This window comes from Nicotiana sylvestris, chromosome 1 (assembly GCF_000393655.2).
Source record: "Nicotiana sylvestris chromosome 1, ASM39365v2, whole genome shotgun sequence".
NCBI lineage: Eukaryota > Viridiplantae > Streptophyta > Magnoliopsida > Solanales > Solanaceae > Nicotiana > Nicotiana sylvestris.
The window spans coordinates 171,087,364-171,159,452 of NC_091057.1; the positions used below are offsets into that span (position 1 = coordinate 171,087,364).

The 72,089-nt window shown below is 37.3% G+C and overlaps 4 protein-coding genes and 1 long non-coding RNA gene across 21 annotated transcripts; 2 read left to right on the plus strand and 3 right to left on the minus strand.

Annotated features, from left to right (window-relative positions):
- Nucleotides 1–12,037: 12,037 nt before the first annotated feature.
- On the plus strand, nucleotides 12,038–27,256 carry LOC104237879 (MADS-box transcription factor 23-like). The gene is made up of 9 exons (XM_009792105.2): nucleotides 12,038–12,122; nucleotides 12,717–12,971; nucleotides 15,955–16,033; nucleotides 24,438–24,499; nucleotides 26,072–26,171; nucleotides 26,265–26,306; nucleotides 26,388–26,471; nucleotides 26,605–26,759; nucleotides 26,869–27,256. The coding sequence occupies exons 2-9, from the start codon at nucleotides 12,790–12,792 to the stop codon at nucleotides 26,882–26,884; spliced, it is 720 nt and encodes a 239-aa protein (XP_009790407.1). The 5' UTR covers nucleotides 12,038–12,122; nucleotides 12,717–12,789; the 3' UTR covers nucleotides 26,885–27,256.
- LOC104237878 (uncharacterized) lies at nucleotides 16,788–30,819 on the minus strand. 13 transcript variants are annotated; one of them, XR_011406197.1, is made up of 5 exons: nucleotides 30,638–30,819; nucleotides 28,127–28,199; nucleotides 26,596–26,768; nucleotides 21,000–21,459; nucleotides 16,788–18,951 (listed from the first exon to the last, which is right to left on the minus strand). It is a non-coding gene; the product is annotated as an uncharacterized lncRNA (long non-coding RNA). The 13 variants fall into 13 exon arrangements; XR_713757.2 differs by having other exon boundaries at nucleotides 16,788–20,872; XR_713755.2 differs by having other exon boundaries at nucleotides 16,788–21,127; nucleotides 21,403–21,459; nucleotides 30,638–30,818.
- Nucleotides 30,820–30,937: 118 nt separating this feature from the next.
- Nucleotides 30,938–38,626, plus strand: LOC104237880 (uncharacterized). 5 transcript variants are annotated; one of them, XR_011406201.1, is made up of 10 exons: nucleotides 30,938–31,273; nucleotides 31,664–31,765; nucleotides 31,908–32,067; nucleotides 32,172–32,354; nucleotides 32,830–32,964; nucleotides 33,264–33,346; nucleotides 33,578–33,671; nucleotides 33,863–33,986; nucleotides 35,825–36,537; nucleotides 38,115–38,626. XR_011406201.1 is itself a non-coding variant. In XM_009792106.2 (9 exons), the coding sequence occupies exons 1-8, from the start codon at nucleotides 31,032–31,034 to the stop codon at nucleotides 33,950–33,952; spliced, it is 1,089 nt and encodes a 362-aa protein (XP_009790408.1). In that variant the 5' UTR covers nucleotides 30,938–31,031; the 3' UTR covers nucleotides 33,953–33,957; nucleotides 35,825–38,626. The 5 variants fall into 5 exon arrangements, 1 of the variants encoding a protein (XP_009790408.1); XR_011406200.1 differs by having other exon boundaries at nucleotides 33,863–33,957; nucleotides 37,138–38,626; XR_011406198.1 differs by having other exon boundaries at nucleotides 33,863–33,957.
- Nucleotides 34,755–41,188, minus strand: LOC104237883 (oligopeptide transporter 4). Its single transcript, XM_009792108.2, has 6 exons — nucleotides 40,670–41,188; nucleotides 39,949–40,046; nucleotides 36,952–37,515; nucleotides 36,368–36,620; nucleotides 35,845–36,027; nucleotides 34,755–35,369 (listed from the first exon to the last, which is right to left on the minus strand). The coding sequence occupies exons 1-6, from the start codon at nucleotides 41,171–41,173 to the stop codon at nucleotides 34,755–34,757; spliced, it is 2,217 nt and encodes a 738-aa protein (XP_009790410.1). The 5' UTR covers nucleotides 41,174–41,188.
- Nucleotides 41,189–46,760: 5,572 nt separating this feature from the next.
- LOC138877029 (uncharacterized) lies at nucleotides 46,761–47,150 on the minus strand. The gene has a single exon (XM_070156422.1). It carries the CDS (start codon nucleotides 47,148–47,150, stop codon nucleotides 46,761–46,763), a length of 390 nt encoding a protein of 129 aa, XP_070012523.1.
- Nucleotides 47,151–72,089: the final 24,939 nt, after the last annotated feature.

A 72,089-nucleotide genomic window follows, 5' to 3' on the forward strand; every position in this document is an offset into this window, starting at 1 on the left:
CATATCCCGAGAGTTCATAACGAGGTTGCGGATGCATTGGCCACCTTAGCATCAATGTTGCACCACCCTGACAAAATGTATGTTGATCCTCTGCACATCCAGGTCCGTGATCAGCACGCTTATTGCAACGCCGTAGAAGAGGAAGCAGATGGCGAGCCCTGGTTTCATGATATCAAAGAATACCTCAGAATGGGGATATATCCGGAACAGGCCACTGGAGACCAAAAAAGAGCCCTTCGGCGTTTGTCAAATGGTTTCTTCCTCAGCGCAGGAGTGCTATACAAAAGGACCCCAGATTTGGGATTGTTGAGATGTATAGATGCCGGTCAAGCCACGACGGTTATGGCAGAGGTACATGCTGGAGTTTGCGAGCCACATATGAGCGGATATGTATTGGCAATGAAGATCCTTCGGGCAGGGTTTTATTGGCTCACCATGGAACATGACTGTATCACTTTCGTGAGGAAATGCCATCAGTGTCAGATACATGGAGATCGGATTCATTCTCCGCCAACAGAGTTACATACGATGTCAGCACCCTGGCCGTTTGTGGCATGGGGCATGGATGTCATTGGACCTATCGAGCCAGCAGCATCCAACGGTCATAGGTTCATTCTAGTAACCATTGATTACTTCACCAAATGGGTTGAGGCTAAAACCTTCAAGTCGGTAACTAAAAAGGCAGTGGTGGATTTTGTGCACTCCCATATCATCTGCAGATTTGGGATCCCAAAAGTAATCATTACGGATAACGGTGCGAATCTTAACAGCAGCCTGATGAGAGAGGTATGCCAACAATTCAAGATTACACACCGCAATTCCACCCCATATCGTCCCAAGGCGAATGGAGCGGTCGAAGCAGCCAATAAGAACATCAAGAAGATACTGCGAAAGATGGTGGAAGGGTCCAGACAATGGCACGAGAGATTACCCTTTGCTTTGTTGGGTTACCGCACTACAGTCCGGACTTCCATAGGTACAACTCCTTATTTGTTAGTGTACGGAACTGAGGCCGTAATACCGGCGGAGGTCGAAATTCCGTCCCTCCGGATTATCGTTGAAGCCGAGATCAATGATGACGAATGGGTCAAAGCTCGATTGGAACAGTTGAGCTTGATAGATGAGAAAAGATTGGCAGCGGTGTGCCATGGTCAGCTGTATCAGAAGAGAATGGCGAGAACATATAATAAGAAGGTACGCCCCATGACGTTTGAAGTAGGGCAGCAGGTATTGAAGAAGATCCTCCCACACCAGGTAGAGGCAAAAGGCAAGTTCGCCCCAAATTGGCAAGGGCCTTATATCGTGACCAGAGTATTGTCCAATGGAGCTTTGTGTTTAACGGATATCGAGGGAAGATGTGTTGACATGGCTATCAATTCGGATGCAGTCAAGAGATATTATGCATAATTTCTTTTAATTATGGCAGTTGTTGGTTCGTTTGTTTGTACTTGGTACTTATTGGATAATGAAATGACGGAGGCAATTCTTTCTTCTATCCAAACGCTTTTACCCTTGTTTTCCCCTTTTGAGCTTTAAGTTATTCTTTCATACCCCTCTTTTGGAATCACTAACGGAAAAGATATGAAAAGAGAAAGAAGAAGAAGAGAAAAGTTTAAGAGAAAATGAAAAAAGGGAGAAAAAAAAGAGAAGAAGAAAAAAAAGAGAAGAAGAAAAAGAAAAAGAAGAAGATAAGAACCACAAAACAGTGGGAACTACGTTTGACCTGATTCCTCAAAAAGGATACGTAGGCGCCTCACGGCTCGGTCATAGTGTGCATCATAGAGTACATAGTGTGCATAGTATACACAAGTACGCATGATAGGCACAGTGTGCGAACGCACATAATTCAACATAGAGTAAAAATAAAATCCTCCAAGCAAGAAAAACTGGGGCAGAGGTTATGTTTTACGGTTCCAACAAAGTTTTGATTCCAAAAGTTGTAGCGTATCACCCATCAAGTTATTTTATTTTGATAGCCTTTCTTTTAGCCCACCCCGAAACCAACATCGACGTCCAAAATAATTTTCAGTCTTAGTTTAAATAGGCGCCCACCTGTATAACGAGAGGAATAATTTTCATGTCTTAGTTTAAATAGGCGCCCACCTGTATAACGAGAGGAATAATTTTCAGTCTTAGTTTAAATAGGCGCCCACCTGTATAACGAGAGGAATAATTTTCATGTCTTAGTTTAAATAGGCGCCCACCTGTATAACGAGAGGAATAATTTTCAGTCTTAGTTTAAATAGGCGCCCACCTGTATAACGAGAGGAATAATTTTCATGTCTTAGTTTAAATAGGCGCCCACCTGTATAACGAGAGGAATAATTTTCAGTCTTAGTTTAAATAGGCGCCCACCTGTATAACGAGAGGAATAATTTTCATGTCTTAGTTTAAATAGGCGCCCACCTGTATAACGAGAGGAATAATTTTCAGTCTTAGTTTAAATAGGCGCCCACCTGTATAACGAGAGGAATAATTTTCATGTCTTAGTTTAAATAGGCGCCCACCTGTATAACGAGAGGAATAATTTTCAGTCTTAGTTTAAATAGGCGCCCACCTGTATAACGAGAGGAATAATTTTCATGTCTTAGTTTAAATAGGCGCCCACCTGTATAACGAGAGGAATAATTTTCAGTCTTAGTTTAAATAGGCGCCCACCTGTATAACGAGAGGAATAATTTTCATGTCTTAGTTTAAATAGGCGCCCACCTGTATAACGAGAGGAATAATTTTCAGTCTTAGTTTAAATAGGCGCCCACCTGTATAACGAGAGGAATAATTTTCATGTCTTAGTTTAAATAGGCGCCCACCTGTATAACGAGAGGAATAATTTTCAGTCTTAGTTTAAATAGGCGCCCACCTGTATAACGAGAGGAATAATTTTCATGTCTTAGTTTAAATAGGCGCCCACCTGTATAACGAGAGGAATAATTTTCAGTCTTAGTTTAAATAGGCGCCCACCTGTATAACGAGAGGAATAATTTTCATGTCTTAGTTTAAATAGGCGCCCACCTGTATAACGAGAGGAATAATTTTCAGTCTTAGTTTAAATAGGCGCCCACCTGTATAACGAGAGGAATAATTTTCATGTCTTAGTTTAAATAGGCGCCCACCTGTATAACGAGAGGAATAATTTTCAGTCTTAGTTTAAATAGGCGCCCACCTGTATAACGAGAGGAATAATTTTCATGTCTTAGTTTAAATAGGCGCCCACCTGTATAACGAGAGGAATAATTTTCAGTCTTAGTTTAAATAGGCGCCCACCTGTATAACGAGAGGAATAATTTTCAGTCTTAGTTTAAATAGGCGCCCACCTGTATAATGAGAGGAATAATTTTCAGTCTTAGTTTAAATAGGCGCCCACCTGTATAACGAGAGGAATAAATTTCATGTCTTAGTTTAAATAGGCGCCCACCTGTATAACGAGAGGAATAATTTTCATGTCTTAGTTTAAATAGGCGCCCACCTGTATAACGAGAGGAATAATTTTCAGTCTTAGTTTAAATAGGCGCCCACCTGTATAACGAGAGGAATAAATTTCATGTCTTAGTTTAAATAGGCGCCCACCTGTATAACGAGAGGAATAATTTTCAGTCTTAGTTTAAATAGGCGCCCACCTGTATAACGAGAGGAATAATTTTCAGTCTTAGTTTAAATAGGCGCCCACCTGTATAACGAGAGGAATAAATTTCATGTCTTAGTTTAAATAGGCGCCCACCTGTATAACGAGAGGAATAATTTTCAGTCTTAGTTTAAATAGGCGCCCACCTGTATAACGAGAGGAATAAATTTCATGTCTTAGTTTAAATAGGCGCCCACCTGTATAACTAGAGGAATAATTTTCATGTCTTAGTTTAAATAGGCGCCCACCTGTATAACGAGAGGAATAATTTTCAGTCTTAGTTTAAATAGGCGCCCACCTGTATAACGAGAGGAATAATTTTCAGTCTTAGTTTAAATAGGCGCCCACCTGTATAACGAGAGGAATAATTTTCATGTCTTAGTTTAAATAGGCGCCCACCTGTATAACGAGAGGAATAATTTTCAGTCTTAGTTTAAATAGGCGCCCACCTGTATAACGAGAGGAATAATTTTCAGTCTTAGTTTAAATAGGCGCCCACCGGTATAACGAGAGGAATAAATTTCATGTCTTAGTTTAAATAGGCGCCCACCTGTATAACGAGAGGAATATTTTCATGTCTTAGTTTAAATAGGCGCCCACCTGTATAACGAGAGGAATAATTTTCATGTCTTAGTTTAAATAGGCGCCCACCTGTATAACGAGAGGAATATTTTTATGTTTTAGTTTAAATATTTCAGGTTTTGAGAGCAGTAACCCCACCGGAAGGTAGAAGGTTACAACAGGAATATCCAGCAGGGAACAATAAAAATCCCCAGTACCGGGAAGCAGAAGGCGGCAAACTCAGGCACACGAGTCAAAAGGACGCGTAAGGACGCATTTTGAAAGAAGTAGCTTGTGAACATTGAGTCATGCCCAGCGTGGCAAATCTGATGAAGAGAGTCATACCGCCGAAGGAACCATTGAAAGGCTTGATGAAGAAGGTCATGTCCCCAGCGGATCAAGCAAAATGAAAACTGGTACTCAGAGGAGCAAAAGGCCCGTACCATCCCTCAAGTTCACAAAATAAAAGCATCGGAGGAAAACGCAAGCCGACGAAGAAGAAATCAGGCGTCCACCTGGAGAACAAGGACAAAGAAAGGAAGTAATCAGGCGTCCACCTGGAGAACAAGGACAAAGAAAAAGAAATCAGGCATCCACCTGGAGAACAAGGACAAAGAAAAGAAGAAATCAGGCGTCCACCTGGAGAACAAGGACAAAGGAAGGAAGAAATCAGGCATCCACCTGGAGAACAAGGATAAAGAAAAGAAATAGAAATCAGGCACCCACCTGGAGAATAAGGGAATACAATTGAAGTATTGAAGCCAAAATCCCGCTCATATGAGAAAGGAGCACATTTAGAATCAATAAAGCAGAGGAATACAACAGGAATCCCCTGCAGGAAACAATAAAAATCCCCAGCACCGGGAATCAGAAGGCTACGGCTAAAATCCCCAGCATTCAACCAAGTCATAAATAGCAGAAGCTCGCCTCAAGAATGCGAGTCAACAGTCTGAGATGGTCAACAAAAGCTGGACACAAAAAGGGTATCAAGGTCTGCTCAAGGATATCTAGGCAAAACAAATATGGTCTGCTCAAGAACTAGCACCTACAACTAGCAAGTAGCAAGGTTCAAATCCAAAGTCTGTGTGAAGCACCATTCAAGACTCAAGATCAAGTTTCAGAAGACTTAAAGATAGGAATCCTTGTAACTAGTAGCTGATAGGCTTAGTTAGTCTTTTTCAGTTTTCATTTTTGATGTAATGACAGGACCACGGACCGGAACCTCAACGGAACGGCACCTCGATCGGCTCTACACCTCGGTACACTTAACCATCTCTCTCATTTCCGAACTACACGTGGCCTGATTCCTGTATAACCAAGGATATGTAGGCAGCTCAGATACCAGGGCTCGGTCACATCCCCTTCCTTTCCGTAGTGTAGTCCCTCCAAGTAATGGTCGGGTCAAAAACATGTCTAGTCGTTCTTTGTCGGAAAACTCTTCGTGTTTCCAGTCAAAGAGGGGCAGCTGTAGACACCTGATTTTTGACCCTCCCCGAGAATTTTCACATTTTTAGCATAAATATGTAATTTAGGCCTAATATAGCTATTTTGACTATTTTTGCTTTATTTCGTCGCAAAAGAGGAAAATTACAAAAATATATATATAAATTTTAGTTTATGTATTTCTCATAAACTTGAAAAAATACAAAAATTGTACTTTATTTTTGTACTTTATATAATTTCGAAAATTACCAAAAATATAGTTCTATTAATGTTTTATAGTCATTTTAATTTTGAAAAATACAAAAATGTTACTTTATATTTTATCTTTATATTAAAAACGAAAATTACCAAAAATATAGTTCTATTAATGTTTTATAGTCATTTTAATTTTGAAAAATACAAAAATGTTACTTTATATTTTATCTTTATATTAAAAACGAAAATTACAAAAAAATAGTTTTATTAGTATTTTGTAGTTATTTTAATCTTGAAAAAATATTAAAAAAGATCTAGTTTTGTGTTAATTATCAGTCTTATTTTTGTAGTTATTTTGCTTACATAATTAGGCGAACAACGTCGTATTCTTAATCGGGTCCGGACAAAAGAATAATATTCGGGTTCAAATTACCCGCTTTTAGGCCTAATTCCGGACCTAGCCCATAATAATCCGAGTCCACCACACATGAGGGGACACGCGTGGGGAACAAGGACGGAATCCCGTACACGGGGAACCCCACCACGCGTGGGGGACACAAGTCTTGAACCCCACCACGCGTGGGGCTCATTTTTCGGGGGCAAAAGTTTACAAAATACACGGACAAACAAGCCAAGTAGGGAGAGGTGAAGGACTTGGAAATTTTTTTTTGGCAAAGGCACTGTGGATCTCCTTCCTCCTTTGAACAAAAACCTAGAAGAGCTACTGTCCCAGAAAAACCAGTAACACCAAACGACCACCCCGTCTCCTCCTAGTTCCATCACTCCGTCGACCACTACCCAAAACTAACCAGTCCGACACCCCCTCGACCTCACTGTCATCGCCACCACCCAAACACCATGTCCGAAAACCACCCTCAACCATAACCCAAAACCACCACGAAAACAACCAGTCCTACACCCTTACGACCACCGTCAACCTCCAGTTCCCACCCTCGTCGTCACCGTCCAAACGCCATAACCATCGTCCAAACACCACCACCCAAACACCTATCCAAGCTACCAGCCCAACTCCATCACACCCGTCGCAACCCAAAAACCAGTGGTGACGCCCCCCTCACGTCCGAACGACCCCCACACCTCAGCTGCTATCAAGCAGCAGCTGCCGCTGCTTCCTCGTCGGAATCACCACTGTTTCGCCGTCCCCAGTCCAGCGACACCTCCAGCCATCGATCACTGCCAAGACGATCCTCCATAGCTTCCCTTTCCTCACATCCAAACGACCCCTTCCTGCTGCAGCTTCACGTACCCATTGCTGCGTCGGAAAAATACAGCAGCAACCAACAATCCCTGGTCCTTGACAGTTTTGGGTCCAAGCTTTCCATTTCCATCGAGGTTGTCATTGTTCGTCGAGGTCCGGTACGTTGAGGTTGTTGTCCGAGGTTTCGTCGCAGGTCCAACGCATCGGACGATAATATCAAGTAGGTCATCTCTGTCTGTGTCCTTCATATTTGCTGTTAAGTAACATGTACATGTGTTTGTTGAAATACAATCCTAGTTCATGCGAATAGTATGTAAATGAGCGAGACATACTCATATGATGTTTGTAAGTTGCTATTTCTTGTTAATTAACTCCGCATGATATTGAAATTTGGTCGCGAATGTATTTCCTTTGTTTCGTCATGTTAAGTAGTTATTCGGCATTTTGTTTCTTCATGCTCAGATTATTGTTATCTAAATGTTTGTCTTAATAGTTGTTTGTACATGTAGTAGTAATGTTAAAATCATAGTAGTAATTTAATCCCGCGGAAAAAATACTCGTTTCATCAAATAAGTTCAACTTAAAGACTCAATTACATCGAGCAATGTAATCGAACCAGGAAATTACATCGCACCTTTTCTAGGGGTAAAGACGATGCTCTCATTTGGGGATGTGCTGGGGGTAATAATTATTCTATATTGCTGGGGTAAATAGCCCTTTTCCCAACCCGAACTTGGTTTATCTGATGCTTGGCTGAAGCTTACTTGCAAGCACAGCATCTGTCTCTTAGTCCTCTTTGGACAACCTTTAATCAGAGAAAGAAAACGTATATTCTATCAACCTTAGAGAGAATCTCTATTCTACACGGAAAAAGCGTATTCAACACAGACAGGCTCAGGGAAAACATCCTATACTTGGGATAAGTGAGCACAAGTCATTTGTTGGTCGATCCGGCTGGCGGCTCCTGCATCTCCTGCCTCTCTATGGGGGCCCCTTTTTTTAGACTAGTTTGCTGCTAGGAGTCCCTAGAGTCGAATTAATAATCAATAGAAGTCCCAATAGAAGTTTACTGACCTGGCTCTTCAATCGACGATCTACTGCTCCCTCTTAATAGCAGATGCCCATGCTTTGATTCGAAAGCCCTAGCCAGTGATGAATCCCCAGGGCCCCACCCAAAATAATAATGCGCTAGTTGCTTTAGGCGCGCCTTTAATAATGTTATCTCCCTAAACTCAGGTGCACATTTATGTGACCCAAATCCAAATCTCAACGAAATCGAAATGTGTCTCTAATCACGGGTACATTGATTGTGACGTGGTCTGAGATGCATTTCCATGACGTTGTAAATCCTTTTAATAATGAATGAGACGAGCCTCGACAAACAAAAAAATGCACAACTTGCGGGGCCCTCTAAATGTGTATATATTAAAACACTTAGAATTCGGGACGTGCCGTTTAGCGAATTTTACGGCCTTCCCCAAAATAACAATACGTTAGTTGCGTTAGGCACGCCTTTAATAATTTATTTTCCTTAACTCGGGTGCACATTTATGTGACCTAAATCTAAATCTCAACCGAGTCGAGATATGTCAAACAACCACGGGTGCATTGATGTAACGTGGTTCGAGATATGTTTTCGCGACGTTGCAATTCCCTGTAAGAAATAATAATAATAATAATTATGAAAGCGGTAAAAGTTAAAATTTGCACATAAGTTCATATTTGTATAAAATCAGATAATCAAGCCGAATATAACAGTTGAGTGACCGTGCTAGAACCACGGAACTCGGGAATGCCTAACACCTTCTCCCGGGTTAACAGAATTCCTTATCCGGATTTCTGGTACGCAGACTGTAATATGGAGTCATTCTTTTCCTCGATTCGGGATTAAAATTGGTGACTTGGGACACCTTAAATCTCCCAAGTGGCGACTCTGAAATAAATAAACCAATCCCGTTTCGATTGTCCTTTAATTGGAAAAACTCCCTTGCGCCCTCTCGGGTGCGGAAAAAGGAGGTGTGACACCAATTTTAGAGACTTGGGCTCTCTTTCTCAAGAAGAGCCAAAGTCAACTAAACACAAGCTAGTGTTTGCAACCACTAATTCAGCAATTAAATATGAAATTAGTCCAAATATCAAACACCCATAATCAATCAAGCCCTAAAACACAAAATCCATCAATTACCCACACTAGGGTTGAGCCACAACCCCAGCTTATGGGTTTAGCTACTCATAATAAGAGAAGAAAACAAAGAAATAGATGAAGGAAAACTCATATTAATTAATTGCTAAATTAAACTTGAAGATTAAATGTTGAAATAAAGCTAAAATTACTCAAAATAGCTAAAAATATCGAAGTCACGAGCGCAGCCTTCAATACAAACTCTCTGATCTCTGGCCTCTGCGGACCGCACTAAATCGAGTGCGGCCGCAGTGACTCCAATGCGGACCGCAGAAAATCAAGTGCGGCCGCATTGCCCCTTTTTTCTTGAGTTGCATACTCTCTGAACTTCGCTTGTGCGGACCGCACAGAATGGTGTGCGGCCGCACTGGCCCTGTTTGACTAAGCTTTGCCTTGTTTTGGTACTTGTGCAAGTTTTACTCCTTTTTGAGCTGGTTTTTGACATCTTGTCACCTTGTTGATCAAACCTGCAATCAAGCACAACTTGTGAGCCTTTTGGGACTATTTTGTACACATTTCTAATCAAAACTTAAGCATGAAGAAGTGTAGAATGCATCATAATTCCCAGTTATCACTTTGTCATCCATCTTCACTACCAAACCCTTGGTTCCTCGGTGACGAAGGTGAATCATCGTGCCCTTATAAAAATGGGGGCGAAGAGGTAAAGCATGTTTTGTAGAGTAATTCCTCGATCGGCCAGCTCCGCGTACTTGATGAGCATAAGGAAGAGCTTGTACACGTATGGAGAGAGTTGAGTCAGACACACCTCATAAAAACGGCAAAAATCCACAGCCAAGGAAAGAAGGGGAAGCGTGTATCCGATGATAAATAGATACGCGTAAAACGCATAGTAGCCCGGACGGTGTATATGCAATATATCACGACCCGCCGGAACCAGTTCAATGTGATCAGGGATCACCCATTTGACTTTAAACGTCGTAAGTGCCGCGGCATCCATCGTAAAAACGACAGGTTCAAACTCATCCTCAGTAGGACTTTTGAAGTCAGTCCCTGTCTTTCTTGGGCAGGGGACCACTTCATCCACCGTTCGAAAACCTTTCATCTTCCATCATAGCCACCCCCTCCTCGAGTGGGGGTATGTCATTTTCCGGCACGGGGGAACCAATGTCTCTGTTAGGGTTGGAGGATACACTAGCCATCTCTTCTTTGATTATGAGAATTGGGAACGATAAAAGGGAATAAAGTAGCGACCACAAGAATTTTTAACAGAAAGGGAAATGTGAGAAACTGGAGGAGAAGAAGAAAAGCTGCGAAAGTCTCTCTTGAGCAATTGGGAAACACATCATTCAAATGTAAGATTTTCCCCTACACTACAAAAAAACTGAAATTAGCTACGAACGTCATTGCTAATCCGTCGCTAAATGAGATCGGCGACGGATTTTTCTGTTTAGTTACAAAATTTGTCCATCGCTAAATCATGATATTTTTACAAATAACCTGAGCGGGAAAATCAAATGCTGCCATTTTAAAATGGAAAAGGCACGGGAAATGACGCAATGCATAAGAAACGTGCACCATAATGACATATGAGGAGTTTTAATGACATTCTAAACTGACGTAATGGTCTGATACAGCTCTCAAAATGTCACGTCGTTACCTCACCACGAGGCACTCGCCCATCGCCCAAAGTGTTTAGATTTCTCATAACCTTCGAATCAACAGAGTCTGCCCATCGAGCTCGCCCAAAAGACGACCCAAACAGGCTGAGGGACTAACTGTATGGATCGAAATCTAACCAAACAAGAATCTGCACGAAGAGGAACGACAGTGTCATTTGGGCCGAAGTCGTATTCGTGCCACGCTATAGCGACGAGCACCTCGGCTAAGGCCGAGCTCGTGTACTCAGAACAGTTGTACGGTGAATTGGATGTTATGGTATTTCAGGAGGTTAATCTGTCAAACAATAAAAAGACTTAGGTACTTCGGCTATTGACCATTGTGTAAATGAGAATACCTAGTATATATACTATGTGAGAGAACGAAAAAAGGGAAAGAAACACACATACACACAGACATTTTTCAGAGAGAATGAAGGATCTTCATCTCTTCTCCTTGCTAAGGAGAAAGGAGAAAGGAAGCTCAGATCCTCAACATACACCATTAGTGTCATCATATCGAAGGTATGGGGGTCAACCTCGTTCAAGAACGGTGACCCTTTTTATCTATATATTCTTCATTATCATTCGATGCTATGAAAATCATCATCTTTTTTTTACATTACGGGATTTAATTATTGCTACGGTTAAATTTCATGTTCAGCTATGCTTGTTTGTTCTTATCTACTATCTCAAATCTAGAATAAATTATCTATGGCTAGAATTCACCTAACTCTTTAGTTTACTAAAAGATTTAACTGGTCAAACAAAAGTTTAGATATGTTACAAGTAGTAGTAAATAAAAGGTCAATGAACAAGGAAACGACCTCCAAAATGGTAAAGCCATTGTTATGTCGACACCTGTCAGTCATCTATACGTCCTAACGACCTCTACAAACGTTTCAACTATTTCTTCAATCAAAAGCGTTCTGAGACTCCGAGGATACCATATAAGCCCAATTTCTCAAGTACAGAATTGATGGTACTCGCCCTCTCGAAATCTGTAAATTTAGCAGATCCTTAAACCCGTACTATTAGGCGGTCAAAGCAGTTGAAATGATCTGTTTAGACAGGTGTCAGCGAGTATTAAGTACTCGCGAGAGTGGGGAAGATAAATTGCTAAAGTGGTTTTGGGTTGTACAAAACAAGCTCCTGGTTTCTCTAAAAAAAAAAAGAAAACCATCATTTAGCTAAGCTTTCCATATAAAACTTTCAATTAAAACTAGTATTTCTCTTCTCTCTCTCTCTCTCTAGTCTAATCTACTATCAAAATCCCTCAAATTAGTAAGCTGCTCTTTTCTTCTTTTACTTTTGTTTGTCAAATTCACATAATTTTGTATTTATTTCTATTTTTGTGGTTCTTGATTGTTCATAAAACTTTCTAACTTTAGCTAAAGTTACCGATGATTAATTTCTTCAAAAATTGTTTCCATCAGCTTTTTGTTACTATTCTAGCTCTTTGTTATCCCTTTTGATTGATCTAGGAGAGGAGAGAAGCAAGGTCAAAACCCTAGATATAATTAAGAAAAAATGCAACTCTATCTAATTTCCTACAAAATCTCAAAATTATTAGCCTCTTTAATTTGTTTTCTCTTCTTCTTTTGCCCATTTGTTGTTTTATCATATTACAATAGTAACAACTACTATGTCTCAATTACAAATAAGTTGGGTATATTTTATCAGATTCTCAAATTAATTATGGATGTATTTTAATCTAGTATTTTCTTGATAGCTCAAATGCTTTCTAATTTTAGCTCGAGCTATGTCGATGATTTCTTCGTATATATACTTCTACCTTTTAATTAGTTTCATGTTTTATATAAGTTAATATTTTGAGCTATATAGATATATTAATGACCTTTTTCATTGATTTTGCAGAGGAAGATTAAGGAAGCTCGAATTAAAGTAGATATAATAATTAGTATCAAAGTATATATTAAAGTTAGAAGATATGGGGAGAGGAAAAATTGTGATTCAAAGGATTGACAATACAACAAGCAGACAAGTGACTTTCTCAAAGAGAAGAAATGGGCTGCTGAAGAAGGCTAAAGAGTTAGCCATTCTTTGTGATGCTGAAGTTGGACTTATTATTTTCTCCAGTACTGGAAAACTCTATGAATTTTCCAGCAACAGGTTAGTTATTAATTTACATTTTTAATTTTAATTTGGTCCTAAACTTAGAGATATATAATTTTTGCATTCTTCCTTTTCTTTGGGAAAAGTTTGGACTGAGATATGGGATTTTTTTGCTGCTGTAGTACTGCCTCTATTTCATATATTCATGTATTTCTTGCTTATCGTTTTCTGTAATTTTTTGTTTAAAAATTACCAACTTGGTACCTTTCCATTTACTGCTATTTTTTATTTATAAAATTACCAAGTTGGTACTTTTCCAGTTTGTACTTTGTATGTGAAAAAAGAGTAGTCAGATGATATCGCGGATTAACCTTTGTTACTGCGTCAAGATTCCAACGTGCATATTTTTCAAATGCATGCTACGATAATTTCTCTTTTTTTTTTTCCGTTTTGTTTTTCAAATATTGAGAGAAATCTAGAACTTGCTTTGCTTTTTAATCCAGTGATTAAATTTGGCTATCATGCACGAGGTGTTTTATCTGCTCTGGCCCATTCTATACAAACCTAATGTTGAGAAAATGAGTCGAGGAACAACATGCAGCAATTCTATAGAAAATTACAGGCAAACCCCAATCTTTCTAAAGGATTTTTCACTTTCTCTCTTTGAAATCAACCCTCTTTCTACATTGTTTCTACAGGGTTTTTTCTTCTAAAGCTCATAATTTTCTCTAACAATGGCGAAGAAAGAGATTAATTTTTTATCGATTTGAATTTTGCCATGGCTGGGGTTTGGCGCTTTTCTAAGCTTCCCCTTTTTTGTTAGTTCTGATGGTGAGCTAGCAGTAGATGTATATTAATTATTTGGCTGAATTATTCAAATTGAAATTTTTAATCAATAAATTTTAAAGGTGTTTGACTCTCCACCATTTACAACCATTAAAAAGCTTCAATGTTTAGAATTCAAATTCGGATTTTCATAAAATAATTTTTGTTTGGATTGGGTGTTATTGCAAACAATTGAAACTATTAGAGCCGATGGTCTATCGGAAACAACATTTCTACTTTCACAAGGCAGGAGTAAGGTTTGCGTACACATTATCCTCTCCGACCCCATTTGTGAGATTACACTGGATTTGTTGTTGTTTGGTGTTTACTGCTACTCATTCAGTTTATATTTGATTAAATTGATTTTATTAATTCTTTAATCGATTAAATTTTTTATTTTTTTGTAAAATATTTATTAGGATAGTAAGGATAAACTTAAAAAAAATCTTTTATATTTTTATGGATTTTATATCTTGATTTTGAGGGTATTTGGTGAATATTAGATTTTATTTGGCTGGATTTTCAGATTGAAATTGAAGAAGAAGCAGAAGAACATACCACATACAAAATATATACAAATTATATACAAAATACATACAAAAGATATATTGTATACAATTTGTATGAAAATTTTATTTAAGTTGTATGATATTGTAGTTGTATTTACCTGGTTAAGAATGATGTATGAAAGTTGTAGATAAGTTGTAGATAAGTTGTATACTGTATAATTAGTTGTATAAAATTTATTTTTAGTATGTATGTTATTGTAGATATATAGAATTTTATGTTAAATTTGTATTAAATTTATTTCTAATTTGTATGCTACTGTACCATACGTAATTCTTTTTTTAAAATAGGTAATTATGGCAAAGAGATAGAAGAGTTGCAAATTATGACTTAAAATAGTTAACACATAGCTGAATGAAGTCTTATTTAGATGAAAGTATAATTTGAACTTCGTTCCCTTCGGTTACGCCCTTTTCCAAGCAAAGAATCTCTTAATTTAAGGCACTAATAAGGAATTGTATATAAATTGTAAGAAAAACTTGGTTAGGACGGGTAATATACAAAAGTTGTACAATTTTAATAAATAAGATTCAAATATTGTATAGGAAAGAAAAAATACCTATTTAATACGGATAAATAATGAGTTAACCGGCGGATAATATAGATATCCATATTATCCATGACTTCTTGAATATGATCACTTTTGGGAGAATTCCTAGTCTCCCAAACTTAAGGAACTCCCAGTTTGAGCCTTTGCAAATGTAAAAGTTAAACTCATTGATTATCTTTTTTTAAGTGGATAATATTGACCCATTTTTTAAAAGTTCATTATCCAACCTATATTTTAGTAGATAATATGGACGTGTAATTTTTTTTTATCCACTTTAACACCACTATATGTGAACGATTGATAGGAGTAGTAATATTTGCAAATGTGTTCGCACTTTAAAATTTGGTTTAAAGCTCTGCAGTGATAACTATCTCTATTGTATTGTATTTAGTGCATATATGGATAACTCTCAATATTGTTGTTCTCTCTTCAGTCTTCAGTCTTCAGTCTTCAGTCTTCACATAAACCCTAAGGTGTCATTTGGCTTAATGATTAGGGCCGGGGGTAGAATAAAGGCATATAAGATTTAGTACAATTAATACAATTCGTGTCCTTGATCTTGTCGAGTTAATCCCATATCAAGCATCCCTATATAATAACACTTAACTATAAACGCTAAGCTTTTTTGAAACTAATTTTCATGTTATGTTATAATATATGTTCTCTGATCTATAACAACACTTCGCTATAACATCCAAAAATATTCGGAACAAACGAGGCTATTATAGAGAGGTTTGACTGTACTAATAAACTAACAAACGGGATGCATGTTACTTTGTGCTTCACTTTAATTATGTGTATATTTGCTTCTAAATTGCCTAAATAGAATTTAGTCTTATTGGACTCACAGTGCAGAATCATATGTATAGTTTAATATGGGGCGCGGATGACTAGTTTAACATATGAGTTTAACTCATCCACAGTGACAATATAAAAAATTTGTAAACTATTAGTGTATTGTGGCGAAATACCTGTCTTATTAGTCCTGCTTATTATGCATGGATAGTTAATTACAATAGTTATCTTTTAAGTGACATGATAAGCAATTAGTGTGAGAAGTTAAACTCTTGACACAATTGTATTTGGCTATTTTACCAGCATGATGGCTATAATTGATAGATACAACAAGATGAAGGAGGAGCATCATAACCTCATGAGTCCTATGTCAGGGGTCAAGGTATAGCTCTTTAATTATATTTAAATCTGCTTATGAATTGCCTAAATAGAATCCCTTTGATGGAATAATGGACTTGCAAATGCAGAATCATATGTATAGTTTTATTTTGGCCCGCAGATAACTAGTTTAACACAGGAATTTAACTCATGCATACACATTGGCAGTATAAAATGGACTCCATTTTTGTCTTCACAAGTGAATGTTAATGGAGAATTGCGAGTGCATATACCCTTTTGGATTTAGGAAAAGTCTGCTCTCATTCTATGTCAAAGAATATCTAAACTTCCATCTTTAAGATCATGGATTAAGTATTCTATGCTATTTACCCTTTTTAAATGATCTTGTATATCCATTGTGGGATATTAAAAACCTTGACATCCTCCATTAAATATGTATATATATTGAGTAACTCATCAGAGTTTTAGTTATTCCCTCAAACTTTTTCTACCCAAATCTCAATAAAAGATATTATAAGGCCAGAATTTAAAAAGATGATTCATTTTTAAATGTTCCAAGTGATATCTTTAGAAACTAATTTGAATGATGCACGCTTTCAGTCAAGATTGGAACAGTCATTAATCCACTGTGATATTGACCTCTTTTTCAAATAAACCGCTTGCCCTTAACTCTAGCTTTTGAGAAAATCGATTGTTAAATGATTTCATGTTACTTTATGTTACAAGTACTTTTGATTAATCAGTAGTCGGGCGAAGGATAGGGAAAAAACTTATTAACACCTAGCATTTACATCAAATCAATAAAAGCATGATATTGGTCTTTCATGTAATTTTTTGTCACAACCAATACGTATTGTCACATCAATTTGTGACAAAATGTTTCCTTCAAAGTTAACTTTGATTGACATAAACACCTGAGTGCAAGTAAACTTTCCTTAAATACAACTATACAACCATTATCTTGACTGGTTTCAGAAGGAACATAAATGAGAGAGGAATTAAATCTGGAAGGTTGTAAATCAGATTAGACACAATGACCTCAATATTTGTTTTCCTGACAGTGCTGTAAGAGAAGCCCAGAAAGAGCACTTGTAGGCTCCATTATAAAACAAGAGCTGCACCATTCTGTTTGACAATAGTTGATGATGGCAAGTTAGCTGTAGCTTCATTTCCTTTTAGAGGTATAATAGCTCTTGATCTCACACATGGTCAAGGTGTGACTAGATTAAAGCAAATACAATATCTTCAAAACCAACACAAGGTTTTTGAGCAGGATTTTCAAGCAAGCCCAGTCGAAGGCTTACCCAGTAGGATTTAGGGAGGGTCAAAAAAGTTTTCATGATGATCAAGGTTAGGCTTATGCCCAAACTAACCCAGTATTATGTTGTCAGCTTTTTCCCATTCCTTTATCTCGAGTTCACCCCATCTTTATCATGGCCGACGGAGTTCTTGCAAAAAGTTTCAAAAGCACAGGATCCACCTATGTAAATTTCATGTATGCATTAAGAATGCAAAAGCTAAAACACGAAATGTAAGTCAGCAAGCTCACAGAGAAAGGATAAACCGAATCTTGGTTGTGCACCATAGTGACTGGGTGAGAAGGGGAAATATCCTTCACTTTGTTGATGTCCTGGTTGTTTTGCCTTCACTGCTTCATTTTCTCTCTGCCTGCTGGGGAATTTTATCAATTAAAAGAAAACTATCCTTTATAAGATTTCACGTACTTGTGGTGCAGTGCTACACTATTCTGGAAACTTCATGTGTTGGTTGGTACTCTTTTATCTTTTCCACTTCCATACTCTGGTTGTGCATCCTCTCATGTATCTTGTTCCGTGGTTCTGCTATCTTCTTGTTATTCTCCTTTGCCCTGTTATTCCTGCTTATTCGTTGTTGGCTGATTCCTAGTCTCTTTGCGTCCTGAATAGATGCTTATCTTGTTGTCCATATTTTCCTGCTCCATGTTTCGGTTCTTATACTAGCTCGAGACAACAACCTGCTTCCTCCGAATTAGTCACTTCAAGCATCTATAGTAACCATTGACCGGTAACCTTCTTCCAATGCAAATATATCTCAGACTCATTAGTTCTATTTATGATGTGTTGTCAATTGATGTTGATGAGACGATTTAGTGACATAAAGGGGGATGGAGACCTGTGTTTGTGTTGTATGGGCACTAGTATCATTTCCTCGTGCTATGCTCACTCTCCCTGTTTGTGTTGAAGGGCACTAGGAAAATCGATAAACTTTGGGTTTAACTCCAGTCAAATACTTGATTCCTGTTCTTTCCTTGGAGCAGTCCGATCAAGTGGAATCAAATCCTACAGGCTCATATGCTAACACAGCCACTCAGTTACTCTTATAAGATTTCTATAAGCATGAAGCAAATTGTGTGTCAAATGCTGTATCTCATAAAGATATAAAGAAAGTTAAATGGTAACTAGTTTGAAAAGGATTTTGGAATTATGCTTTGATCCCAAAAGGTGTTGCATTCCTCTGTAGGATTAATGCTTTATTAGCACAAATTAGGACTTACGGTAGGGTTTATTCCGATGCCAATTAATTCATAATTGTAGCCTATTGTAACCTAATTCCACGCTCATCCAGAGTTCCAAAACAAGTTATACTTGTTCAAATCGAAGGATTGAATCATGAATTGCAACATCTTTGCTATTCTATGCCATACTAGTGAACTACTTTGATGGAACCTAAACAAATTCAGTAAGTCCTCTATAATCATCTATAATATACTGAAAGCAGAAATCCAACCTAGAATAACTAACAAGCTCTCTTCTCAAAGTCGAGATCCATATTTACCTACATGTTTCCACTACTAACCTGAAAAATCCAAGAGCGGTGTGTTGAATTCCCTTAAAGTCTCCGCTACACTCTGCTTCATGTATTGTCTGAATTCCAAATAGCAGATTTGAACCTGTTTAAAGGAAGTTTTTCCAATCCTCCTTCCTAATAGTAAGTAAAAGTGCCATAAGTATCAACTCTTAATCTATGTGGTAATTACTATTATCTTAGAGTTATTCAGCATGGCAGATACTTCCATCTACTTAATATACCACTTATCACATATTTGATTCAGGTCATCTGTCATCATCACCAGAGACACTTATAGATTCTTGCTGATGCAGCATTTGTTGTTTCAACAAGTTCTATATAAGCAGAAAGATAAACCACAAGAAATACCATACCGAATCAAACAGATGCATGCTGGAAATTGGAATAGTTTATCCCAGACGAATAGTGCAGGAACAAACTGATACCGGTTCTTTTTCCCCAGTTTATGGTACACTAGTTTGAGACCAAAAGTCAGCCATCAAACAGTCATGATGCCTGAAATGAGGGAGGTCACTGGAGAATAACGCGGCGATAAAACTAGTAATGCTCACCCGTTACAGTTTAGTTCCACTCCACCATGTCCACTGATAAGAGAATATAACCTAGAGGAATCCGCCTGCCAGATGAGATAATTAGGCTAACAAGCAGAAGAAGGAATATGATGGTCTTGACATGATAAGCCGGAATTTAGAGTTTGTTTATATCTGCATAAGCTGAATCCATGATCTAATTAATCAACTAAACCATAATCCAAAATCAGTTGAGGCCGGCTATATGATTCCTATATATCCATTCTGCTCTGAAACCGGGATCTAATGCCTCTTTAATTTGCATTTGCAGAAGAATGAAGTGAAATCCCAAAAAGACATCTGCAATGCTATAGGTTTAAGGTCCAGATGAGACACCATTTTAACAAATTCCATTAGAGGATAGTTCGTTTGTCTAACAGAGAATGCTTTAAAATTGCAGATCTCTATATCAGAGGAGAGAATGGAAGATGTCTCAACCCCACCTAAATCGATATAGGATCTACTCTCAAAGGTAAGCAATATAAAATTTTCAAAAAGGAATATATCGTGAGGAGATTTTGGTGTTCACCGTATCAATAGCATAGCCATTCCACAAACACAAAATACAAAAACTCAGTTGGATGAAATGTCTACACAAGTTTAGCGATTGAAAACCCTACCAGAGGTCCTAAGTTTCACATTATGACAATTTGCTCAACATCGCAACTATTTATAGATTAAATTATATGGAAAACCTAAGTTTGAATTCCTATCCATGGATACCGTAATTAAGTTATAAAGATAACTAGTCTTCACCATCTAGGGAGCATAGTTCATGGAGCAAATTCATGTGATAATTCAACAAATGGAACCTAACATATCTAATAAATAACCTGAACCTGAGTATCCTGGTCTTCTGCCTCAAACTAGCACCCTGGTATTGCATCTCAGATATGACCTAATCCTTCACTGGTGCTAAATCAGACTTTTGTGCTCTCAAGTTAGCATCTATTCCCTTGGTTAGTTTACCCACTGTAACTGACTGTCACGTCCAACGAGAGCGTGAGCATCCCACTATTCTTTCTTCTCATGGGGGCATTCTACTAGCAAAGAAGACTCCTATAAGTGGTAGTACCTAGTTGGGGCTTTGTGGTATAATTCTTTGCCAAAAGAGGTCTCTCCAGTGTTACATGTTTATATCTACAACCGATCCCTCACCAGAGCTGACGGACATCTCAGGTAACCATCCTTGACTTACCGATGGGTCAATGAGGATAGCATAAAAGACGAGAGCGTGAGCATCCCACTATTCTTTCTTCTCATGGGGGCATTCTACTAGCAAAGAAGACTCCTATAAGTGGTAGTACCTAGTTGGGGCTTTGTGGTATAATTCTTTGCCAAAAGAGGTCTCTCCAGTGTTACATGTTTATATCTACAACCGATCCCTCACCAGAGCTGACGGACATCTCAGGTAACCATCCTTGACTTACCGATGGGTCAATGAGGATAGCATAAAAGGCATCCAACTGGGAAAAAGGCAGTGAGGGAATAAGTATTATCAGAAATTTCAAATAACAAGAAAGTAAAAGTTCAGGTGCTCCATAAAATCCAAATATATGTCAATGACCAAGGGCATGATTAATCAAAACATACCATGGAATGTGGATTCATGGTTTTCTAAGGCTGGAGACAAGCAAGGGCGTTAGGAAAGTCTTGCAATGATTCCTGAAGCAGTCATTCCGGTTGGAAAAAAACACCCTTGACCATCTGAGGAGGATAACCTGAGAGTAAAAGGACATGAACACAAATGAAAATGTTCACATACATATCAAGTTCATAATCCATCCACAGGAGCTCTATATTCTTCTAGGACTTCAATCTCACTACGAATCCGTCATTAAATTGCCAATGGTAAAAGTTTAAAAATTGCATCCTTCCAGCCTGAAAGGCAATATCAACCCCAACCAATGTGTGTGCTATCTTCAGACGTTCATCGCTAAAGAGTTTGTTTCTTATTGCTATGGAAAAACTAAGACACGATACATTTTTGCCGTACATCGTTTACTGCTAGTTGATCTCTATCATCAAACAAGGGTGTCAAGTTCCATTGTACCTGTTCAAAAAAGGGTGTCAAGTTTCCTAATTAGAAAATTGAGCAGGGAGACTACAGGTCGAAGAGATGCTTAATTAAAATCTCAGAGATCCAACTGTCTAAAGTGCTGACGCACAACGATGCAGATGGAGTTGCTGGCTAAGAGATGATTTCTACAACCAGGCTCAGCAATTGCAATAAATGCTTCTTTCTCCCTGAAGACCAGGGTCCACTTGGTACATGGATTGCGCAGATGATAGGATATGTAACTTCGTATGCACTTATTCTCGACAAGATTAATTAACTCAATCCGGTGAGGACAAGATTACTAAATGGGCCGGTACTCACATAGGACAAATAGCAAATGCCCCTAGCATGCAAATAAGAAGGGAAAACCTCCTCTCATTCTATATAATTCATTGCTCATTATTCCACAGTCATTCCTAGGGCAGTAAACTTCCTCAATACCCGTGATAATCACAGGTCCCCAATAGATGATTAGTTGACCAAATATCCCAAATGTCTAAGGTGCTGAAAGACCAAGAATGCATATGTAAATTTTGTGAGAAGTTAATTCTTAAACCATGTTGAGCAATTGTAACAGAGGTTTCTTTCTTGCTTCCTGAAGATTAGGAGTCATTTCTTACAGACTGTTCACCTGATAAGGTTTATCTCCCCCAATTTTTAGCTTAGGTACATTAATATTAATCTTAAGAGACTACAAAACTGATCAGCAGATAACTATTAATCTAGGTCAGTATAAGAGGCAAAAGGTTCACATACAAATAGAGGACAAGCCCTTCTCTCATTTCTTTTCCTCAATCTCCCCCTCTTAAACCTTTCTTCCAGGTCCAACTTCTGCTTTCCCCAACCCACCCACCTCCACGTCAGTCCTTGACCGTCCTCATGCACCTTTTTCCCCCAACCTTTCCCACTCTACAATTCCAACCCTCACCCCTTGGGATTACAGAGACAGATCCTGGATTTGATGGCTACGGGTGCCACTGCTTTTAATGCGAACCGACCACTAGTGATGAGATTGAATTTTGGATGTACAATTAGTCGATTCGATCCGTTTTCGATTAATTTGGTTCGGTCCATTTTGAATAACTTCAATTCAATTTAGAAGATTTTTTATGCATAAATGAATTTGTGATAAAAAAAAAACCGAATAAGTTTTGTCTAATTCGGTCTAATTCTCTCTATTCAAATTCTATTTGGATAATGTGATTAAAAAATACACAACAATTAATACTATGTCTTTGATGCATCACTCTAAACTTTTTTCTAAAATTAATAAAGATCTAAAAAAATACAAAGGAAGCAAATATACAATTTAAATAAACAATAAAAATGGGATTGTACAAACGTGAGTAACAAAGATGAAGAAATTAAAAGAAATTAAGAAAAGGAGCATAAAGAAAAGAAAGAAAATGGAAAAAAGCAACAAGAGAACAACTAGGACCACAACCTAGAGAGTCTCAATCCAAGGCTTTGTATGTGAGGTTTCAGTTGTTTTACTGTGGCACCTACAGTCATTTTGTTACTTGGGTTGCCACCCGTTATTTATGTTAATATTTTGAGGAAAATAGCAATACATATATAAGATTTTACCCAAGCGACAGGGTGGCGTACCAGCCCCAGTTCATTACATAGATCCGCCCCTGCTTGGAAACCAAATTATTTTCCCCACTCCTTAACAGGATCCTTCTTCTTTCCTTCCGCAACATCATTCCCTCCTCCCTCCACCCATCCGTAACATTTGCAAACTATCGTGGTATTAAAAGTATGAAGCGTGCTATGAAATTTTGGAAAAGAGTGATAGAGCATAGACTTGGGGACACTCTAAAAGTAATGTAGAACCATTTTTGGCTAGATATACAACGAAGGCTATATGCTAAGAAGATTCGTGAAAATTTATTGCCAGAGGAAAAATCTAGACATAGTGTTATTGACTTAGAGAAAGCGAATGATAAGAGTGCCAAGAAAAGCTTCTGGTGGGTGATGGAGAAGAAAGGAACTCATATTAAATTTATAATGTCATAAATGATATATGAAATAGTCGTCGCCAGTGTGAGAGCAGTAGTAGGAGATACAAAGATTTTCCCATAACCATGTGTTCACACCAAGAACAGGCATTGAGCCTTGTTTACCCTATTTATGGATGAGATAACTCACACTATACAGATTGAGGTTCCATTACACATGCTATTTGCAAACGACATTGTGCTAATTGACGAAACCATCAAGGATATCAACCAAAACTTGAACTTCTGATACGCACTCTAAAGAGTAAAAGTTTTAGGATAAGTAAAATTAAGACATGCATTACAGGTTTAACCCGCATAAGAAGAGTGAAGTTGAGGTGAGACCAAACGAGATTGCAAGGTTTAAATGCAACCAATTCATATATCTAGGCTTGATGTTCCAAGAGAACGGCACAATAGATGGGGATGTTACACATCGAATCAAAATAGAGTGGTTCAAGTGGACATTTGCTACTGGAGTATTATGTAATAGAAGGATACCTACCAAAGTGAAATGCAAATTCTATAAAACGATTGTAAGACCAGCAATATTACATACATGGGAGTAAATGTAGGCCTCTAAATGCTCCAAGTACCCACAAGATGAGTGTCGCAAAGATGAATGATCAAGATCCAAATTCAGATGAATGTATTTGCTTTCTATAAACTTCTATGTTACGGAAAAAATGCTACATAGATATAGTTGAGCCCGTCTAGTTTTAGCTTGAATCATAGTTGAAACAGAACTAAGAACGTTCTACATCTGATATGTGGCTTTCATCATCCTAAAGTACTTTTCTTGAATGGTTGAATTTATCATGGGTTGCAATAATCATCAAGCACTACAAAGAAAGATCAAAGCAATATCTACCTGATTCCATCTCAGGAATGATTAAGCCTTCTAATTTCATCTTCTAAGCACTATACTTTTTTCTTTTTCTTATTTTTCTTTCTTTTCTTGGTTTTGGCTAGTTTTGGCAAAGGGAAGTAGCAAGTTTGAGGCAACAACTGCATTACTTGCAAGAAAATCACAGGTAAATTGATTTGACAAGGTATATCTTTTACATGCCTCTCTATGCCACATGATCTTTTATTGTACACACTATAGATTGAATAATGTGATACCTTTATACACTATAAATTGAGCAATTTGATATCTTTTAATCTGTTGACTTATGTGAAAATTATTATAGTGGACACATTTTCTAATTATATCTTAACATGACCCTCACATGTCAGCTTTTCTTTGTCTAGTGGATCAAGTACATAACAAATCATTCCATGAAGGATAGCAATGAGACTCGAATTCAGGATTGTGAATCGTCAAAACTAACTCGCCTGAGTTAACTGCTAGAGAGCAAACATTTATTTATTTATTCTAGTTCTCCAAGATAGATTGTTAATTCATGTTTTTTTTTTTTGCTTACTTTATGTTCTTATAAGTTTCTATGCATAAAAAAGTTAAAACTTTTATTGGAGATAAAGTTTAAGTAATATGAGCACTTGACAAATCCAATCAACGATCAAATCCATTATTACTTTTGCTTCATACACAAATAAATGCCATTTTGGGTAATTAACCAGGATTTCTAAAAACATCATAAAAATTTCTTCATCATGTTTCTGAGAAAATAGCTATGATATTTCACCAATCGAATATTTTTATACAGTCATCTACACCTACTTATCCCCAGCTATTGCTGGTGTTTTCAGTTGAATATGCAAGGACTTTTAGGGGCTCTTTTCTAGTGTTTGAAACAGTTTAAGGTTTCTCAAAGCTTCTTTTTTTTTCTTTTTCCTTTTTTTGAGTAAGGTGACAGGTTTCTCAAAGCTTCTTCTTATCATAGTCTGTACACTTGGGGCCAATAAAAGATTGGAAACAGAACAAAAAAGAATAGATGCTGCATACTGATTTTGTTTTAAGGTTTATTTCTCACAAGCATTAGAGTAATTCAGGTTTCTTGAAGCTTATGGTCAAATTTATGGTTTAGAGCAAAGACTGGGAAAACAGAACAACACAAAGATGCCATGATTATTTAATTTAGAGGTTATAAGATACACTCCTAGCATCTCTTGGGGACAACTAAAGTTAGAAGTGCCCTCTGAACCGAGAAAAATAATTTTCTACTGCTGAAGTTGCTAGCGATTGATTGCTAGTAACAAGAACTATAACAATAAATGTAGACACCAAAATTTGACTAAAAAGCTAAAAACCTAGTCAAACTCAAATATCATAAAATTAAGTCGATCCAGAAGAACTTGCAAAGTGCCCAAAACAAAATTTTAAAAAAATCTAAGGATTACTAACGAAAAAAGACATCCACGATTTGAATTTGCAATGTTTTCTCCATGTTTTTCTCTTTTTAGATTGTTTGTTTTCTTCCATGTTTTTCTGTGAACTACTCTTGGAGGAGAGAAGAATAACTATAAAAAATATTAAGATGAACATCCCCTTCTGTAGCAACGTATCCGAGCTTGTCGGCATGCTTAACATGCAATCGAATAAATATAAAACATGTATATTTCAATGTCTGAGATCTAGCTTAGTAAGCTAAGCTGCTAAGGGAGAAATATTTTAACTAATCCCTTTCTTTTATGAACCACAGGCGGCTTCTGGGTGAAGAACTTTCTGGACTCGGCATCAAAGATCTAACAAATCTTGAAAACCAACTTGAAATGAGTTTGAAAGGCGTTCGAAAGCAAAAGGTAAAATCCACACTTGTAAAATTCTTTTGTGGTCATGAAACTTATGTTTATATAGTCTACGACTTATCCTGAATGTATTACTTTTTCTTGCAGGAGCAGATTTTGACTGATGAAATCAGAGAATTAAATCAGAAGGTTCTACTAGATAAACTATCACAACTTCCCAATTCTCGTCTTTAAATTTTGGTACCCGGATGATTAATATTGCATCTGCAGGGCAATCTTATTCATCAAGAAAATATAGAACTCTACAAAAAGGTAAACCTCATTCGACAAGAGAATACAGAATTGAGGAAAAAGGTATATATTTAGAGAATATTGCCTCCACTTGTTGTTTCAAGATGTACCATAAAATTTTGATTTTACATTTTAGTCTTCTACCACAAGCATAGATATCCTTGACCTTATCTAAAGGAGAAGTTACCTATTCCAGGTTTCTGAAGAAGGATTTGGAAGTGAACCAAATGGGGGTGTTCAGGCCACACATGCAATCAGCAATGGATATGATGTACATGCACCAATTAGTCTCCAGCTAAGCCAGCCACAAACACAGAAGAGTGAAACAGCAACAAGCGTCATGCAGCTTGGGTAAATTTTCTATCAGAAGAATTAGTTATCTTTCAGTCTCTATCCTCTCTCCACAGAGGGCAAAAGAGAAAATGTGACACTAATTCTACCACTATAACATTGAAAACAGGTTACAACTGCATTAGACAGAAGACTGACACTCTCTGTTTTCTCAACTAGCCCTATAGCTAAGAGATACTTCTATGCATCCCATTCTTGATCAAGCTAGAAGAAAGAAGTTCATCAAGCCTGAGTGCGCATTCAGCTCTGCCTAGATATTGGATAGTTTTGTGATTATTGATTGCTGTAAACATGCAGAAATTATCTATGTAAAGTAATGTTAACTTAAACTAAGAATAAAATTGTGGCAATTATCACATATCAGGGTTTGCTTCACTACGCATGTTAAATGAGCCTGTGATTAGTGCCTCCTATCCAGGATGACTCAAAATAAGATATGATCTCATGGAACTGTACAGGGATGCATCAAGCTCAGAGAAAACTTTTTTGGGTTCCAAGGCTAACTTTCACATCTATACTCAAGAGCCCCTTAAGATAATGACTCTCTAGAAAATTTTGAATTTGATAATAGGAAGGTTATCAATTTATTTGTGAGAATGCTCATCTTATGGCTTAATGGCAATGATCAAACAGAGAAGGCTTTAAGATACTAGTAATGCACTACCTTGCAAATTATTACATAGAGATTACCACAACTACTGCAATTGCCAAAATCCTATCAGTTAACCTAATTTTTCTGTCAAACTAAGTGAAATAGGAAAATATTGCTGAAAACACAAAATATGACAAAGGAATATTAACATTAGGTCCATTCCATAAGTATTCATTAACAAGTTTCAATTGTGATAAGAACTGACAGTGCCTACATATAATTAAGCACATGAAGCTTTAAGAACCTCTGAACCCTGTTAAATTGGGAAGTCGGACAAAATATACTAATTCATCACACAACTTTTTATATCAGCCAATTCAGACTAAGAAGAGCAGCAATTTTAACTCCAGACATGACTCTACAGTAGAATAAACTTTGAACGAGTAGAAACTAACATAAGCTTAGACATGTTTCTACTTTAGCTAACTCAGCCTTAAGCCTGCAGTGAAGATTGGCTATCACTATTCACTAAACAGCTACATGCAAAGTTGCTACATTTGGCTAACTGAAACTTAGGCTGGGAGTTGAGAGCAATTACAGAGAGAATTTATCAAAATTTTCAGTTCACCTAGGAGGAAGAAAAAGAGAAGGAAAAGAACAGGAAAAGAAGTCCTATGAATTTCATTAGTAAATGCAACTGCACAGCAAAAGGTAAATCTAAAACGAAGTTGTGATCAAATACAAAGAAAAGGATCACCAGCAAAGGAGGTTTTACCTTTTGGGACATCTATACAATATACAAAAGGACCAATGGCAGTTGGTGCAAGTTCTCTCATCCCAAAGTTGCCCTGCAAATTGAGAATTGAGAATTGAGACTTCCGCAAAAGAAATACGCCAAATTTGGAAAAGCTCTGACCTCAAATTGGTTTAGAATAAGAAATAGAAAAAAAAAACAGGTCCTAATTTAGTCAATATTTAAGCATCTCCTAAAATTACACATATTTCTCAGATTCCAAGAATGCCTTTTCTGATTTAATCATGTAACAAATCAAATTTGGAATATGTTTCTATTACGAGAAAATAAGTGTAAAGAGGTAAAATAAATGTACTATTTTGTTATATACTAAACCTAAAACAAGAGAAGTGACAACATTTGCCACCTAACGAGAGAATTTGCCATTTAGCTACCTCTCTTTTAAGTCCACCTTGTCTATAGCCTGCATATCTCAGGTTTGGTGATAAAAGCAGCCATCTCGGAATCCAAGGCGACAATGCCTTGAGATTGAAGTAAGAAAAAGTCAATGGAAAAAGGATAAAAGGATAAAAGAGTTGTGAGCAAGAGAAGTTAGGGTTTTCCTAGCCACCATAGTGTTTCCCACCCACATTTCTTTTCAATAAAATCAGTTTATTCTTAACTGTTAACCTTCATGCTTATACATTGTATGAGCCAAGTATATTTTGCCATTCACTGGACACAAACAGCCACCTGTCATCCTCCCACAGCTCATCCTTTCAATGCTCAGGCAAAGGACCACTCACGAAGCCCAAAGTAATTGGCCATGATGGTGCCCTCAAGATTCATGTTCAAGCAAGAGTGTGAAGCAGTGATAAAGTGACCTTTTCGTAGACCTAAACTCCGCTTAAACCACCCAATCTGATCCACTTGGAAGAAATCTGGAACTCATTTAAATTTGGACTTGACAAACATCCACCACTCCCAAAACCACTAAATCACAATTATACGACTATTTGAAGTACACTTTCAGCTAACTGGTCTTGTTCTTCTCCACCATAATAACAAAACCAACTCACTGCACATTATAGTTGCATGATATGTTAACCACCTAATTAAATCGAGAAAACAAGCAAAACTCTATAGTTGGCCTCCTCACCAACACATTAATCAAGATTAAGAAGGAACTTGATAAATGAATTAATATTCGCGGGTACTTGCTACATGTGTTGGTAGCTTAAAAGTTAAAGGTTATTCACTAGTTGTAGTTGCTTAATGTGGTTGATAAATAAGTTTCTGTGATTAATCATTCAGTTATGTATATATCATGTATTTTCTGTGCAATACATCACCTCCTTTAGGTCTTATAGTTTACCAAATTTTTAATTGGACTTTAATGATAATCTAACTGGCCAATGTATGCAAATATAGTAATAGCCGATAGGCAATTTATATCTTCAACGTGATAAGCTAGAAAAGTATGAAAATGTTAATACCATGATGTGGAACATGGGACAATAAATCTATAGAACAAAAACTTAAAATACATCAGTAACTGTGCAAACATGACATGCTCACGGTCTCAAGAACAACAAAATTGTCAATCATTGTTGCATATCCCAGCTTTCCACAAGATATATAATGTTCCTGAACTCATTTGCATCCTAACATAACTCCTATAAAGAGCAGAAAAGCAGATAATCCTGAAACCTAGCTGAAGGTCAACAGTCTAGAAAGCATATAAAGCAATAAGCACTACAATTAATCGAAAAGGAATGACATCTCAGCTTCTTTAAGTTTCTTTTGGTTCAACATGTATTAGCAAAAGAATCCTATTCAGTAGAAGAAGGCAAACTATTGGACCACTCCCTGATTTTAATTCAGAATCAGATGTATTAAAGGAGCAGCCCGGTGCACAAAGCATCCCGCATTTACGCAGGGTCCGGGGAAGGGCCGCACCCATAGAGGTGTAATGTAGACAGCCTACCCTAATGCAAGCATTAGTGGCTACTTCCACGGCTCGAACCCATCACCGGAGAACTTTACCGAGGATCCCTTCCAGAATCAAATGTACTAGCATAGGAAAAATGACTATGTGGTCATATGGGCAATAACACAACCAATACAGCTCCATATCAATGATCATTAAAAGCTATTCAAAATAAAGCAGTGAATTTAAAAATAAAGTAAAAGAACATGATGTTTGGTCTTGCTGCTGGTATTCCAACAATTAATGACTAGGATCCAAGAACAAAACAAATAGACTTCTTTGTCTAAAAACGACTTGCATCTACAAAAAGATCTCAACTTGCAACAACAGGTGCCATCTTCAAAACAATAATTATACTCCAGCATGAAAAAAAAAGAAAAAAAACAACCGATCCGACTACACCCCTAAAGACAGGAAGGAAAATAGATTGTCTAAGAGGGCTTGTTAACGTGTCACGAAGCAAGAAATTCAGCACCCATACGAAGAAACAAAAATTAAGAAGATTCAAGAGCAAGGAAAATGAAAGATCGCTGTTGCGTAATGCATGTAAGTTACAACCGTACCTGTCGTCGACGTCATGCCCGAGAGAAGAGCTTTAGTTGAACGCACAAACAGCAAGGAATGACCTCATTCTGAACGCAGTGGCATTTGTGAATGAATGAATTTGGTAGAAGAAAGTGGAAGAATGGAGGAGAGAGAAGAAAATATCTGGAGGATCAAATCGACAGAGGTATTAAAATATTGCAGAAAAAAAAAAAGGAAGGTTTTTTTCTGCTCATCAGCAAGGGGCTCTTTTGTCATTATAAAATGTCACTGTACATTTAATTAATGTGACATATATGTTCACAAAATAACCCCTAAAACAAACACACACCACGTAATTATTGAGCAAAACGTGCACATTCGGGTAAAAAAATTCCAGTCTCAGTCCAGATTAGCCGCTCTTGCGACGGCGTAATGGCCCTGTCAATTTGCCGGTACCGGAGTTACGGTTTCGCGTCGCCGTTAATTCGGTGCTTCAGGTCACAAGCGGCATTTAAAGCGTTGGCTAAAGCGTCGGAAGACAAAATACCAAACCTCATCCTCTACAATTATCCTTCATTTTCCGGAGCTTTTGCTGCGCTATTCGCTCACCTCTATCACTCTCGTCTCAACCTCCCTTACCTCGTCTTGCCTTTTTCTTCCGTGGAACCCTTCAGGTACCTAGTCGACATCTGGGAGCTTCACAAACCTCAGTTGCTAGTAAAAACGAAATAAAGGAGGAGGAATGCTGGAAATTGATATAGAAATTAGTTTTAACTATGATGAATCATTTAGGTACTACCTGGACAGAGCAAAATGAATAAAGAGGAATCATATAATCAATCCTAACTAATTCTTGATTGAGTTTGGTTAATTGAGCTAAGCTATTTTGTCTAGGTCATTTGCATTGCAGGCAGGTTTAATTACTGAAGTAATAGCAGGAGTTTGCTTTTGCTCATAGTTTAAAAGAATAATAGAATCTGTAATTTTGCCCAGGAGTCTCCTTTTATTATTTATTTCAACACGTCATGTAATTTTGTCCTTTGTTTGTAATTCTTTTTTGATAGAGTTGAAGACTTGTGTATTGACGGGCTGCAGAATTGCTATTTTCTTGATTTTGTTGGTCCTAAAGGATTTGCAGTGGAGCTTGCTCGCCGGACCTCATGCCAGTTAGTTTCTTTTTCTTTTTCTAATAAATACAGATTTCTTCAGATGCTAGCTGAGTAGCTGGGCTGTTGGTTTTGACTTTGATAGTGGTTCTGGAAGTTGGAGACGGGCTATGAAGTGATTTATTTTTTAAATTTTAATTAGGATAGTAGGGTTTGATCACCGGAAGTCGGCACTTTTGGAGCTCCCTTTGAATCAAAGTTCTGATGGGAGTCTTGCATTTCATGTCAACCTCGAGAAATCTAGTTCTATTGCTGTCTATGAACATTTCTCTTCTAGGCTTTCAGAGGTTGGATCCAATAAGGTACATTCTATTGTGTGCTCCCTGACAATACTTATTTTAGGCTAGATTGTTTTTCAAAGCGATTAGCTCCTAAAGTGGTGATATATTGTTTGTTTAATGCACAGGAGGGTGATGCTGTCAGCTTGCTAAACTATACTTTTCAAGATCAAGTTAAAAATGTTCTGAAATATATTGAGGATGGAGATCTTTGCAGGTGGAGTTTGCCTGATATTACAGCCTTTGGGATTGGAATCAGCCAGTGGCGTTCAAAACTAAACTGCATCACTAATCCACATATGTATGAACAGGTTCGCAGTTAATTCTCTTTCTGGAGTGAAACGTGCAACAACTAAGAGATACAAATTTGCTTAAACAGCTGTAAATCTTTGCGATTAAAGTTCGCCTGTGGATAATACCTTCCGGTTAAACTTAGATGTATGTCTCTTTTCCCTTGCAAAATGATATCAAGGAGGTAATCAATTTTTCATGGCTGTACTCCCACAGCCATATTTGATGAGGGTTGCATACATTTCGCTTTTCCAAAGGGCCTTTTTCAAAGCAATATGTGCAATGCAGTAGTCTCTTTTGGTATAATAAGCTTTCCACTTTTCCTTTTCTTTTACCGGAGATAGTAAAGTACGCATTTGATGCTATGTAGATTTTCTGTTTTATTGCACAGATAGAGAATGAACTAGATAAATTCATGTTGCATTCCTGTTCCCATAATATGTCTTTCCTCAGTAAAGTATAACAGTAATAATTTTATTTTACTTCCTAAAACAGCTAATGGGGATTACCACTGGCGATTTGATTGCTAATGGTAACTCCCATATTTCAAAGAGACTGGCTGCTGCACAGAAGTTGCTGGATAAGTTTTTCAAAATTCGGCTGGGGAGAGGACTTTATGGTGAATGCTTGGTAAAGAATAATTCTTTATGACGTTTTCTTTATGTTGGCAAAATCCATAACAATCAATATACTATGAAGTCCATGAGAGCACAGCTGAATGTATGTCAGGGTTTAGAATACTTTGTTTCAGCTCTTCATAACATGTTGTACAGTTGTCTGCTTGACTTGTTTCAATCTTCTATAGGTGTTCCATATTCCAGGTTATTCATGCTTAGCAATATTACATCTATTTCGTTTATAATTGTAATTTTTGTTTCCCTTTCTCTAGATGACTAAGTTGAGTATCTAAATTCTGTTTTATCTTTTAGGGGATTAGAGCTGATGGAAATTCAGACTTAAGTGATGAAATTGGCAAGGAACTGAGCAAGAAAAGTGCCTTAGCTGGACTCAGGTTTCTATGTTTATTTATCTTTTTCTTTTCTTTAACGTGGTGCATGGGCAGCGAGACCTTTTAACTTTGTTTTCCAACCAGAAAGATCTCAAGTTCAGTCAAAAGTTAAAAGCTTCTGATCCACATTCATGACTATTTATTTGAAGAGAGCATATCTGAGGTTATTTGATGCTTTTACCTCAATTTGTACATAGAACAGCTGCATTTACTTTAAATCTAAGTATACACCAGGCCTATAGGAGCAGTCATATACCTTCAGCGGAAGAATCTCAAGATGTGCCTGAGGACTGTAGATGCTGCTACTGATACTTCAGAGGTTGCCAAGGTGTGCATCATGATTCACTTCTCTTCATCTTGAAAATATTCCTCACCACTAAGCGAGACAGCGACTCCTTATACTAACTGTGAAAATTATTCTACCAGCTATGCTCTTCCCGGCCACCCTCCCACATACAAACACAGTCTCGTACTCTTTACCTTTCATACCCACAAATGATTTGCTTCTTTAACATGCAGGCATATGGTGGAGGTGGTTCTCCTAGTTCCAGCTCATTTATAATTCGGATGGATGAGTATAACCAGTGGCTCGCAGTGCATTCATCTTGAGTGGGGTACAATATGAATTCCCATCCTCTTCATAGTTAAGATTCTATGAATAATCTTGGTATCAGTTGGCATTCCTTTTAAATGTTTATTTGAGATAGATGCACTCTCAGTGTAATCATTTTGCTTAGGCTTTTCCATACCTGTTGAAATCATGGAATTATCAAAGAAATAAAAATAGTGTTGTCTTCATCTCACACTTAAAAGGATTTCCATTCTTACCTATTAGTGCTGTATCATCCTGCCCTTTAATGGTTGGAATGAGCTGCCAAATAATGTTTGGTAGCACAGGGCTGTCTATATGCATCTGGTAGTTGTTCCTCTACTTTAGAGTAATGGATTCATAATTGCTTTCAGTAAAACCTTGTTAGTGAATTTTGAGTTGCTTGTGGTAGCTCCCTCACATGAAAGTATTACCGTGTAGTGTTCCTCTTTCAACTTCAAACTGATGGGTGTGTAATGGCTTTCAGACTCAGAGAGTATCTTGCGGATCGCAAGTGTGTGAATTTCTTTTCTATAACCAAAAGTGGAGAAGCCATAGGGGGAACCATTTAATTTCTTCCATGGCAAATGCGACTGCAGTTGAATATATTAGAAGAGTGTGACCGTCTTTTTTCTCCGAGAATGTATGTCATTACTTACAAGAGAGAATTTAGGTGCGAGAAATAGTACAGAGAACCTGAACATGCATTAAAGTGATGATGATTTTCCAGATCTAGGCGTGTAACTTCTGAATACTATTTAAGAGAAGATAGAGATAATTTTGGGCCCTTAAATACATATAAATTGTTCTAAATATATCCAGTTATCTAGCTGGACACCCATCAACAGCTATGCCTTTGGCTGTGGGACAAGTTGCCAATTCGCAGTGTTCCCCATTGGTACCCCACCAAGTCAGTCCTTTATTCTCCATTCCCAATGAGAAATATAGTAGGACTGCCATGAAAGCTACTCCTGCATCCAGCGCCGCGGATAGGATATAGTTGTATCTTTGCCACCATTGCTTTCGGTAGCGGAATATGAAGAAGTTGAAAATTGTGCCGACTATTACCCATGCGTTATAATTTAATGGTGTTGCTGGTGGCATGGCACCTGTTGCTCCCAGAAGAACTGGAAGGTTAATCAGGGGAATCCATGATTTTGTTGGAAATACTTTATGCAAGAGCCACACTATAACAGGTCCTACTGCGCCTCCGAGGAAGAACCAGTTCATGGAGCTGTAGTTCCCAAGAGATCCAAAAATCCTTTTTGGTCCGACCAAACCCCAGATAACTGATGCATCAAAAAACACACGATCTCCTGGGCATGTCCATGGACTGTCTGGTGGGAGGAGATCATCTTGACATATGTTCTCGATGGAGTTTAGCAGCCACCACGCCACAGATATGTTGATAGTTCCGGAAATTATTGTTCCTAAAAACTGAAATTTAACGTACAAGAATGAAAAATATTCTTTTATTCTGGAATTTACTGTGGAACACTGCTATTCTAGTTGCTGGAAAACATCAACTAAGCCTGTTAAGTAACGTGTCTTAATACTTCCAGATGAAAGAGATAAACTGCTAAATTCTTGTGCATGTTGATAGATTATGAAATCCTAACTTTGTATTACTTGTTTTACTTGTATGCTCTATTGATTCTACCCTTTATAGCTGCTTTTAATGAGCATTGCACACATAACTTAGCATGCATCTGATTGGGGTAAAATCTACTAAAAAGTGAGGTAAATGTTCTTTGGTGCTTTCCGTGCTTTTTTTAAGACATCGAGAAGCTTCTCCATTGTGGCTTCTCTACCTAGGAAAATGCTAGTGCTAATCTCTACTGTATACCAGAAGCTCTGAGTAAATCACTGATGTATTTCCAATTTATTGGCAGAAACAGTAAAGCGAATCTACCTGAACCAAGAACATTGATCGAGGTGGGATCTTCATGTAGTGGCCGAGTTTGAAGTCGCTGAGGAAAGAGACAGCCTGTGACATACTCATGTACCCATAGACTTTGAAGCACACATTGGCTATTGGTCTTCCTGGTAGTATAATTCCCATGACATATTCAGTGATTATGTTCAAGCCTGGGGTCTGCAAATTAGCATCATAAATAAGAAGCTTGGAAAGAGCTCTATTGAAATAACAAGGGTGATGATCTTGGATTTCTTCTTGTAATAAATCCAATTAGTTTTAAGGTATCAGATTCTGATTGTGGCATATTGGTATGTTAAACAAAGAGCGAATGTTAGTCGTTTAGTGGTGTTTACAGCTTCTATAAGCTCCAACAAATCTACAGTAAGATTTCTTTTGAAGGTTGATGTAAATAGCTTTTGCAGGATAACAGACTAGCAGTTCAAGCATGCTAATCAATCGGATAGGCAAGACATGCTTGTTGGTCTAAATATAGGTTTGAATGTGTGTGATTTATCACCTGATTTGTTGTAGCTGTTATGATGCTGATTGGAAGCGTGAAGATAAAAGCAATAGCACTTGCAAATAGAAGCCCCCACCATGGCATCTGAACTTGGTTATTCAAGAAAATGCAGAGGATTAGGGAGACTGTGAGCGTCACCAGAAGCAATGCATTAAACCACCAAGAAGGTATGTCTTTGTATTTCCTCATAAGTCTTGTGTGAATATCCTCCTTTCCCTTGTATGAAGCACGGAATCTTTCATAGATTTCCCTACACATTGCAAGTAGACAATAAAGACAATCCTTTACCACGACTTTTGTAGTTATTAACAAATAATTCTCATCCATATTCATAGTTCCATTTATTTATGGAAGTTGCTGCTAAACAGCCGTAAATATGTAGCAGTTGAGGTGTCAAAAGTTTGGACAAGGTTAAAATAGACTGACAAATCAACTTTTGGGATGATAAAACATGTATATTTCATTTAAAAAATTACTTGTATATTTTAATTTCCTTGTCTGGGCTCTAGGTCGTAAAACATAAGGAGCAAATTTGACAAAATAGTAGTACTGTGTCTTGATATAGTTAGCGTGTGTTTTACCTTCCGTAGAACAATGCCACGTGTGTAAGAGTGGATGCTATAGTAGCAAAACCAAAACCGTAAGTGAGAGCAAAGAACATGCTTATATGTATTCTCCCTTGCTCCTCATACTTTCCTATATCTAGCTCAAACTTGTCATTCACGATGGCTGATATATCGTACTTCTGACCTTGTGCTGTGAATAAGTGTGACGAGAAAATGGGAAATTTTCGAGCACCATACAAGTCAAACCCCCAATATGCTATTGGGATCACCATGTATATTATCAACATGTACCCTGCAAAGACATTGACAATGGCAAAGAAAGGGCAGATGAGGGGGCTGAACAAGAAGGATGCCACAGCAGACCAATCCAGGGTTATAGCTCCAAGTCCAAGGCCCCTCATGCCTGATCCAATTTGCTGAGCTGTCACTGATTTGGAGAATGCCCAGCAGATCCATGAGATGCTCGTGAGCGTTGAGAAGAGATATCCTGGTACTAGATACCAGCAAAAGCTGCATACTAATGCAATGAGGAAAAATTTTGCTCGTGACATGCGCCGATCATCTTTCTCATGCAAGGCCCTGCAAAGATCAATCTGTGTTAATGATTTTCTGCACCTTTGATCCGTTTGAGAAAGAAAAGCATCTCAGTTGTTTTATATGAGAGCACAGCTGGAGAAAAGCTTTTCAACCATCAGATAGCTTGAAATGAACGAGAAAATTTGAAATAGTAATAGAAAACTTATAATGAAGATGCATATAGCCAACCTTAACTTGCTTGGGATTGAGATGAAGTTGTTGAATAGAAACTTACGAAATGATTATGGGAAATTTAAAATAAAAATTGGATTTGTGATTCGTCTGGTCAGGAATTCCTGGGAAGAGGGTGAAGGGAAGAGAGATACTAGACATTCTTTTCCAGCTATTGTCACGATAAGCAGTAGATAGAAACTAAGTTACATGCATGTGCGAGTACTTTATCACAAAAAGAAAAGAAAAAACTTACAGCCAAGTGGGAGATTCTTATAGCTTTAACTGTAGAAGTGTGACTGTGAAACAATGGTTTGCCAATAATCCATCCTACAAAAAGAAAGGCTGTGTTCTTGTTTCTTTTGCATGATATTTATCAAGAAGATGAGTTTGTGAAACTTGCAGATGTTTGACTTGGTTTTATGATTCAGGTAGGATTTTGGACTGGTTGTGGCATTTCGATGACACTAATCAGGTCATTGCTAAATATGTGCTATACCATTAAGGGAATCAATGTGCTTTGCTCCAATGCAAAGTAGATGGAGTTAGACTAGAGCTAAATTGGACTGTAATGACTTGAATTTGGGAGCCTATTTTAATCTTCTAATTCAGCTTAGAGATGTCAGCAGGTGGACCATCTTGGTTATGAATGGCGCTCAACAGCGAAGGTAAAGGGATGGCTTCAGATTACATCATAAGTTCCTTCCCACTATTGAAATATTATCATGCAAAATTTTCAGTATGCATAGGTTTGTAAATCGAACACATTGTGAAAAAGTTTGATTCTACTAACAGCCAACTGTGAATACTATGAAAATATTCAATGTACAAATGTAAAATTCTCTCTTTGACATGCGCCACCCCCTTTTCTTAGTAGCCTGTAAGTTGTTTCCTGTTTGGTTTGTCATCCATCAGTTATTCTCAGATTCTGGTTTTTCTGATACGTTGCAAGTGTGGTGATTGTGGTTGATTATAATACTCTACCTGGAAAAGACTCTTTAGCTATCTTGTTATCACGTATTCACGTGTAATTTTACAGGGCCAGCAAATATTTTGTATTTTGTCCCTCAATTATTGACGAATTTCAATGTTGATCTTGTGCTATATGTCTTGTCAAGCAAATATAATCTTCAATTGATTGGAATGTGTATATCCTTCCGCTTATGAATCTCCACAAATTTAAGAAATATATTATTCCAACTGTTACCATTTAGCTATCCACGTGTTATGTTAAATAATATTACTCCATATATGAGCGTAATATAATTCTAAAAAATTGTCTGAAACATATCCCCTACATAAAGAGTTTATAAAGCACATTTTGATTAACGAAGATTAATTGTGTTGTTTAAATATCTCAAGGATCAAAAATAAACTTTATGAATAATTGAGGGACCAAAATGCATTTATGGGGATGTGTTCTCATATGTTGCATTATGCTACTTGTGCAAAGAATTATAAGTTGTTGCGGATCCAAAATTTATTAAATTGTTTTGAATAGATATTGAGGAAGAACATAAATATTTATATTGTTTCCGGAGGAAAAGCAAAAAAATTCGGTGTGTGCCGTTGTTTTGAGTTCCATGACACTTGGGGTCGGCCGTCGGCAAGATCTATTAGGCTATTAGGGTCTTACTACTAGGGAACCATATGCTGTCCATCATCTGTCTTATTTAAATAAAAAATAATTATTGATCATTTTCCTTGAGAGTTGTGTTTTTTAAAGTATTGATAGCACATGGTATAACAAATGTAGAATCAGCTACTCCCTTTATCTAGATAATAACCTTTGTAAATAGAGTAGATCTAAGAAAATTTTGAGTTGAGCTATTAGTTCATATAGAATTGTTATAGATCATTGTGAACGAGATTTTTTTGCGCAAGGGAGAGGGATCAAATAGTTTGGGATGGAAGCACGACTTCACAAGAAAAAAGGTATAGTGAATAAATTAATTTGAGATGCCAATAAACAAGTAGTCTCTATTAGATTAAAAGAGCTGTTCTCCTACACTTGAGGACTAATTAATCTATTGAACTAATCTTGTTCTACTGCTTCAGAAGTACCCCAAAACGGCAAAGTAGTACAAAATGGAACTTATCAAATCATAAATGGGAAAATGACGCTCTCAAAGTAACCAAAAAAAATATATATATATTTTTTGTATATATATACATTTTATATGTTATATACAAAAGTTATACAAATTTTATATATTTTTTCGACTACTGAATATAAATAATTTCTGGCATATAATTGCACGTTACCTGAAAAGTGAAACTTGAACCAGAGTACTGGGCCACCACATGTGCGCGGGCTCTACTACGTACTTCCTTAAAAGCCCAGCCCAACCATATCCCAAAACCTGCAAAACGACAAATTACGAACTCACTATAATCGTAAAAATAGCAATGTTTAGCCAGTTTTCGGACTGGTCATTTAAAAATAGCCAGTATTTACCAAGTCAATGGAAAATAGCCACTATTTTGCTACAACAGAGACCGGTCCAGCATAATATACTGGAGTTCGGTGCACCTGTGTATGAACTTCCAGCATATTATGCTGGACCGGTATACTGTGTTGGCTCCACTATAATATATTAGAGACTGGAGCACCGGTGCTCCAAACTCCAGTATATTATGTTGGACTGGTATATTATACTAGAACTCCAGTATATTATGCTGGAGTATTTTTTCAGATTTTGAAAAGTGTTTTCGTTCAGATTTATCTTTACATGAAAAGTGGCTAAATTTCGATTACTTTTGAAACTGGGCTATTTTGAACGACCACTTGTAAATCTGACTATTTTTGAATTTCTCCCCTAATAATCTTTACGTAAATGGTTACACTTCCCATTTAATATGAGCTCATGATATACTAACAATTTTAACACTATTCGGGTAATTTAACCCGTCAAGAGTATATTAGTTAAACTTTTTGCATGTCACATAATAATATATAGATATTAGATAATGTGAAAATTCTTACCTGAGTAGTAATAATAAGAAGCCAACCAGCTAAAAATGATATATTCCTATGATAAAAAGCTTTGATAATGGTCACAATTCCAACGGCATAAGCTGAACCATTCCCAAAAGCACTTCCAGCATTAGCAAATATAGAAATAAGCACATGCTCTTTCATGTTAAACGGGCCGGGATTCAGTGAAAACGATCTGGATCCAAATCCAGGCAACCGGAACTTCGTCGTTGGCAAAACGGTAGCTAAGAAATGACCAATTGGAAGAGTTGCTACTTGAACTGTGATTTGTGTAATGACTAATGGCTCTGTTCGGTATGAGAAAAATTGGTTGAGAAAAGAGAGTAAACAACAAGAGAAAAGGCCCAAAAACCACATTCTAAATGTCCATACGGGTAGAGTCGGGTCATCGGTGTTGGTCACCGTTAACCGGACTTCTTCAATCGGTGATTCGTCGTCGTCATCGGCGGCTCCGGCGGGGTACGGTGGTGATTCTGGCCGGTAAGTTCCCATTGTGAAACAAGTTGGCTAAAGAGAATGTGAGAGCTAGAGTACAAAGGCAAGGATTGGTCCTATTTAATGCATGGGGATGCATTTTTTTAAATTCAACAACATGGGCTGGAATTGACTTACCATTTTCGACGCTAAAATTCAGGGCTACTAGGACAAGTAGAGTGTGAATATATGACGAAATGATATTTTTATTTTGGGTATTTTGCGCTACAGAGCGTTGACTAGCAGACTAGTTGATTAAGATAAGAGGATCAACAAAGCATTCTACTGTCTGATCTAGAAATTATTTCCAGTGGACGTCAATATTCAAATTCCAACAGGAATTAATTTTCATTTGCTTAATGTTTTGTGCTCATATATCAAATAGAGAGGCGGACCAACACTATAATCTAATGGGTTACCGGCATTCGAAAATTTCCGCAAAAAATATAAATGTCTCCAAATATTCGTCAGATATTAGCATAGGCCTCATATCAATCTTTATGAGTAGTGATAAATTTATATTGAATATCATAGTGCCCCACGATTGCCAAATCCTGAGTCCCAACTAGGATAGTTGAGGTGAGGTCGACCTAGTTTGAACTTTGAACACTACTCGTATTAAAAAAAATTAAAAGGAAGATGACCAAATAAAGATAAATACAAGAGATCATATTTTTGTAGTTTTGGCATTTTGGGTATTCATTTACTTTTAGACAAAGAGATAACAAAAGACATTGACAATCATCTTTTGGATGCATGTTTTTGCTCTATAAAACGTTGTATTTTTCTCATCTCATTGACTAACAAGTAACAACCATAAGCGACAGTCATCATACCTCAAACATTTCTGCTAAAAGTGGATGGATATGAGCTATCGGTCATGCGAGAGACTTTTGAGTTCCAGTTGCAATTGTAAGGTCCAGTTGACCAATAACATATGTAAAAAGGCAAGAGTAATATTTGACTTTTGCATTAACGGAGAGTATATACTTTAAGCATGGTACCTTGTATCCATGTATGCAGAGGCGGAGCCACAATGTCGGCTACAGATTCATCCGAACTCAGTAGTTTTGGTTCAAATAATGTATTTATTTTATAATTTTCATTAAAAATGAGAGGAAATGAGAAGCTGTTAAAGTTGATTAAACTGAAATTATGAACATTGACCAACCACCAAATATCTGACGCTATTCACTATATGTATACAATTAACCTATTGTAAAACTAACCACTAATTACTAACTAAGGGTAGTGCTGACTCAGCACCAGTACAAGAATAAATACTATACAACACTGCTATACAATACTGATTACTGATTCATGACTATATTCTCAATACCCCCCCCTCAAGTTGGATGTGAGGAAATCACACCCAACTTGCTAAGTACGGAGTAGTGTTTGATCCCAGTAAGAACCTTAGTGAGTACATCTGCAAGTTGTTGGCCAGTGCCAACATGATGTAGTGAAATGAGCCCCTCTTGAAGCTTGGTGCGCACAAAGTGACAATCAACTTCAATATGCTTAGTCCTTTCATGGAACACAGGATTCCTAGCAATGTGTAGAGCAGAAAGGCTATCACAATGAACAGGTATAGGTAAATTGACTGACACAGTAAGTTCTTCAAGCAGCCTGGACAACCAAACAAGCTCACCAACAACTTTTCTAAGGGCTTTATATTCTGCCTCTACTGAAGAAAGAGAGATGGTTTCTTGTTTCTTGGATTTCCAACTAATTGGACTTCCTCCCAGGAACACAATATATTCAGACACTGATCTTCTGGAGTCTGGGCAAGCTGCCAATCAGAATCACAGTAGGCAGCCAGGGAAAGATCATCTTTATTGCTGAAATAAAGGCCCATAGTGGGATCTCCCTTCAAGTATCTCAACATGTGATAAGCTGCCTTTAAGTGAGGCTCCCTAGGATCTTGCATAAACTGACTAAGATGTTGGACCCCATATGCTATGTCCAGTCTGGTATTAGTGAGAAAATTCAATTTGCCAATCAACTTTCTGTAGAAAGTGGGATCAGACAATGGTGCTCCTTCTTTAGTTTTCGATTTGGTTGTGGAATCAAGAGGGGAAGTCAGGGATGGACAGTGAAGACACACATAATCCTTTAACAAGTCCAAAACAAACTTCCTTTGGGAAATAATAATGCCATCTGGTTTATAGAGAATCTCCAACCCCAAGAAGTAGTGCAGCTGTCCTAAATCCTTGATTCTGAACTTATCATGTAAGAAGGCCTTAAGCTGATCAATTTCTTCAGAATCAGTCCCTGTGAGCAACACATCATCTACATACACTTCTATAAAGACAATGGAGGAATTCTGTTTTCTATAGAACAAGGAATAGTCATGCATGGAGTGTGCATACCCTCTAGAATATAACACCTCAGTTAGTTTATCATACCACTGCCTACTGGCCTATTTTAAACCATAAAGAGACTTATTCAGCTTACACATTAACTGTGGGTAAGGTACTTCAAGGCCTGGAGGAGTCTGCATATAGACCTCCTCATGCAAATCTCTATGGAGAAATGCATTATTCACATCCAGATGTGAAATTTGCCATTTCTTCTTTGTTGTTATGGCAATGAGAGACCTCACAGTGGTCATCTTGACCATTAGGGAAAAGGTTTCTATATAATCTACACCAGCTTGTTGAGTGTATCCTTTAACAACTAACCTTACTTTGTATCTCTTCACACTACCATCTGCCCTATGTTTAACTATATACACCCATCTACACCCAATGGCATGTTTTTCTTCAGGTAAAGGAACCAGATCCCATGTCCTATTAGCATACAGAGCCTCAAACTCTTGTGGCACGACATTCTGCCAGGCAGGATATATAGCAGCTTCTTCATATGAAGTTGGTTCTCTATCATTGCAAATGTTCTCTACAATGTGCTGACTATCAGGATGTAGGGCATCAGACATAATGTGGTTGTTATGGGAGAACATGGCATGCAAAGAAAAATTAGTGGTGCATTTTAGGTTTGGTATTTTGTAAACATAATCATTCAGATGTGAGGGTAGTTTGTGTTCCCTATTGGATTTTCTAAAGCCTAGTGGTTCTGTTAGTGACTGTTGGGATGAGACCACATCTTGTAGTTGTTCTACTGGAATTTGGGATTCATGTACAGAGGATACAGGTGAGGAAGCAACAGGTGGTGTGCCAGAGCTTAGAGGATTGGTGTTTTCCTGATTATTGACATTGTTACTAATGTTGTGAGACAAGTGGATGTCAGTGTGATCAGGAGGACTCTCAAAGAATGGTGTATTGGGAAAGACAGATGGAATATCAGATGTAGTGGAGTTAAGAGTGAAGGGGAAGATTGACTCATGAAATGAAACATCTCTGGAAATGTGTATTTTCTTAGTGGCCAGACTTAATACCTTGTACCCCTTTGTACCAAAAGGATACCCTACAAATACATGTGGACTGGTTCTTGGTTCAAGCTTATCTCTGAAAGGCTTTGGTACAGTAGGGTAGCACAGACACCTAAAACTCCTCAAGTGAGAGTAATTTGGCTTCTTTTTATATAGGAGCTCAAAAGGACATTTATTCTTTAGGGGAATGGTTGGAAGTCTATTGATCAAATATGTTGCTGTAAGAATAAACTCTCCCCAATATTTCAATGGCGGTTTGGATTGAAAGAGTGCTCTGGCTACTTCAAGTAGATATTTGTATTTCCTTTGCTCTGGCTACTTCAAGTAGATATTTGTATTTCCTTTCTACCACCCCATTTTGTTGTGGTGTATATGGACAAGTCTTTTGGTGATTAATTCCTTTGGATTGAAAGAAAGAGGTTTCTTCATTGCTGGTGAATTCTAAACCATTATCAGATCTTATACATTTGACAGTTGTTTTGAACTAATTTTCTACCATGGTTGTGAAAGCCTTTATTATCTGCAAGGCATTGCTTTTACAGCTTAGGAGATGTGTCCAAGTGGACCTACTGTAGTCATCTACTAAAGTTAGAAAGTATTTGAAATTGTTATGTGTGGTTACATGATAGGGTCCCCATAGATCTACATGAAGCACTTCAAAGGTGGCAGTGGTTTCAGTTGTTCTTTGGGGAAAAAAAAGTCTGGATTGTCTGGCCATGGGACAGATATTACATATGAAAGGTTGTTTAGTAGAAAAAGTTGCAGGTATAGTAGGAATCCCTCTCATTTTACTAAAGGGTACATGACCAAGTCTTAAATGCCACAACACATCTAGATTAGCAGTAGGAGATGAATCAGAAAACAAAGCAGAATAACTGTCTTTATTCTTGTTATTGTAAATGGAACTATTTACAATTGGAAGATTGAAAGAGTGGGATAGACAGTGTACACCTTTTACATCATTAGTGTGAAAGGAAAGACAAGAAGAATCACAGTTTTGTTTGAGACTACCTTTCTTCAGGCACTTCGAGCAAAGGAAATACAAACCATCCAGCAACTTACCAAATCTCCAGAGGCCTCTTCAGTGAAGGGGCCTGCAGTAGGCAGGAAATATCTGAGAATGATGCAATATATTTCAAATGAACTACTAAGGAACTAATAGGCACTAGGTGAAATTTGAACGATGGAATGAATAGAACTTTGTACAGGATAATTTCAGGTGTCAGGAATACACTTCCAACTTCACTTACTTTGACTTTGTAACCATTTGGAAGTTTGACCAATAGAGGATAAGGTAGGATTACTATATTTTGCAAGTGAGATTTATTAAAAGTCATATGGTGTGATGCCCCGGAGTCTAATATCCATAAGTCAGCCTTTGCACTAAAACATTTATATGATGGATTGTCAAAATTAATTGAAGAAGTGCAAGCAATCATACCTGCAAATAGCTGAACCTTCTCCAATGTTTCCTGTTTGAAAATGTTGTAGCATGATAACAATTTCTCCATACTGTTCTTTTGTAAGACTGACATTCTGACTTTGACTTTCTCTTTAAAGCTCCAGTTTCTCTCCTTCCTCTACATTTGTGATTGCATTTGTCGTGGCATTTCTTCCCTTATTGAACCTTGTATTGTTATTATACCCTTGTGCACCTTGTCTATACTGTTGTTATGGTCCCTGATTGAGACTTTGAGGATAACAATGGAGCTTGTAGCACTTATCCTTAGTATGACCTTGTCGCTTGCAATAGTCACAAAAAGGTCGAGCTCTATTGTTTGCAGCTTGGTTTCCAGTTCCAGTGGAGTAGTTTGTCTTAAAATTCTTTCCACCTAGGTTCGCATTTAGTGTTGTGGAATCGATATTCAGCTGGTTCATGGGCCTAAATTCTCTTTGTTTCTCCTCTTGTATTAGGAGGGCAAATGCCTGCGCCATGTTTGGCAAGGGGTTCATCATAAGTATGCTTCCTCGAACAACCGTATACACTTCATTGAGTCCCATTAGGAACTGTATGAGCCTCCTATCCTGTTCTACCTTATGCATGCTCTCCTTCGCCCCACAAGTGCATATACAACTGCAATGAGCTTTGACACTGAGAGTGTTCAATTCCTCCCAGAGTTTCTTCATTTTCGTGTAGTAGCCGGTGATATCAAGCACACCCTGACTCAAATCGTTGATTTCCTTCTGAATTTGATATAGCTTAGCCCCATTCGTCTAATTATATCGATCTTGTAGCTCCTTCCACAGCTCAACGGAATCGTTTACATACTCAACACTATCAGCTATGTCCTTTGATAGGGAATTTAAGATCCACGAGGTGACCATATCATCGCACCTTTCCCATTGACGAAAGAGTGGAGAATTCACAATAGGTTTCTCAGTATCTCCAGTGATGAAACCTATCTTGTTCTTCACTGAAAGGGCTCTGAGCACGCTCTTCCTCCAGGAACGATATCCAATCCCATCAAAAGGTAATGGAACTAGACTGGATCCCGGGCTATCGGAAGGATGTACGTAAAGAGGACTCCCAGCATCGATTGTGGTCTGTGTCATCGCTGCCGCTGTGGTTGTGGTCGCTTCATCAATTTGATTTGTAACTGCCATGGAGATTTTATGAGAGATTTGTGAATAATAGTTGGAATATTCTTCGTACAGCTGATATTTCTTCAGACCGCTAACGGATCGTCATTACATGTGTCCGATTCAAATTTTCCACAAATTGTGATTATCGAAGAAAGTCAAACGAAACCCTAGATCACTTCAATGACTAAAAATAGTAGAAAGAGATGAGGCGTGGTCGTTGATCGGACCTCCGCATACCATGTCAAGATTGAGAGTGAAGAAAGCTCTGAATCACCTCCAATGGAAGTTGCAGAAGCTTCTCGAAGAGAGAGGAAATAAGAAGCTGTTAAAGTTGATTAAACTGAAATTATGAACATTGACCAACCACCAAATATCTGACGTTATTCACTATATGTATACAATTAACCTATTGTAAAACTAACCACTAATTACTGACTAAGGGTAGTGTTGACTCAGCACCAGTACAAGAATAAATACGATACAACACTGTTATACAATACTGATTACTGATTCATGACTATATTCTCAATATGTACAAGTTATTAACTTAGAACTCAATAACTTAAAAAGATTAGGATCCCGAAGTCATAAGTTTGAAATCCTTACTCTGCCTCTGCATATATGTACATCTCAAAGTGTTCGACCGGCCTTGATTGCCTAGCTAATGTTGCGTAACGCCGTTCCGGCCGGCCGGGATAGATCGTTGTGGTAGGTAAAAGAAATCATCCTGATCATCAGGGAATATTCTTAGAGAAATTGAGGCTTAGCAAGTTTTATAAGACCGACCACTAAAGCAGCTGATGGAGAAGGTCTTCTTTAAACTCAAAAATAATCTTACTTGAATTCTTCTTGTGAGTGTTTTTCAGCATGAATCAAAATTAGTCATGTAATAAAATGAATAATGAGCTTCGCGTGGAAAATGAAAAATAATGTATTATAAACGCAATGACCTAAAATTTGACTAAAGTCTGATATTTATAGCAGTCACTTCAACACTTACGTAAGAAGCATCATGATGATTTTTTTTTACTTAATTATGCATGTTTTCAGGGATCTGTTCATTAACATAGTTTACTTCTAGCTGTCTTTTTCTAGGAAACTTCAGCCTCGTTTCTATAAAAAATGAGTTGTAAAACCTTAAGGATGCAAGTTCCACATTTGACTTAGTTTTGAACCTTTAAGCTGTCATGCGAGTATTAGAAAATAAGTGTTCGAGTTAATTCGTTATTGAATTGTCATTTCAACTATGTCAAAAAACTTTCTGGATCTCAGTAGGATAAATTCGAATACTTGAGCAGAATTTGAAATCTATCGTTATGAAGATATTAAAATAGAATTTAAAATCATGTTCTTTATCCCATCAAATTGGACACAAAAGTGTGATACTATGACCCTGCCGTGTAAACAACTCTTTTATTATTGTTCAAAATAAATGTTTATGGTACCAAATTGTTGTCAAAAGGAATATCTAAACAAATTGAACACTAGTACTAATATCATGTTATTTGTCTTTAAGATTTTCTTTTTTCTTTTTCAGTTATAGTTTTGCCAATTAATAACTAGAAATATAATTCTCGTCTTCCCAAATCCTTAATCAAGGCCATTGTATCTTACTAGTAATGGATTTGCATAATACTTCATGAACTGTGTTGAATATATATATATATATATATATATATATATATATATGGGGATCGAGAATATGGGGATTCTAATTTTTTTTTTTTTAATTGCCTTACATTCCTACTTATTTAATTGGTCCATCCAGTTCATTATCCCGGCATATTGAAGTCATATATCTAAAGAAAAAGGAAAAAAATGTGGAAAAAAAGAGTTTTAACTTTATATATTATGTGGTCAAATAAAATATAACCACATGTAATCGTTCATGAAAATCTATCTATCTCTCTTATATTAAAAGTCCTTAGCGAAATGTCGTTCATCATTTTTACCCTTTAAAATATATAGTTCACATTGGACAACATAGTAATTTGAGTATTTCATTAATATTTAGAAATGATTATTTAATTAATTTTTCTATAATAATTATTTAATTATTCTTCTATTATTAACACTCTAGGAAAGTTAATAAAATTTTGCCTAATTCTTCGTTAAACTCCCAACATTTGGCTAATTCTCTCACACGCTCTTTTTTTATTATCTTTTTAACCCTTTAAAATATAGAAACTAGCCTAAGTTCCTATATTCTGCAATCAAATATATTGTTAGAACTTTGATTATAATACCAAAATAATTTATATTATACCCAGTCTTTAATTTGTGTAACGACTCAACCGATCGTTTTGAGCTCTAGCGCATCGTTCAGCGGTTTGAGGCCTTGAGTAGCTTCACTTTAGGTATTATGACTTGCATGTGTGGTCGGAATTGAAATTCGGGAAGTTCGGAGCTGATTCGGAAAGAAAATTCTCATTTCGGAAGCTTTAAGTTGGAAGAATTGACTAGAGTGTAATTTTTGAGTAAACGACCTCGGAATCAGGATTTGAAGGTTCCAACAGGTTCGTATGATGATTTTGGACTTGGGCGTATGTCCGGATCGGGTTTTGGATAACTCGTGAGCGTTTCAGCGCCTATTGTGGAAGTTAGCATTTTGGAAAAAATTCATAAATTGGGGTTGAAGTGCATTTCAATGTTATCAATGTTCGTTTGGGATTCCGAGTCTCGGAATAGCTCTGTGTGGTGATTCTGGTGTTGGGAGCGCGTCCAGAAGTGGATTCGGAGGTCCCTAGGTCATTTCGGGGTCATTTGGCGAAAGTTATAAATTTGAAGGTTTTTGAGAAGTTTGATCGGGGGTGGACTTTTTGATATTTCCAATTTTGGAAGTTGGAGTAGATCCGTAATATCGAATGTGACTTGTGTGCAAAATTTGATGTCAATTGGACGTGATTTGATAGGTTTCAGCATCGAATGTAGAAATTAAAATTTCTTAGTTTTATTAGAATCGAATTGGGGTGTGATTCGTGTTTTTAGCGTTGTTTGATGTGATTTGAAGGCCTCGACTAAGTCTGTGATACGTTTTGAGACTTGTTGGTATGTTCCGACGGGGTCCCGAGGGACTCGGGTGAGTTTTGGGGTAGTTACGGACCATTTCTAGCCCATTTTTAGCTACTGGTTTTTGGCTACAACAGTATGCTACGCGATCGCGAGTAATTGGTCGCGATTGCGATGAGTAAAATGGGAGAAAATGGCCAGTGATTCGCGATCGCGGAAGGCCTTTCGCGATCGCGTAGAGGAAAGTTTCTGCTGCACTCACCCAACTTTGGAAGCTTGTATCTCACAATCTATAAGGAATTTGGAGATGATCCAAAAAAAGAAAGTTGTAGCCCTTTGTGTCTAATTTTCAGAAAATTAAATCATTTGGCATTTATAGTTGTGTACAAGAAATTATGAGCGGTACACTACAGCCTATCCGGGAAGAGTTTGGAAATCGCGAAGAAGAAATTTGTGTTATACAGGATTAACTTTGGAAACTTATATCTCATAATTTATAAGGAACTAGGAGATAAGCAAAGTATAAAAGTTGTAGTCCTTGGAGTCTAGTTTTCAAACCATTTACAATTTGGAGATTTGTACAAAAAGTTATTGTCATTATACTAGAGACTGTCTGGAAGAGCTGGGCATTTATTCTTCGCGGTTGCGAAGCATTTTTCGCGATCGCAAAGGGCAAATTTTGGGCTGAGAAATATTGTGTTTCGCGATCGTGAAGCATTTCGCGAAGAGTAAATACCTAGGCAGAAGCTCTATTTCGAGGTTTCGGCCATTTTTATCATATTTGGAGCTATGGAGCTCGGATTGAAGCGATTTTTGAAGCGCTTTTCACCATATGGATTGGGGTAAGTATTCTATATCCGAAAGTAATTATACTTTATAATTATATGGTTATATTCACCATTTATTTCGGATTTAAATGGAAGAAATCAAGATTTTTGCAAAACTTTTCAAGAACGAAAATTCAAGATTTGGAGGTCAAGTTGTTATCGGAATTTGATAAAATTGGTATGGTTGAACTCGTATCGGAATGGGTTATCAGATTTTGTGAGTTTTTTTGGAATCCGTGCATGTGAGCCCGAGGGCCACTTTGTCAACTTTTCGAGCGGAGTTAGGAATTTATCTAAATTGAATTGTTGTGAGTATTAGAGCATATATTTATGGATTTTCTCGTTTATTGGCTAGTTTTGGAGCGTTGTGCATCGATTCGAGTCGTCAGAAGGGCTTCAAAGCCGATTATGGAACTTCGGAGTGAGGTAAGTCTCCTTTCTAATCTTGTAATACGGAATTATCCCCATAGGTGAACTAAATTATTATGTGCTTCTAATTATGGGTGGATACGTATGCACGAGGTGACGAGAGTTCGTACGTAGCTACTAGCTATGCCTATGTCCGAGTAGTTTTAGGCTTACATCATGCGTTGTTGATATTATTGTTAATTTATGTTATTATTGTCCTGAGAAGAAACAAGATTAGGGTTGCATAATAATTGTGTTCAAAGGAATTTGAATTGAGGAATTTAAGATTTTAAGGGTTTCCATGAAATTTCGTATTTTCGAAAGAATTGAGAAATATCATAATGACTTAAGAAATCTATGTGTAACCACGTTGCATGTGCACTTCGCGAGCGGAGAAAATCTCTTTAAAAGCTTCACGTTGAATTGTCCTTATTTTGAAAGGAATCAAGAAAAATGATTTTGATTTATTAATAAATTATATTTAACCGCGTCGCACGTATGATTCGCGAGCGGGGTATTTCTTTCTACTACTCTTATGGGATCGGGTCGTTCGCCTCGGCAGGATTTATGTACCACACTCTCATGGGAGCGGGTCGTTCGCCTCGACAGGTTAATAGATGCATCTATGGTACGCATTGTTCGACCTCGGCAGTGCACAGTTTAGTTTTATGTTGGATCGGTCGTACACCTCGGCATTTCCTATATATATACATCATTCTAATGGAATTCGTGCATAATACTTGGCTAGAAGTCGGTGTATCTTAGGGTTTTTCCCTGATTTGATTTATGACAACCTCTTGATGATATCCAATATATCTTTATATATATGCTCCGGTTACGGAGGGAACTTGCTAGTTGAGAGCTTGAGAAACAATTGTAAAGAAGGGAATTGTACCACGCATTTAATACATGTTTATCTCATATATTTACTCTGTGTCATATTTATTCACTTCTCTACTGTATTTGATATTATTGGACCACTAATAAGTGTCGAAGTCGACCTCTCGTCACTACTTCTTTGAGGTTAGACTGGATACTTACTGGGTACGCGTTGCTTTCGTACTCATACTACATTTGTTGTGCATTTTTTGTTGCACATGTATGCCTAGTGGCCTCATTGGGCGCACTGGCATGGTGGATACGGAGAATTAGGTGAGTTGCATCTCTCGAGACGACCCGCAGCCAGCAATGTCTCATTCAGAGTATTGTATTTTCTTTTCTGTCCAATTTGTATTCCGGACAGTTATTGCATTACATTTTAAATTCCTATAAATTGCTCATGCACTTGTGACACCGGGTCCTGGGGTGACTATGGTATTTTTCAGTATTTAAATTGATTAAAGACATCATTATTTACTCAGTGAAGTTCATTATATATTGTTTAATGTAAGGAAAAGAAACGATTTCAAAAATACTTAAATGAGAATTTAATTAACTTCTTGGTGTTGGCTTGCCTTATAGTGGTGTTCGGCGCTATCACGGCATTTAATGGATTTTGTATCGTGACAACATGGTATCAGAGCACTAGGTTCCCTTAGGTCTCACGAGTCATGAGCGAGTCTAGTGGAGTCTTGCGGATCGGTACGGAGACGTCTGTACTTATCTTCGAGAGGCTACAAGGCTATTAGGAACACTTCCCTTCTTGATTCCTAATCATGCGGTTTGATTCCCTTGAGGCTTATGCCTTCATTTCCTTCTCATTCAATCTTATGCGATGTGAAATGATGGTTTTAAATTGGGAATCGAGTAATTGTAATGGTACTGCAGATGTGGTGCGTGATTTTTCCTCCTGCATATTTGACTGGGTTTTAAATCAATACTTTTTCTCTACCCAACCCATTATCTTTCCACTCATCCCCATTACATTAAATAAACATATCACATCACCCCATTATATTTTGTCCCCCATGCTTCATTTAAAATAATGCAAGATTCCCTTTAAATTAAATCTTGTCCCCCCTTTATATTAAATAATCATATCACAACCCACCCCATTTCATTTTGTCCCCCATGCTTCAAATAAACAATTACAAAATGTACAATTCCTAAACTACCCCCTCCGACCTTACTGAAATTACCAAACTACCCCTGAACGTACTACAAATTTACCAAATTACCCATCAGCTATAACACATCATTTAATCAAACATAACCAAAATATAGACAATATGATCAATTTCTAACAATGTTCAAACAACAATATGAACACGGATGAACATCATAACAACAATATCACATGAACACGATTTTAACAACATTTCAACAACAAATCACATGAACACAAATTGAACAACAAAGAACAACTAAAATTTGATTGAACAATATTTTAGCAACAAACAATTCTATTTTCGGATTCAACAACAACAACAAACAAAGTATGAAGATTTCTAAATTCAATCATATTGAACTTAAAATCAACTCTAACAATATTACAACCAACAATTCCTATATTAAACTTAAACAACAAGATTATGAGACAAATTCAAGAAATAATCATAAATGATAAACAAGAAATCAAACTATACAAATTTCGGATTCAAGAACAATCAAACAAAGTATGAACATGAATTGAATCTATTTTGAACAACAAATATGATGGATTTAAACGATTAAACCAACATATTTCTCTAACACAACTAAATTCTTTTTAGACAAATAACAAGATTGACGAATAAACAATTATGAACTTAAGCTTGAACTTAACAATATTAACAATTTCCAACAATACATAAACACATGAAACAAATTGAAGAAATAGTTAATTAAATTTCAATTTGAATCTAACAAACATCAAACTAACAAATATTCACTTAAACAATAATACAAACATGAAATGAATATGAAAACAACTAATTAAACTTCTATTTTGAAATCTGAAAATTAATTTAACAAACAACATGAACATGAACAAAACCAAAAATCAAATATCTAACCATAGACATGAATAAAACAAACATTCGCCGATTTTAGATTCGAAAAATATCAAAACAAAATACGGACAAAATAAAAATTCAAAAACTACTAACCGGATTGAAACAACGAATGACTAACCAACGACGAACGACATCGACCAAAACTCATCCGTGTATGCGAGGCCGAAGTGAAGAGGACGAAGGTGAGGCGGCGTCGGGGGCAGCTGAAGCCACTGCCGCGACAAAGCAGCAGCGGCGACGACCTAGCAGCGGCGTCCAAAGCATCAACTCGGAGACGACTTCCATGGCGACGCTCACTGAAGAAGACGAAGAAGAACAGCAAAAGCTGAGGCTTGTTTTGGCCTCAAACTACTCGACAGAAGCAGCTGGCCTCAAGCTCATCCATGGCGGAATGAGCTGGACGACGAAGGCAGCGACGGGCTTGGCCATGACGAGCATCGGCGATGGGAGCTTCGAACAACAGCTGACTCGTCGAGGGTTGTGTTCGTTTGGTTGTTTGGTTGAGACACAGAAGCAGCATGGTCAGCCATGAGCGTCGAGCTCAAGCTTGAGCTCGACGAGCTTCGTCAATGGCGGATAGGGCTAGGAATTTCGGACGAAGAAGAAGAAGATGAAGACGATGTAGCCATGGGTGGTCGGAGAGCAGCTTTGTTGCTGCGTCAACTGTTGGACGGTGGTCGACGGGCGGACATGGGAGGGTAACTTGGAACTTGAGGAAGAAGAAGAAGATAAGGGGAGGGGGCGGATGGCTTTCCTTAGTTTTTAGGGTTTTTTCTTCTTCTTTTTCTTTTGTTTTGTGTTGTAAAATGTAAGACAAAGGGGTTTGGGTCTTTTGGGTTATGGACTGGGTCGACCCAGTTCGAAATGGACTGGGTCGTAGGGAAGATTGGGCCATTTTTTGGGCCTATGGCTTGAAGTTGAAGAAGAGGCCTAATTCCGACTTTCTTTATATTTTCGCTCTCTTTTCTTCTTTTATTTTTCTAAAACTAAATTATAAAAATACTTAAACTATTATTAAGAACTAAATTAAGTTATAAAAGCGCAAATTAATTCCCAATAACAATTAACGCACAATTAAGTATTAATTAAGCATAAAATTGTATATTTGGACATTAAATGCTAAAATGCAAACGATGCCTATTTTTGTAATTTTTAATTTTTGTAAAACAAATTTAATTACTAACAATTGTAGAATTAAATCCTATATGCAAAATGCGACATATTTTTGTATTTTTTTATTAATTTAGCAAATAAACATGCACAGATAAATACAAATAATTATTCAAAACATCACAAAATTGCACACCAAGAAAAATTACTTTATTTTTTGAATTTTTTGGGAGTAATTCTCATATAGGGCAAAAATCACGTGCTTACACTTAGGGTTTAGGGTGGGATTTTCATATTTGAAATTGGGAAATTCGGGTGATGATTTGGGATCAACTAATGAGGGATTAGTGTTTGGGAGGGGCTTAGGGTTAAATGGTGTGAATTTGAGGTGATTTAGAGGTGCTCCGCTGTTGTAAACGATTTTCGGGCGGCAGAGAAGGGCGGAACTGGCGAGGAGGTTTGTAGGGCAACTAGGGTTTCTGTTTAGAGAGATGAAGAAGAGTGTGGGGAGGGTCTGAGGGATTTGGGGGGTGTTTGGACAGTAATATGGGATGGGGGTATTAAGTTCCTAACCATTTGATCAAAGGAGATAAACGATCGGGATTTAACTAATGGAAAACGGGGTCGTTTCAGGTAAGGCTAGGGCTGGACCTGGTATGGGGAAATTGGGTTGGGCGTAACTGGGTCAAGGAAAGGAGGAATTGAATTTGGGCTATTAACAAATTGGCCCAAATAGACCAAGTCTTTTTCTTGTTTTTATTTTAATTAATTAAAATCTTAAATTAATCTAATTTACAAAATTAAGCTAATTATCTAATTATAATATTTGCAAAATTAGTTGATCCAAAATTAAAGAAAAGAAAACTACTAAATTAGCATTAAAGGCTAAAATGTAAAATGAAAGATATTTTTGTGATTTTCATTTTAATAAAGCAATTAATTAACTAATTAATCATAAAATATGAACACAAAATCTAAATTCAATGTATGAGACTTAAATATATTTTTCAGGTATTTTCTGTGCTTTTTTGATATATGCAAAAAATGCAACAAAATGCAAACAATTAAGCAAATATTACTAGAAATTCTATAAAATTGACGTAAACTACAAAAAATTATTTTTTGTGATTTTGTGGGAGTATTTTGGTCAGGAAAAAATCACCTGCTCACGGCTTCACACCTCCTTTTTCTACCCTGCATAGGGTATATGGGAGTTTTTCCAATTAAAGTGACAATAATCGAAACGTGATTATTTATTTAAAATTCAGAGTCGCCACTTGGGATAATTTATGGTTTCCCAAGTTACCGGTTTAAAATCCCGAATCGAGGAAGTTTGACTCTTATTTATGGTCCACGAACACAGAAATTCGGGTAAGGAATTCTGTTAACCCGGGAAAAGGTGTTAGGCATTCCCGGGTTCCGTGGTTTTAGCACGGTCGCTCAACTATTAATATTGGCCTAATTATTGGATTAATTACATGTTTTATACTTATTGTGTATTTTTAACTTTCAACCGCTTTTAATTATTTAGAACAAATCATGATAGTCGTACATTTATTTGTTTTAGAATATATCGTAAACCACGCTACATGAAATGCACATGCGGTTTGTGACATGTTTATTTTATTAATATTATTAGAAGTTCTGGCTAGGTCACATGAAATATGCATCCGAATCTGGGAATTATGTACCACGACCATGCCACGGAAACCATACCCATAGCCGTGATGATTATTTACGTGCCGAAAAGTTTACCTACCCACGTGTGGTCGGCTTAAACATGCTTCTAGTGGACAATAAAATAAAGCAAATTAAAATAGAACTAAATAAAATGAAAACTCAATTCATGTCCACATGTTAAATACCTAAAATTGACGATCAAAGGATATTATGAAAGTGATGAATATTTTTCGCTTTAGTCCAAATTACTTTGGTTTAGCATTTCAATCCCTCACGGTACATTTTCAACTAATCATCACGGCTTGACTTCTCTTTCGTTATAACTCCGTTTTTATTTTATCAATAATGACAAAAGGGTAAAATTAGTTCAAACTATAGAGAATCAGATGCAAAGAATCAACCAAACATAAATTCAAAAATTCACGTTAAACTTATATCACAATTGAAGCATCGAATCATCACATAAGAGTAACAAAATGAAACAGAGGAAGAAGAAAAGCTTGAACAAAATAATGAGATTTCCAGTAGGTGAATCCAAGAGCAAATAAGAAAACAGTTCAGGACCTCGATGAGGCGGAATCTCGCCGGATGACACTCGAACCTCGACGGAACCAACAGACGGAGCTTTGGACAGATTTGACAGCAACCTCAAACAATGATGTCTCCGGCAGGATCTCGAAATCAAAACAAAGGGCAAAAAGTGCCAAACGATAAAAGAACAGAAATAGTTATTTGGAGAATCTTTTGACTGTGTAAGGACGCCAGAAATGGTGATTTCCGCGATGAGAGGCAAATATGTGATTTCGTCAGAGTTAATGGAGGTCGTCGGTTAGACCCATATGGATTTTGACTTATTTTTACGCACAAACACAAACGACGACGCTACTCTACGGATTCGCTGCTACTAGTGGCGTCGTTACTCGCCAGTGATTAACTTCGGCGAGGCACCAGTTCGAGCGACGAGGCTAAAAAAGAAGCGCTACTGTCGTCTCTCACTGTTAGGAGGAAAATGAGAGAGAGATCCTTTGGGAGTTTTGGTTGTTGGTGTTTGGGCTCCTAAGGCTGCGCAGAAGGAAGTGTGAAGGGAGCTAGGCATTCTCTTTCTGGAGAAATCGAATAGCTGGTGTTTCCCATTGTATATGTGTGTGTCTGTTGAATGGCTAGGAGAGGGGGTGTCATTGAAGAAGATAAAGTTCAGATGAGGGGTCTCTTTTCTATTTTTTGTGCTGAAAAACGGGGGTCTATTGGTTTAGTCTTGATGGATAAGAAGGTGAAGGTCTTAAGGTTGTGAATGGTGTGTAGATGATGCTTAGGGTATGTGTGTTCAAGATCAGAAATGGCTGACCTTTTTCTAGGTTAGGGGTTCTTTTTAGAGATTTTAACATTGTGGGGCAAATATATAAAACTATTTAAATAAAAAGCACAACTTTTGTTTTTTTTTTCAAAATTGATAGATTCATTTATACTTATGGCATATTCTAATAGTACTTACGGTTAATGAAAGACCACTAATAAAGGAATTAATTTATATTATAATGAATGCATATCCATTTCTCTTTCATCCTCATTAATACATTTCCGATTCTCTATTAATAAAATATTAGAAAAGTGCTTGACAATAGTGATGGCTAGATGAGCACATGCAGGTTTGTTTTGTATTTTTAGTTCTTCTTTCTTACTATTTATAATCGAATATTAGATAATTTTAACCAAAATAATAGTTATTCGATCAAAATACTGACTTTGAGTATACAATTGATTTAATAAATATATCTGATATTCCCTTCGAATTCACCCTAAATCTAATTTCTCTTGCTACTGACATTCTCCATTTTTTAAAATTCTTAACCTAATTTCTTAATCTTTATTATACCATGTATATTTTTATTATACCATGAATATCTTTATTATACCATGTATATAATTACGTATGCGCACATAAATAAATACATGCGATGTACGTTATACCATTATTATAATGTGTATATAATTATTACACACTTAACTAAAAAATAAAAATCTACAATATACCCTTAATACATGATATAATATAATTATATATTCATACATAACTAAACAAATACTAATTTATGATATACCATTATTATGTCGTATATAAATTTTCTACGCATATTAAATTAACAATCACAAACCTACAATATACCCATAATATACTAATTCACTTAATTGGAAGTTTAAGGAAATGCTTGCAATGGTGCAAATTATTTTGTGTCTTCCTTTGATGGCATGTCTAGTTTTGTTTGAAAGACGGAGATCATGTATAGAAGATTATTATTGGGGAGTTTAATTAGGAGATTTGTTGGGATTTGATTGACTACAAGGTGAAAACTGCTACTAATATAATATTTTTGATGTCTCATTTGTTATTCAACAAGTGATGCTAAGATTCTGTAGATATCTTTTAAATCTTGTCTAATTATATAAGTGTCTCTTGTTTTTAAGTGTCTTTCTAGGGTTTTAAGGGTATTGAGCTTGGGTTATTATGGGCTAGATCCGAATTGGGCCAAATTTGACCAAATATACCTTTAAAAGTGGCCCTTTAACTCTAGTAGACTAAAAATATTAGCTCCTAAAATAACAACTACAAAATTATGAAATCATTTCTAATTAATTAAAGTAAAATTAAAAATTAAAAGTGAAACTGTTTTATGTCAATTAGCTAAATAAAAGAGAATATTTTTGTAATTTTTATTTTTGTGACAAAATAAAGTAAAAGAGTCAAAACTAATTGAAATAGCGATATTAGGCATAAACTAAATATTTATATGCTAAATTATGTAAAATCTTGGGGAGGGTCAAAAATCATATGTCTACAGCTACCCCTCTTTGACTGGAAACGCGAAGAGTTTTCAGACAAAGAACGACGAGACAGGTTTTTTGATCCGATCCTTATTTAGAGAGACCAAAAATTAAGAGAAAGGAGAATGTGACCAAGCCCTGGTATCTGGGCTGCCTACATATCCTTGGCTATAAAGGAATCAGGCCACGTGCATTTTAGAAGTAGGTACAGTGATAGAGTATACTGAGGTGGAAAGCTGATTGAGGTGCCGTTCCGTCGAGGTTCCGGTCTGTGGTCCTGTTATTACATCAAAAATGAAAAAGACTAACTAAGTCTGTCAGCTATGAGTTACAAAATTCCTATCTATAAGTCTTCTGAAGCTTGATCTTGAGTCTTGAATGGTTCTTCATGCAGACTTTTGATTTGAACCTTGATTCTTGCTAGCTGCAGATGCCGGTTCATTCTTCTACGGCTTCTTCGGATCAAGACTGGACACGCAGTGCTCGTGACCTCAGCCATGTCTTGAGCAGCTCACAACTTTCATCTGCTTCTGCATTTGGATCCACTTCCCTCTTTTTCCTTTTCTTTCTTTTTTCTTGGATTGAGACTTCTTCTTTGGTCATCTCAAACCCCCGTGCCTCGAGATAAAAACCTTATTCTTCAAGCAACTCGTGCTATCTCTGATTTGAAACTTGAAAAGAATTCTGAAATGACTTCATTCATTCTCCAGGTGGGTGCCTGCTACTGACTGGAAACTTGAAATAAATTCTATTGTTTTCCAGGTGGGCACCTGATGCTTAAACTTTGAGATGAACTCCCTTGTTTTCCAGGTGGGCGCCTACAACTTAAACTTGAAATGAATTCCCTTGTTTTCCAGGTGGGCGCCTGCAACTTAAAGTTTGAGATAAATTCTCTTGTTTTCCAGGCGGGCGCCTGCAACTTAAACTTGAAATGAATTTCGTTGTTTTTCAGGTGGGCGCCTGATGCCAAAACTTGAAATGAATTCCCTTGTTTTCCAAATGGGTGCCTGATGCCAAAACTTGAAATGTATTCCCTTGTTTTCCAGGTGGGCACCTGCAACTTAAACTTGAAATGAATTCCCTTGTTTTCCAGGTGTGCGCCTTTAACTTAAACTTTGAGATGAATTCCCTTGTTTTCCAGGTGGGCGCGTGCAACTTAAACTTAAAATGAATTCCCTTTTTTTTCAGGTGTGCGCCTGCAACTTAAACTTTGAGATGAATTTCCTTGTTTTCCAGGTGGGTGCCTGATGCCAAAACTTGAAATGAATTCCCTTGTTTTCCAGGTGGGCGCCTGATGCCAAAACTTGAAATGTATTCCCTTGTTCTCCAGGTGGGTGCCTGATGCCAAAACTTGAAATGAATTCCCTTGTTTTCTAGGTGGGCGCCTGATGCCAAAACTTAAAATGAATTCCCTTGTTTTCCAGGTGGGTGCCTGATACTTAAACTTGAAATGAATTCCCTTATTTTCCAGGTGGGCTTCTACAATTATGAAAAAACAAACAAAACAAAAGAAACTTTTATGCCCCAGTTTGGTACTGAAGACATATGTGAGTGTTAATCAAATCCTATTATCCAAACGAGCTCAGAAAATTTAAAAGCTAAATCCCATTATTCAGGAGGGCCTTGAAAGCTAAAATTAAATCTCATCTTACGAGTGGAAACCTGGAAGCTAAATTCTATTTCCTAAAAGTAACACTTACATTAAATCTCATTATATATGAGGGTCCTAAAAATTTTAAACTAAATCCTATTATCCAGGAGGGTCCTAACAGCTTAAAACTACATCCCATTATCTAGGAGGGTCCTGAAAACTTGGAACTAAATCCCATTATCCAGGAGGGTCATGAACACTTAAAAGTAAATCCAATTATCTAAGAGGGTCTTGAAAACTTGCAACTCAATCCCATTATCTAGGAGGGTCCTGAAAACTTGTAACTAAATCTCATTATCCATGAGGGTACTAAAAACTTGCAACTAAATCCCATTATCTAGGAGGGTCCTGAAAACTTGCAACAAAATCCCATTATCCAGGAGGGTCCTGAAAACTTGCAACTAAATCTCATTATCCAGGAGGGTCCTAAAAACTTGTAACTAAATTCCATTATCCAGGAGGGTCCTGAAAACTTGTAACTAAATCTCATTATCTATGAGGGTCCTGAAAACTTGTAACTAAATCCCATTATCGAGGAGGGTCCTGAAAACTTAAAACTAAATCCCATTATCCAGGAGGGTCCTGAAAACTTGAAATTAAATCCCATTATCCATGAGGGTCCTGGAAACTTGTAACTAAATTCCATATCCATTAGAGTCCTGAAAACTTGCAACTAAATCCCATTATCCAGGAGGGTCTTGAAAACTTGAAACTAAATCCCATTATCCAAGAGGGTCATGAACACTTAAAACTAAATCTCATTATCCAGGAGGGTCCTGAACACTTAAAACTAAATCTCATTATCCAGGAGGTTCCTGAAAAGCCGAGAATGAACTTACCTGTGCCATGCTCTCTTCCTGGAAGATCTCTGCAGAACAAAAAAAATTCCTTGCCCCTGAACCATGCTTTCCTTATGGAAGGTTCCTGCAGATCAAACACATTTTCTTTCCCCTTCTCAAACCGCCTTTGTGCTAACAAAATTTGGGCACGACACTTGAAAAACTCAAGCTTCCAAGCTTTGATTTGGACATAGTCTTCGTCCCTGTTTCAAACAAAGTAAACTTGTGAGTTTAAACATGGTGGTTGGTTTGTGGCCTTGACTTTGAGGGTGATTGCTCCTTCACTTCCCATGGTAACTTTGATTTCAACTTGAAAGACCTTGCTTGTTTATTGACTAACCACTTTCTTTATCATCCTTATCACAGAAAATACCTCTGATCCGTTCAAGCCCCAAATTATATGTTGCTTTGTGCTCATGAATTTACATTTACTGAACCTTTGTGTTTCACATGAATCCCAAAGCACGTCAATTGTCGCCGACCCAGTGCGCATACTACTTTTCCTAACTTAAGCCACTTTGATATACTAGCCACACTCCGCTTTGTGTAATTGAAAAGCTTGTAGCAAATTTTTGAAGTCATTTCTCACTTGTTCTGACAAAATGGACTCAAAAAGGGACTTAAACAAAGCAAGAGGAGCATAGTGGGGGGACAATAGAAAAAGGTGATATCTAACAAGGAAATTACAAAGTAGAGACTTATCAGATGTGGATACCAACTCTAATGATCATGACATGCATTTTGGATTAAGTGGCCTAATCTGCCAAGCAAGTCTAATGTTCAACTCTTGTTGTACCTCTGAGTCATGAAACTGGGCTTCAATGCTCCGATTATCCTATTTGATTTTTGGTCCTTATACGACTTGTAGTGCCCGAAGGGTTTTCACCATCAAGCCTCTCTCATTTTGTTCTTTCTCTCAACTTACCGTCGTCTTATGGTACCTGTGAAGGTTTTCACCGATAAAACTCTCTCATTTTTCTTTTCTTCTTTTTTTCCTCTGATTCTGCAGATGACAAGGCATTAACCACGATAGAAATATCATATGCTCCTGGCATGTTCTGCTCGGCAAACTCAAAGATTATCTGGGAGGTCTTTTGAACTGTAATGTGGCTTTTGGACAGGGTTAGAAAGAAAAAAAATCATAAAGGCTCAAAATAACTAAGACAACGGGGTCAATTTATTTACAACTTTTGGAATCCATTCTAAAAACTTTGCCCCAATTTCTAAAACAAAGGAATTTGATTCTTTTCTTCCTTTTTCTTTTTGAGATGGAATTTCTAAGAAAGACTGCCCCACTCTCGACTTCGTGAGATTATGAAATATTTTATTTGGTGCGATTGAACCTTAAGGCTGCCTACGTATCTTGTGGTGGCAAGAATCGGGTCGAACGTAGTTCAAAAGGATACTTTCTTTTCGTTGCTTTTCTTTTTTTTCTTCTTTTTCTATTTTCTCTTTTGTGTTTTTTTTCTTTTTGACTATTCTTTTAGAATGAACTTTCTAAAACCAAACCGATGGGGACATGAACTTTTTTTTTATTTTGACTCTAAATTGATTCTAAAAGAGGGGAGGTCAACAAAATTAGCATATGCTCAAATGGGGTACCGAACGGTATAAAGTATTTGGGTAGCTGAAAGAGGGCCTCCCAATCCCTGAAAATGTCAAGTACAACATATACAACTTGAAGATGAAAAAAGAAGATCATGCACAATATTTCTTTTGCAGCTTCGGCATTGATATCACTGTTATGCCTTCCACTTCTTTTTAGTACCTCGTCATGTACAGAACTCTCGTTGGGTGATTTATTCTCCACCATAGATACCCTTCGTCTGTTTGGAGCAAACCCTTGACTTTATCCGTAACTTGAGATGCACTCGGAATCAAAGTTGCTCGCTTTAAATTGTCCGGGATGCACTCTCCTTTGATGAATTATTGTCACCCTATCAACTTCCCAAATTATCTGCCCCAATTTCACATATTTCGGGCTTTAAATGATCTCACAATGTCCAAATATGTATTTATTTCCCTCAGACGTCCCTATCATCTTCAAAATTGTTTCATTGCTTCATTATTAAACTAACTTTTAAGACCATGCCTAGAATTATGCGTGCATGTCATGTCACTAGAGCCAGCATGAAAATAACTATAAAAGTAAAAGAGAACTTAAACAAAAAAATGACTAGAAATAATAGAAAACAAAAATTTGTATTAGATAGACGGGGAAATGGTTTGAACAACAAAACAAGCAAAATAAACTAAGTTACAACCCTGGAACAAACCTATATAACACTAAATAAGTTACTACGACTAAAGGAACTAGGCAAAATAAAAGGATAGAAGGGTTTGAGTCATAAGACAATATCCGGATTACAACCCTGAAATAACCCGAACAACAGAAATGACAACAAAATGAACCACCAAGACTCATCCCCGAGTAGCCAAGAAAGGAGTGTCTTTCCAATTACCAAGCCCGGCATCTTAGCCACTGAGTTCTGTATCAATATTATCAAGACCATTACCAATTTCAATATCATTAACTTCAGTCAGCAAGTTTCCAAAGGGATTCACATACCCCCTGTCACTGTCCTTGATCACAATTATCCCTTCTTGAATCATTCTTTCTATTTCCCTTTTCAAAGCACGACAATCTTCGATGCTATGCCCTTGGACATTATAGTGGTACATGCACCGTATAGTAGGATCAAAACCTTTTGCATATGGGTCTGGAGTATAGCCGAGGAGCGGCTCAATCAGGCCAAAATGTTTTAACTTCTCAAACAGGCTTGTGCAGGATTCTCTAATTAGCGTGAACTATTTCTTTGCCTTTGTTTCCCTCCATGCCTATGTTTTTTAGGGTTATAGGGTGCCTAAAAATGTTGTGAAGGCGCACGAGAATTTTGGGATGCTGGTGCTCGCCCTAGGGAGTGACCTAGTGGTTGGACAGGTAGTCGGATGTTGTTCGAAGGATACTATTGGGGTGGATTATATGGAGCTTGGGGATGTTCATGGGGTCAGTATTAAGGCTGAAAGCATTTAGCAGGAATGCCCACTAGATCTTGTCGTTGGCAGGGCTCAACAACATTTTTTCTATCAATCGGAGGACTGGCCCGAGCAACTTATTCGTTCCATCTGAACCAAAACTCCCTAAAACTTTCCTTGTGTTTCTTTTCCATCTGATATAAGGAGGAGCGGTTTGAGATAATGTCTTCATTGTGCTGATAGTGCTGAATAAAATCTTGAGCCATGTCACCCCATGTATGCCACTTATTGACATCTTGACGAGTATGCCATTCCAAGGCTGCCCCAGTCAGGCTCTCACTGAAATGCACCATCAGCAGCTCATCTTTCCTGCCAACACCTCTCATTTCACTACAATAACCCCTTAGATGGGCTACTAGATTTTCATGCCCATACAATTTAAACTTTGGTATTTTAAATCATGCGGGCAAGTGAACGTCAGGGAACATACACAGATCCTTGAAGGTAATACTCTTCTAACCTGCCAACCCTTGCATGTTTCTTAAAGACTGCTCTAAGATTTTCGCCTTCTTGGATATCTCATCTTGCTCCACTGTCTTAGCAAGATTTTCAGTTTCACCGGGTGGCTCAAAATGAGGAGCGTGAGAGTATGGATCCGAGACCTTGAAAGTTGTTTCTGGAGTACAGTGTTGGGCATCGGGGATTTTGAACATAGTATCGCTAGAGGATCGAGGAAAGGTAGCTGGTGGATAAGCTACAAAAACATGAGTGGTCAAAGGAGCGAGATATGAGGTAGTTTTGGCGGGTGGAGTGTGAAAAGGTTGTGGGGAGATATCAGCAGTAGTGGGAATCTGGATTTGTGACAGTGGCAGAATTGTGACAAGGCTTTCAGGGTAGTTAGTGGGAAATAATGGTGGAGGGCGCCCACTGATCCAGGGTTGGTATATTTCTTCCATATGTCCTTTCAACCTTAAGACCTCTTCTTTCAACTCAGATTATGACTCAACAATCTCCTTAGACAGATCAATAACACCCGTGTCCAAGTCTTTGCTAGCCATGGCTACCTTGCTATTTGATCTTGTATTGTATAGATGAGTTACTTAAGAACCACAAACCAACTACCCTTATGCTCAATGAAGATAACAAAAGGAACAAAATGGGGTCATCCTCTTAGCATTAGGGCATTTAACAGCTAAAAATATCATATTGCGTGCAATGCACCTAGCAACAATTAACGGTTCTAGAATGACTTCGAGGGTCACAAGGTCACTTGGCATCATCCCAATTTTGTTCATTTCAATCTTCTCTTTTCTTTCTTTTCTAGCACTTCTTGGCTTGCTCATTTTCCTTCCCTTTTTTTTCTTCTAATTATCACTCTTTTCTTCCTCTCATTTCTCATATCCCGTAATTTTACCTCTCTCTTTTTTTCTTTTAATTTTAATTTTTAAAAATAATTCAATCTAACCCTAGGTAGGTTGCCTACGTATCATGTTCCACATGAATCAGACCAAGTGTAGTTCTAGAAAAGTAATGGATAAATTAAACTAAAAAAATAAAAATCTTTTTGGATTATTCATTACAACTTTTTTTTCAAATACAAAACAGGAAATATGATAGCGAGAGACTCAACCCAACTATACTACGACAAACTCCGAAACCAACTAAAAGAATCATTACTACTGGACATGACTATAAAGTACAAGGCAACATAAAAAGAAACAGACTCAAAACATAAAAAATCTTATTTAGCCAACTCCTGAATGCAGCGATCCTGACTGGATGGCCCTAGGGTGCCTGTCATGCTCAAACTCCGGTAAGTACATCACACCTGTATGAGAAAACTAAAATCAAATAGAGTTAAAGATTTAGAACACTATGTGAGACAATAAAACTTCCTACTTGACACACGCAAGACATGATTGAGGCAATTTTTGCAAAATGGCCTACGTGGCCAAAATTTGCTAGACATGCAAGATTTGGCTAAGACCTCACAAAGCCAAGAACCTAAGACTCACTAGGAAGACCGGACCCTATGTGGTCTGCCTACGTATCATGCCCCGAAAGACGAGAATCAAGTATGCGTAGTTCGGGAAGATTGGATAAGGGAACAAATTAAAAAAAAAACTAATTTAGAGAAAATATATTTTTTTGTCCTTTTTTTGAAAAATGATGAAATATTTAAACTCTTTTTGAATTTTCTTTTCTCTTCTTTTTTGATTTTTTTTCGAAAAATGATGGGAAAGTGCAAACTCTTTTTGAATTTTTTATTTTTTTTGTCTTTTCTAAAAAAATGTGAAAGAAAACATAACTAGGCCCCACTTGCTTCATTTTTTTTTACACTTCACCCTCTTTTTTTCTCATTTATCATCAACCATCATTGGTCCGCTAAATATCCCCTTTTACCCTTGAAGATTGTAACATGTACCACATAAGATGCAACAGGATAACCTTTTATTTTTGGGTACATCTGTCCTAGACAGACCCAACACATGTGTTGAGTCCCCAAAGTGAAATGCACGTGATGCAAGCAAGCGTTCCTACTAGGGATCCGACATGAAGCTATGTTATTCTAAGTTTAAATCCTGGGTGCATTGTTCTAGACCTGGCTTACCCGATCGGACAACTCGAGCCGGGGGAGGGGCAACGTACCGGGAACCAAAAGGCCATCCGGCTTTGTAACTGATCCAATCCTCGTTCTAAATTTGGGTATGACATTAACCGAAAAGAAGTCACGCCAGCGTGCACTTCTCATAAGATTAGAAGAGAAGGGTTTCACAACAGTTTATATATAGTTCAAATAATATCAAAGCGGTAAAAAGCAGAATTTAACACATTAGGCCTAAGCATGTAATAAAAATCAGATAATAAATAAAATTCAAATATAATAATTATTCTAAGCTCGAATTCTTGAACCTTGAACCAGAGATTCTGGGTTCGATCCCCAGCAAAGTCGCCAGAGCTGTCGCACCTCTTTTTTCTATCCCGCATAGGGTATAGGGGAGTTTTTCCAATTAAAGTGATAATAATCGAAACAAAATTTTTTATTTAAAATTTAGAGTTGCCACTTGGAATAATTTATGGTGTCCCAAGTCACCGGTTTAAAATCCCAAATCAAGGAAGTTTGACTTTTATTTATGGTCTGCGAACACAGAAATCCGGGTAAGGAATTCTGTTAACTCGGGAGAAGGTGTTAGGCATTCCCGGGTTCCATGGTTTTGGAACACATCGTAAATCACGCTACATGAAATGCACCCGCGGTTTGCGATGTGTTTATTTTATTAACATTTTTAGAAGTTGTGGCCAGGTCACATTAAATGTGCACCCAAATCTGGGAATTATGTACCATGATCATGCCACGGGAACCGTACCCATAGTCGTGATGATTATTTACGCGCCGAAAAATTTGCCTACCCACGTGTGATCGGCTTAAACATGCTTCTAGTGGACAATAAAATAAAGCAAATTAAAATAGAACTAAATAAAATGAAAACTCAATTCATGTCCACATGTTAACAACCTAAAATTGACGATCAAAGGATATTATGAAAGTGATGAATATTTTTCGCTTTAGTCCAAATTGCTTTGGTTTAGCATTTCAATCCCTCACGATACATTTTTAACTAATCATCACTGCCTGACTTCTCTTTTGTTATAACTCTATTTTTATTTTATCAACAATGACAAAAGGGGATCGTTGCTACTAGTGGCGTCGTTACTCGCCGGTGATCAATTTCGGCGAGGCACCAGTTCGAGCGACGAGTCTAAAGTAGCTACTTTCGTCTCTCACTGTTAGGAGGAAAATGAGAGAGGGATCTTTTGGGAGTTTTGGCTATTGGTGATTGGGCTCCTAAGGCTGCGCAGAAGGAAGTGTGAAGGGAGCTAGGCGTTCTCTTTCTGGCAAAATCGATCAGCCGATGTTTCCCATTGTATATGTGTGTGTCTGTTGAATGGCTGGGAGAGAGGGGGTGTTGTTGAAGAAGATAAAGTTCAGATGAGGGGTCTCTTTTCGATTTTTTGTGCTAAAGAACAAGGGTATGTTGGTTTAGTCTTGATGGAGAAGAAGGTGAAGGTCTTAAGGTTGTGAATGGTGTGTAGATGATGCTTAGGGTGTGTGTGTTCAAGATCAGAAACGGCTGACCCTTTTCTAGGTTAGGGGTTGTTTTTAAGTGTTTTTCTAGGATTTTTGGGGAATTGGGCTTGGGTTATTATGGGCTAGATCTGAATTGGGCCAGATCCGAATTGGGCCAAATTTGGCCAAATATACCTTTAAAGTGGCCCTTTAACTCTAGTAGACTAAAAATATTAGCTCCTAAAATAACAACTACAAAATTATGAAATCATTTTTAATTAATTAAAGTAAAATTAAAAATTAAAAGTGAAATTGTTTTATGTCAATTAGCTAAATAAAAGAGAATATTTTTGTAATTTTTATTTTTGTGACAATATAAAGTAAAAGAGTTAAAACTAATTGAAATAGCGATATTAAGCATAAACTAAATATTTATATGCTAAAATATGTAAAATCTTGGGGAGGGTCAAAAATCACATGTCTACATGTATGTTGATGGGATCGGGTTGCACGCCGCAAAAATGTGTTGTTGAGTACAGTCCCCTACATTCTATTTTGTGTGTTTTGTTTCCCATTTTTTTCTGAGGGAGGTTTATAACACCTTTTCAATTGTCTAATTAGTTGCGTGAGTTGAGTAGTCCCTTCCAGAGTTCGTTTTTCTTATGTATCACGTTCAAGTCTGTATCCTATTGGCACATTGTGACATCATGTGAAACTTTTGGTCATTTTTGGGGTGGCTTGTTTCCTGAGCAGCTCGTACTGGGTGAGACGAGATTATTGGATCTAGGATTAGTGCGATCGGATTATATGAAGCATATTAAAGAGCAAATACCATTATTTGGTTCAGAACGAGGTAAAGTTCTTGTCAGGTGTAGAGACTCAATAAGTTGTCGATTCGCCAGTTGGTTACAAATTTCTACACATCTCTTCCGTCATGGCAGTATTGCGAGAGTTGGAATAGGACTTATATATGTCATGGGGTGCATTGTGAGCATCAGATTCGGGAAATATCGGCTATTATGATCAGAGAGTGTTATTATGGTCTTGTGAATGATGTGGTGCATGGTGTGAATTCAGCAAGGGTGTGCAGTCATGATCTGGTACAGCGTGTGGTAATTGATACGGCATTCACATGTTAGAAGCAAGCCTGGCAGAGAATTTCGGATGTTGGAACTGGGCTCTAAGGTTTATTTGCCTAAACGAAAGAGGATGTCTTCATATTTGATCGAGCTAATATGCTCAACTGAGTTGTGGTAGCACGAGTAGATGCACGAGGTGTTAAACAATAATTTCAGACTACTCCAGTGAAATTCTCAGCACGTTCGAGGACAAACATATATTTAAGTGGGAGAGAATGTAATGACCCAACCGGTCGTTTTGATCTCTAGCACGTCGTTTAGTGGTTTGAGGCCCTGAGTAGCTTCACTTCAGGTATTATGACTTATATGTGTGGTCGGAATTTCGGGAAGTTCAGAGTTGATTCGGAAAGAAAATTCTCATTTCGGAAGCTTTAAGTTGGAAGAATTGACTAAAGTGTGATTTTTGAGTAAACGACCTCAAAATCGGGATTTAAAGTTTCCAACAGGTTCGTATGATGATTTTTGACTTGGGCGTATGTCCAGATGGGGTTTTGGATGACTCGAGAGTGTTTCGGCGCCTATTGTGGAAGTTAGCATTTTGGAAGAATTTCATAAATTTGGGTTGAAGTGCATTGCAACGTTATCAATGTCCGTTTGGGATTCCGAGTCTAGGAATAGCTCCGTATGGTGATTCTGGTGTTGGGAGCGCGTTCAGAAGTGGATTCGGAGGTCCATAGGTCATTTCAGGGTCATTTGGCAAAACTTATAAATTTAAAGGTTTTTGAGAAGTTTGACCGGGAGTGAGCTTTTTGATATCGGGGTAGGATTCTGATTTTGGAAGTTGGAGTAGGTCTGTAATGTCGAATGTGACTTGTGTGCAAAATTTGATGTCAATCGGACGTGATTTGATAGGTTTCAACATCGAATGTAGAAATTGGAATTTCTTAGGTTCATTAGACTCGAATTGGGGTGTGATTTGTGTTTTAGCATTGTTTGATGTGATTTGAGGCCTCGACTAGGTCTATGATACGTTGTGAGACTTTTTGGTATGTTCGGATGGGGTCCCGAGGGGTTCAAGTGAGTTTCGGGATGGTTTCGGACCATTTCTAGGCCATTTTTAGCTGTTGGTTTTTGGCTACAGCAGTATACTACGCTATTGCGGGGAATTGGTCGCAATCGCGATGTGTAAAGTGGGAGAAAATGGCGAGTGATTCGCGATCGCGGAAGCCCTTTTCGCGATCGCATAGAGGAAAGTTTGTGTTGCACTAACCCGACTTTGTAAGCTTGTATCTCACAATCTATAAGGAATTTTGAGATGATATAAAAATGAACGTTGTAGCTCTTTGTGTCTAGTTTTCATAAGATCAAACCATTTGGCATTTGTAGTTTTGTACAAGAAGTTATGAGTGGTATACTACAACCTATACAGTAAGAGTTTGGAAATCGCGAAGAAGAAATTTGTGTTGCACATGGCTGACTTTGGAAGCTTATGTCTCGTAATCTATATATTCCTTGGAGTCTAATTTTCAAAAAGTTAAACCATTTATAATTTTGGAGTT

Coding starts and splice junctions, on each gene's coding strand:
- LOC104237879 (XM_009792105.2), top strand. CDS start 12,790: ATGGGGAGAGGAAAAATTGTGATTCAAAGGATTGACAATACAACAAGC. Junction 16,034..24,437: donor GTCCTATGTCAGGGGTCAAG/GTATAGCTCTTT, acceptor GGTTTTGGCTAG/TTTTGGCAAAGGGAAGTAGC. Junction 24,500..26,071: donor TACTTGCAAGAAAATCACAG/GTAAATTGATTT, acceptor TATGAACCACAG/GCGGCTTCTGGGTGAAGAAC.
- LOC104237880 (XM_009792106.2), top strand. CDS start 31,032: ATGGCCCTGTCAATTTGCCGGTACCGGAGTTACGGTTTCGCGTCGCCG. Junction 32,068..32,171: donor CAGAGGTTGGATCCAATAAG/GTACATTCTATT, acceptor TTTAATGCACAG/GAGGGTGATGCTGTCAGCTT. Junction 32,355..32,829: donor ATCCACATATGTATGAACAG/GTTCGCAGTTAA, acceptor TTCCTAAAACAG/CTAATGGGGATTACCACTGG.
- LOC104237883 (XM_009792108.2), bottom strand. CDS start 41,173: ATGGGAACTTACCGGCCAGAATCACCACCGTACCCCGCCGGAGCCGCC. Junction 40,047..40,669: donor TTCTTATTATTACTACTCAG/GTAAGAATTTTC, acceptor GTCGTTTTGCAG/GTTTTGGGATATGGTTGGGC. Junction 37,516..39,948: donor GTTCAAGTTTCACTTTTCAG/GTAACGTGCAAT, acceptor TGATCTTTGCAG/GGCCTTGCATGAGAAAGATG.
- LOC138877029 (XM_070156422.1), bottom strand. CDS start 47,150: ATGGCAGTTACAAATCAAATTGATGAAGCGACCACAACCACAGCGGCA.